Source organism: Mya arenaria, chromosome 8, assembly GCF_026914265.1.
Source record: "Mya arenaria isolate MELC-2E11 chromosome 8, ASM2691426v1".
NCBI classification, from domain to species: Eukaryota; Metazoa; Mollusca; class Bivalvia; order Myida; family Myidae; genus Mya; species Mya arenaria.
In genome coordinates, this window is record NC_069129.1 from 71829439 (window position 1) to 71901527 (window position 72089).

Sequence of the window (72089 nt, forward strand, 5' to 3'; positions counted from 1 at the left end):
TGCCAGACTTTGTACTAATATCTGTGATAAGAGTCAAATATAATACGCCATGCTACCTCATAACTGCTTGACCGTCACAGTATTGTCAACTCAACTCAACATAATATTCTTTTATTATATCATAGTTAAAATTTAAGTGAAAGCATGTCAACATTCAATATTTCTACATGTTGACACAAGTTTAAAGAGGTGAATTAATGGCGGCTTCACAACAGGTTTGGAATTTATCATGAACCAAAACAATCTTTATAAGTAAGGTGAAAGTGGCTAGTTCAAATAGTACAACTTACAACTTAAAATTTAGGACATTAGGTCTCCAGTAAAAACGACAATGTATGTATTTTTTTCCTGATAGGATTAAAAAGTGGACATGTAAGTTAATAATGCAGTTCGTCACCAATATCGTTTAAATTACAAAACAAACACTTTCTATTGCCGTTTGGTACAGCATTTCGTCTCCATCTATCGACTTCGACAGGAAATTTATGGTTGCTGGTACGGAAATGCAAAACTGTAAAACGTTGAGATTTGGATAAGATCAGGGGCGTAGCCAGGCTTTAGTGAATGTTACGCAGGAAAGGGGGAGGGTATTGGAGAGGGAATATCCATAGGAATAGCCGTACGGGGTGGGGGGGTCGTCCCCAAGGTAAAAGTTGAAAATGGAACTAAAATGTTGAGCACTGATGTGTTTTTGGAGGGATTTTTAGGTTCGAGACCGCCGACTTTGTAGTAACAAAGTGATTGATTTAGGCTCAGTAAGCTATCTAGCACAGAGAAACAATGCTTATTATAGCTGATCTTCCCTTTATTCTGATATCAATATTTAGCTTAGCCCTCGACTTTGATGCCATTTTTTCCCATATTTATTTTTTCATTTTTTAAAATTTATGTTACGCACATGCGTAAGTGCGTAACGCTGGCTACGCCCCTGAACACATTAAGGTACTCTTTAGATTTTACATCGGGCTTAAACAGAGAATGCAGTCTACCCTTAGACGAAATAATAAATTGTTCAAACAAGTTTGCTGAAATTGGTCAAACAAAACGCGAGCTATTGTTATAGCTTTGGTTTTCGTGGGCGTCGTCAGTTTCGTTTTAAGAAATCGTTAGTATTGGTATTTTGTTAAATGTATAGCAAGTAACAAATATCTGGGAAGTATATTTGCTAAGTTGTTCTGCAATGCAAAACACAAAATAAAATTGCAATACTAAGCAGAAAACTAATGACTGATTACTATCAACCTTCTGAGCTACTTCTCAGTAACCTAATGTGCATATTTAATTGCTTAATTTATATTTTGCGAGGCCATTGTCTCGTACAATAAACAAAACTTAAATGCGATCATTTTGATGGATGTATTTTGTGGTATACTTTTATTGTACAGTTTATCAAATATCATTCTTAAGGAAATAAAACGCAGTTTATGTTTTATGTTTAGCCGTGAATGTTTTACTTCTAATGGAAGAAAAACAACATATTTACAATATTTTGACAATTTCAATCGAAGCTTTATGCAAGAGATCTTCTACCAAGCACTTGGGTATTCACTTCGTTACATCATATATAGTCATGAATATGAATGTAACTGGTCAGTTCATTCCAGCTTAAGTGAAAAGAACTGGAATGTCCACTGAGCGCTTGTAGACTTGTAGGCCAGACGTGCTACTGGGTCCGTTGCATGCTACCCCGGAAATTCATTTATTATATAATGCACCGGTAATCGTTTCCCGGCATATCCATGACCAAAATCACGCGGTTTAAGAACAATAATTACAGTCACAACGCGTACATGATAAGTGAGTGAAATATTGTATCTAACAACGACTTTTACCCTACATGATGTGCCACGAAATCAATTTCGACACTATTACATTATAGTGCAGGAAGGATAATGTAGGTCTGTATTCATGTAAGTATGTAAGGGCTGGCTCGATGATAGGGTATCTACCCTGAAGATGCCCCTACCTCATGGCCCTTAAAAACCTTAGCTTTTTCATATATTAAATGAATGTGACTATTAAAGATATTGAATACTGAATATTTGTATACATTAGCGTACCTTTTTCATTAGAACGAAGAGAAAAATATGATTGCTAATGAAATGAATACAGGATATATTTGAATACATTAGCATTCCTTTGTCATTAAATCGAATAGAAAAAGAGATTAATGATGCTGTTAATCAAGCCATTCATTCGTTTTCTTATTGTTGAGACAAAGTATTTGCTTACTTTTTGTCTGCTATTCAAGCTAGAGCACATGCGCAAACCGATAAATAAATTACTTGATAGAAAACTTAAAATGACTTAAGGTAGCACACCCCTAATGGGCACCATTTCAAACTATGATCAGCTTGATAAATTCTTAATGTGAATCATTTCCTGGATTCAAAAACAAAATTTAAAAGAAATTTACCGTCAAATAACAATTTTATTTAAATTTGAATTACCCTACCCCCATTTCAGAATTGTCGATAAAAACGACATCACCCGAGAGACAAGAAAAATCCTTTATTTCATTTATTTTTCAACACTTGGTAATACTTTGGTATCAGAGTTACAAGAAATATATTTGCTTATAGATATAATACATTATTAATCACATCACCAACACATATAACAATACTGTACTGAAATAGCCATATGGTATTTCAATTTTAACATACTGTTTTGACCGCGTAAAATTGGAACATCGACGTTTAAAAGCAAACTCAACAAGTTCTAGAAATACTCATGACCTGTTCTTTATTAATAATTATCTTTAATCTTTTGGGAACATTATGCCAAGAAAAAAATCAAAATGTTTTACCGTCTCATTTAAAAAATAGATAAAGTTTGTAATTCCCAACCACCTATTTCAGCCGTGCCTGCAAGTTATAAAATCTTCACAGAAGCTAATAGTTATGTGTAGAAATGTATTTAATTATTTTTTTAATGAAAATACAATATTAACTTCTGTAAAAAATGTTAGCTAATGAAAACAAAGAAGAAAAAAATATAAAAAATAGTTGTGCTTCTGGCTGGATTTGAACCACTATCTTGAAACCCTCAAAAGATTTGTAGTCCTGTGCTTAACAACATAGGCTAAAGCATTTAAATTGAAGAGTTTCAAGTGGAGGTTTTCATTAGGGGTGTGCTACCTTAATGGAGATTGAGCAATTGTTTTCGTCAGAGATCGTCATATTTAAATGATTATATCAGAAAAACTTTGGATGAAGTACAGTATATATAAATACTCATATCCTTTTTAAAAGAAAACACTCAAAAGAGCCGTGCCCCCCCCCCCCGCTCTCCCAGTTGGTCAGGCACTATGATAAGTGCGACAATCAAACATAATTAAACTTTAAATTTATACCTTAACCGTTAAAACGCTGATCTTTCTATAATCAAATAAAAAGTTACATCATATGGGTATTCTTTTCTTTAATAAGGCGACCGGTTTCGCTTGTAGCTCATCAGTGTTTATAATAAATTGTTAGTTATGCTGAAGTATTCCAGGTCTTGTAAAGTTATAAAAAAGTGACAGGTAATGCTCATGATGGCATGAGACCAAATATATTTGTAATGTATGCTTTGAAATAAAATGATGTTATCAGGCAGCTGAAGGATGTCTAAGCTTAGATAAAAGACGGCGGTATCAAATTAACCTCGAACAGGATCAAGAGGGGGCGAGGAGCTCACGAGAAGGTTCCACCATTTCAGTGAAGGACTGAGCCCTCCTGGGACTTTGACACGTAAAGAGAGGTTGTTCGCAACAAAGAAAATAAAACAGCGGATTTATATTGGCATCAATGAATTGAAAACAAATTGTAAAATATGCTTTGAAGTTGTAGCTACTGTTAAAATAAATAAAATCACCAGGACTTTAAAAAGTTTGTTTTATAAACAGAAGATAAATGTGTACAGCCAAAGGTGTGTATTTGAATGGTATGAGTTTCATCCCAGTGTATGTACTCTCATTCTCAAAACTCTCAGGGTATATTGATGCAATTTCCGCCACTAAAACGATGTAAGGAGCTAAATTAGTTATTATATATATTGAGCAAAACACGTTTCATCAATTTTGACGTCATAGTATACCCCCTTGAAATATGCACTGTCACATGCTGAGCGCTTTAGTTAGTAGGTCTTTTACTCATTAAACTATCAATGACAGACCTATAAACGGTACGTTTTTGAATATATCGATGTTCTGAAACACGATAAAAGTTACAAGAAGTATAACCCACATTTTCTTTCACTAGTTCTGCTGTAACGAGATTCCTGTATTTTACGTGACTTTTCTAATATGCAGTTCTATGGCATCTTAAAGATTACAATAGCTCTAATGTTATACTGTTATACTGTCATTTTGATGAAGAGTTAAAGTGCCTTCAACAAATAAGTAAATGATTGAGAAAAATATTATCAAACTTATTATTATTATTATACATGTCTATTTCAGGTCCTTCTAATGTGGGGTATTTTTCCTTACGTGACGCGCACATTCCCTATATCTAAGCACTTTGATCCGTCAGAATTTGCTTTTAGATATATCCCCAATCTCATGACCTGCGTTAACAATCAAATACTGACAAACTGTAAAATTCTAACTTATATATTAGAAAATTTTGTTCTTTAGCGTTACACAATTTATACTGTACATGTAAAAAAATCTTTTTTTTATTATCTGTAACATTTTTAGAATAAAATTCGCTGAACAATTATAAAAATAAAATTATAAGAGTACCGAAAAAGGAAAACGTACAAAAGTAACAACTTGGAACATAAGTCAAACCACTCAGCTACTTTCCATGTACTTGTACCTGTTTTTGTGTTGATCATACAATACACTGTATATCTCGATTTTAAAGATGCGCTCTTACTCCCAGATAAGATTTGCAACAATTAATAATATTGTTTTAATATTCCAAAAAGGATAAATAAATGTCGAAAACAATGGTTCTTATGAAGGATACCCAGTTTAATTTGAAAGATATGAGCATAAAACACGGTATTTCTACCTTATGAGACTATAGTAGACCACAGTAAACTTTGTTATACATGTGTATGTATTGATTTTGAATAAGAGTGTTACTTTAAGTATTATAATTAACACATATGTTTTCGCTACATACGACAACGTTTCTTATGGATTGTTTAGTGAAACAAAATAAATAATTATTATGAACAGAGCAAATGCCTTTATACATTTATAACTTCATAAAATCAAATATTGACTTGATAAAAATAAGGCCAAATACAAAAATAAGGGCGTTTCCGGTTACCCGACCGACCCTATTTTTTCCCGCCGACCCTAGCCTATATTTCCAAGAAAAGAAAAAAATGCGATATGAATACAAAAAACACTTTGTTACGAAATGTATTGGGTACAAAACGGAAGATGAGGACGAAGCAGGCACAGTTTTTTCACAAGCCATATGTAAAATCTAGTACAGGAAAATGGCCTGTGTTCAAATGCAACATATAATCATTTGCAGTATGTTTGATGTCATATAAGAACTATTTAAATACACAGGTCGACAAATGTGTTAAAAACCAAAATTTGCCACATCCACCTAGGAATGTGGATTCAAATGCGTCTGTATTACATTTTAAACAATCTATGTTCTTGAACAAGAAGTATATATTGTTGGACAAAGCTGTTACTGAAAGTGATGAACCTTTTCTGTTCAATGAAGAAACTCATGTTGATAAACCTTTTGACTCATCTGTACAGAGGCACCGTTTCTTTCAAAATTTACATTTGAGTGTTCCGGTTGACGTTGTCCACTCCTGGGGGTGGGGCGGTAACAACTTTTATTCTTTTCCAGGTACCGGAAAATAGATCTGAGGCCGCATTGATGACAGATGCTGCTCGGCTGGTACAGAAGATGAGGCCCCAGCTAAAGGAATACCACACAAGTGCTCAAAAGAGGGAGTTTAAGTCGAAAGTTGCAAATATTGCCAGAATACAGCCATCACTTGTGGACTTCATATATTCAGAACTGGCTTTTGATGGATCTGCTATGGAATACCCTGAAATGCAGCAACGGTTTCGGGTAATGTCTCTGGGCGAATATGGTCTTGTGAGTGACCTGTGTCACCTTAATCCAGGCCGTCCATGTGACAGATATGATATTTTTCAAGAACCTATGTGAGCGCATGGAAGAGATCTCAGCGGCTGATGACCGGCGTCATGGACCAGGGGCTGCCCACATGTCTGAGTGGATCTCTCTCTCTCTCTGGAATGATCCAAGAAAATGCAAATTCTTTCCCACAGGGAACTCCAATACCTTCATAGAGCCTCGTACGCCTCCAGTTTGCTCCAACAAACCCATACAGACAAGCTGCACTAAGGTTCACTTCCAAGATTCCAATACAGCACAAGATGCAGGGTAGACAACTAAGATCGCGACACCAAGACGATCACTATTGTGCTGCTCTGTTCAAGTATTTAAAGTGCAAGGCTATTGAGTTGCAAGATGATGCCATTTTGTTCAGTACAGATGATAAGGCGAAGGTACCTGTTGGAGAGCCAGGAACACCAATATCTACAGGAGTCCGAGGCCGTGTCAGCTTAGCTCCTGCTGCCTCTGAGCTGTGTAGTCTTGATCATGACATGAAAGCGACATGACAACAGTGCAACATTTCAGCATCATTGCGGGAAGCAATTAATAAGAAGCCAGAATTGGAGCAGAAATGGATTTAGTCGGTTGAACCTTCCAGTCCTTGATAAGAAACAGATTTCTTCGCCTGAAATTGAAGGATGAGCCCATACAGTGCATGGACCCTGCTACAGCTGACATAGATTTGCTCAAAAGACATTTAAGAGAACTATTTCCAGACCTAGACACAGGAAAGCTGCAGAAAATTCACACTAACGAATGCATTGGTTATAGTGCTGCAAATGGTTACGAATATCTGGCTTATTTCTTGGACTAACCGGTCTGTGTCTGTAAACAAGGGTTTCTATATATCAATGTAACGGACTAAGTTTATAGTTTATGAAAATGCATGTTGCAGTTGTGAACACAGTGGTACAACAATGCTATCCAAGATGGCGTCCAAGATGGCCGCCGAAAATCATTGTTTTGACTATAACTAACCAAAAACAAAATAATTTTCTGTAAATTTAGTGATATCACTAAAAACTTACAATCAAATCATTCATATAAATCAGATAAAAACTTACAATTAATGGTTAACTCATGATTGTACCATTTTATTCACATAATTGGAAATAATCCGCTACTAATAAAAGGTTATTTCAGCAAAAAATACCTGGTACATAAAGAATATATGAATTTTGTAGATTTAAAATATTATGATAATTACACCATTCAGCTGAATTTGTTTCAAAATGTTTGTATTAAATGGATATCAAATGCATCTAAAGAATTATTGTTTATTTGGCAATTAAGTTTAGAGAAAAAAATGTTTGAAAATCATGTTTTGTAAAGCTAAAATACATTTGCAATAAGAACATGATCAGCGATTGGAATTGAATTTGTCACTTAATTATCTGTCCTTGTTAACTTATGCAACATAATTTATATGGCATATTCAGTAATAACCAAGTTTCAGTACTCCTTAAACTAATACAACTTTCAACATACTAATTAAAACTATGTATTAGGGAAAAATCTGTTATATGATTTACAACACATGCTATTTACAAATAGACCACTTTTTGACTATTGAATTAACGCACTGTTCACACTATTGGTAAGGAATCACAAACAATTATAGCTATGATCATATGTTTATCAACATCTAGTTCTCCAAAAACAGGTCCAAGTCCTCTTCATGTATCAACGATGTCAGGGTGAAGACATTTATACATATGGTATCGGTAGATTCATTTTAGGTACTACCGTCACAACCGCATGCCCCTGTGCAGGGCTGTTTGTTTCTAAAGCAAGAACAGTCATCACAGCATAAAGAACAATTGCAGACCATGTCGTTTAACAACTCAGGTGCTGCTACAGGTTGGTTCATCATTACAGGCTGTAGTGTTCCGTTGTCTGGATTTGTTTCATAGCCAAACTGTGTCGGTGATGGTAGATGATGTATTCCAATGAGAGCATGTCGCCATATCCAAAGCTGGATAACACATCGAAGGCAATGCAGATGGAAGCTATTTTCTGTCGGGGGGAGATTTTTAGGTGCAAGTGATTTCAATGCTTTAACACTTCGGATTGAATTGAATGTTGAACATCCACTGCTGCCGTATAGATCAGCCACAAATGTAACATATGCAGATTTTTGTATGGGGTTTAATGAGGCGTCTTCACCCATATCACTTAAGGGCTGGTATTTTGATGAACTCTGCATAAGTAGCTTGAACGCTTTCTTTTTCCCTTTTCCATAAAAGGAGCTTGTTGTATCACAACCGGTAAGACAGTACACTGATAGCATAGCATTCATTTGATCTTCAGATAGCATGTCAAATAAGTCGTGAATTGGAATATAGCGTTTGGAATCAGTATGGATACCAGTCCTTCCAGTACTCATGTACATTTTACCCACTCCTATGGCTGCAAAATGATGTAAAAGTAAAACTAGAACATCAGTGTCTGGACTGTGGACTACTATGCAATCAGAGCCCCTTTTTCTTTGCATATGCTGAATGGATGATTATTCTCGTGTCTGCCTCTTCATGGTTGCTTCGCAAGTCTTTTATTTCTTCACATGATCCATCTGTTAACAGGAAACATTTATCCTCTGCTCCGCCACTGATAAATAGAGATTCGCCACCTTTCAGTACTGGAGCAGAGTTCTGAACAATATAGTCCGTGTAATATGCAATGAGGCGCTCCTTATTCTTGCCTACTGATAGAAATCCTTTCCAATCTTTTGGTATGGCCAAATCTCCGTGAATATGCAATGCCTTTTTTGTTGAACTGTCACCACGGCCATTTCTTGTTTGTGTCTTCAGACTGATGTTACTGTATCTGTCAAAAACTATATGAACAGTTTTCACATTTGCTATGTTACTAGCTTTTTTAAAGACATGTTTCATGAACATTTCTGCCATGTATCTGAAGGTAAGATGTTCTGATTGTGGCGAAAGTGATTGAACAAGAGCCATTCCATCAAAGATCAATGTGTCTGCTTTGTGTATGTGAGTTATTTTATCCGGTAAAAGACCCTCTAGCATAGTCATAAAGTCTGATTTTTTACATTTCAGCATTGTACCATCTTCGCTAAATAGACTTGTTGGAACAGGCGTGTTTTCGAAGGCGAAAACGCGTTCTGTTGATACTTTTTTGTAGGCATTGACTGCAAGAAGTCTTTGGAACATTACTTCACTATTTATGTTGTTTGTGCGTTTCACCTGAGTTTTAATTTTACTTGTGGCCATTGTCTTCACTTTGCTCCTGGTCATTGGACTGAAAAATCCCTTTACTGGTGGGTCTGAGCCATCTGGTTTTGCTATCAGTCTTTCCGATACAAAGGCCTTCAACATTTCCTCTCCCTTATCAATGCAGCTCAACATATTTAGTTCAATTTCATCTGTTGATTGCTGACATGTTGCGAAGTTAACAAGTCTTTCGGGTGCCTTTTTGGTATTGAATGGATCAACAAATAAACTGTCAAACATTGATACCATTTTGTTCACGTTTCTATCATAATTTTCTCGTTTTGCTTTGGTGTCTGCATGGTGGGTTCCATCCTTTTCATTTTTATGACAGACATTATTGTGGAACATAGTTGAGTATCTAGATGCTAATGGCCGTTAGAGAAACCATCGTGCTAAAGCACCATCTTTCATTGTTAGACCAATAATTCCACATGTGCCTTTAAGAGCTTTATTTTCTGTAGCTTCCAGAGTGTAGTCCAGCCAGACGTTGTTGAATTTGCCACTCGAAAATTTTGCAGTAAATAAGCCCTGTAGAAATCCATCTTCTGCCTCCCTTGGTAGTCTGTTCATATTCAGAACTTGGACAGTCATGTACTTAGCGTATGAGGTCCTATTGGATGCAAACAACAATGGAAGCAGGCAAAGTTTTGAATACAAAAGTACTTATGGAGAGTCCAGTCAGGTTCGCGAGTTGATGATATGAACAGTTTAAAAGGTTCTGAAACTCTTGTCAAGTACTCATCCCATAATTTAAATGTTGGAGAGATTTGCCGGGATTCTGTCCTAAATTCTTCAAATAAAGGAAGAAGTTTGGTTGTGGCTATATTTCTCCAAATGTCTTTTTCAGTAATTGTCATGCTATTAATGTCTTTTATGTTTCTCAGAGCCATACCTAAATCTTCATCTAGGTCTATATCATTTTCAATGCACCAAGCTTCAAAGTTGGTAAGAAGACGAGAGTTCAAAGCTTCATCTATCATTTTAAATGCGGTAAGCGCTCTGTCGAAGTCTTTTCCCGTCAATATGTCGTTTACAGTGCCTGCAGCATATACACCAGACTCTGAGAGTAAATGTCGAAGCCCTGCATGTCCATAAAAGTAACTATTCTGATATATATAGACATATTCACAATGAGTTCTATGTCATTGAAAATGGCTACGCCCGCTTCGCGATCCCGAAGGGATTTATATGACATAGAACTCGACCCATGGTTAGAATGTCCTCGCAACCCGTAATTTTTCTTAATCACCGTTATATACAGCGGACCGGTTTTTCCCGCCAATTTTTTTTTAGGTGTTAAAAAAAAAAGTACCAAGTATTTAACCCCCGAAGGGATTAAATACCCAGTACTTCTTCTTTTTGTTTATTTTTTTATTTTTTTTTAGTAACAAGTTGGTTAGAACTGTTAACACATATTTATTCATTCTTCAGCCTTATACAACATTTTAATTTGGTTCAAAATACGTAACTTTTCATAACAATCATCCATAGTTTCATAGCCATACAATGTCAAAAAACGCCCAAGATCTGGGTATTCTTGTATAAACATGTCAATAAGAACACGACAAAGTGAAATTTGTGAATTAATAGCTTCGTAATCAACTCTCTCCATGTCTATGTACACTTCATTTGGATTAACTGTAACAACAATTTCAATAGTATCATCTAAATAAACACTTTGTAAAACTTCTAACAATTGATCAAAAACAAAATCAGAACCATCAAATACATGGTTTTCACGGCTATCATTTAAATTGTCAAAGTCATCGTACTCCGGGTCTCCTGGATTTGAATAACGTATTTCCGGCATTGATTACAGGTAGTTTTTTACATCATGCCAGATGTAGCCTAGTTCTTCTTCTAGGTGCTTGTCGAGGACATCGGGCTCGGCGTACTCGTTTCTTGAATGCCTAAGTCGGGTGAGCTCGGCCTCATTTCCGGTTTTCTGTGCCTGGGAGATGAGTAAATAGGTCTGTACTTGATCTTCGACCCTTTTCCGGTTTTCACCCTGTGACATGTTTAATAGTGCTTGCTCAATTTTTTTTCGAGCTTCCTCAGTAGACATGCTGGGAGTCTGAGAATGATAAATATCAGAAACTGTACTAGGTCCTGCTTCTTCATCTTGTTCTGAAATGTGTGGAAAGTAGGTCTTACTTCCGGTGTCTGCACTAGTGAATGGCTCGCTGACTTTCGGCACGCAGAAACTAGCACCCTCGGGAGCATCTCCTGACATGTCTGGCTTACTTCTTTTTCGGATAGGCGACAGAGGAGGGGTGGGGGGAGAGTGTCTTACTTTAATTCCCAAATTTCTCAGATCAGATGGTAGTTCTTCTTCCGGGTACCACTCAGACATTATTTCATCTTCCATCCAAGTATTTTGTTGTGTCTGTTTGATTGATGTGCTTGTTATTTTTGGTGCAAACCTTTTGCTTTTTTGATCATAAGCTTCTTCCATTTTTGAGATGGCCTGGATGATGGCATGGATGGACTTTTTCACCAGGTAACTGCCTACCATTGTCATACTGGACAGCACACGATCATACATTTTGTAGACCTTGATGAGGCGTACCTTTTGATATTTGAGCTTCTGAATGATGTAGGCAGGCATGTTTTTTACTTTGTATTTGTTCAGTGAATGATCCAGCAGTACTGCATTGTCAAAGTCCCAAGCCCATGAATAGTCACCAGCCCACTGCATCCATAAAGTGATGACCCTCTGCATGTCTCTGTTGATGAGATTAATTGGATACCTGTCTAGGCGATCTGGTTCTAAGCAGAGATAACGGTCCAGGTCCACACCCAAGTTCAACATGGCAAACTGTCCCCTATCTTGAGCTTCTTTCATTTCATCTGCCCAATATTCTTCCAGAGAGACGTAGTTCTGAGTTTGCTGCATGAGAAACGGAAGTATCACACCCTCTACCTCAGACCGGAAGTCGTCGTCTTGCAAGTTGCTGGCGAAATGTATGTCCTTGTCTAAGTCTGCTTTTATGAACGCGAAACAATTTGCGAAAAACCTGGGATTTGCATCTCCTACGTCTTTCAATACCTGGCTTTCTTTGAGATCTTCATACGAAATCATCCGGTTTCGCAGCCCTGCCTCCTCCTGAGAGTATGTTGCCCAAGGTTTGGTGTTACAGCTCAAGATGATTGGCGTTCTGTCAAGAAATCTAGGGTCCCTGTGTTTGATGTTTACTTTTTTTTTCATTCCCTCGGTGATCGTCTTAAATTCTTCGACCTGTTCTGCCTTTACAAGGTTAATTTCTGGGATTATGATCACCTCTTTGCCAATGCAGTCCTGGTAGGCGAAATCTGCCGATGGAATTGTCTGGCCAACCTTATTTGGGAAGGGTGTGAGACAGTTGGCCCAGTACGTCTTACCGGCGTTTGACCTTCCATGAAGCATCAGAGTGTTGACTTTGTTGAGTGTTTTGTTCAGTACCAGATAAATGTCCAACATTAGTCGTTCTGGAGGGATGTCTTGTTCCCTGCACCAATGTACAAAGAGAGAGGCGGTTTCCTGGACAGTCATGCACTTCATGTCTTCGTAGTTTGCCTTAATGAAAGTGTCGACATATGTGTCTCCCCGTGCATTTCTCATAATGTTCATTTCATTCAGAGCCTGACCTAAAATCATCTTCACGTTCGGGGCTGTCATAATGGAACGCCACTGTTGAAGTAGTGCTGTTTGGAGAGGCTCTTCGCGGAGAAGGCGTTCTAGGACCTCGTCTAATGTGACTGCGTTGTACCGTAGCAGCATGTCGATGACGACCTGAGTTTTGCGGGCTGTAGCTGTGATCGCGACTTGACCTTGTGGACGGGCTGTTGGGGTCCCAATCGATTGTTGAAAAGTCGGAGATTCCGTATTGGTCGGGGTTGTAGCTCGTGTCTGGGCTGCTTGGGCTGCTAAGATTCTCCCTATTTCCCCTCCTCCTGTTTCCATTGAAGATCTCGCGTTCGTATTCTGAGCCTCTTCTTCCTCCCAATCTTCTTCGAGTACGTTCCGGGGCTGATGGAGTTGATGTTCTATGCTGTCTGGGTCCTCTAGGTGTCTGATGGTGTCCAGCATATCCTGAATGTTGCACCCGGCGAACACGCGTGGGGGTTGCAGGCAATAACTCAGTAGCCCTTTGAAGTTCCTGCATTTCTGAGACCGCACGGTCAATCCAGGAAAGTATGGCTCCATCTCCCTGAATACTTTCTGTGCTCGATTCATACTGTAAACTCCCCGGTGTAATGACTGGCTGAGGGTGTGGACGACGACATGGAGATGCATTGTTTGGAAATGACAAGTTGGGTCTGAATGGCCGTCGTGCCAGAAGCAAGCACTGGGCATGGAGTTTAAAATATTCTTCACCGCATTGACAATGTTCCTTTCGTTCAAGGTCATACCGTCGTATATGCATTGTGGGGGTGGACCACTGCGACGTCACTATAGAGTGCAGTTTGTTTGCAGCGATGTTCTCGGCTGAAACGTATTCTTGGCATACTCCGTTTTTTGTTTTGATGATTTCACCGTTTTTTGTGAGTTTCAAGTTTTTTGGGGCAATAGCAGCGTGGATATTGGGTATGTTATCTAAACCGCAGATGACAACAGAGTACAATGTGCCTGGAATCAGTGGGCAGTCCCTGATCTCGACGATGTCTCTTTTTGGCTTGTATGACTTGTAGTCGTAACTGAAATGTATTAATTGATAGTATTAAATGGACGTTTACCACTAGTATATGTGGCACGCAATGGACCGATATTTCCCCCACCCCCCATTACTTTTTAGCTCATTTATTTCTACTTTAAGTAATTGAATTTCTTGCATGAGATCGTTGATTCTTTCGAACCAAGACGGATTTTGATTTGGTACTTTTGGGAGTAGTTGGCCTGACACAAACAATTGCTGATTTCCTGGTATTTTTACATCAGTATCCATATCAGTATTGAGATTAAATCTAATCTCTGATACACTTTTCTCATTTGTTTTTTTGTTTTATTCTCTGAATTTATTTTGAATTTGAATTTGACTGAAATCTTGTGCCAAATTGCCATGACTATCAGACAATAATTTTATTTCGTCATCTATTTTCGTGGACAATAATTGCTGTTTTTGTTCAAGAGTGGAAATTGCGGTCTCAGCATTGGTCATTTTAGTAGTATAACTATCCCAATTGTCCGCTATTTCTTTCACTTTTTCGAGCTGGGGTTTCAATAATTCTAAGTTTTGGCCTACTGTGCTTACTTTATCTTTGATCCCTAGCGCTGATGAATGCACTTTACTGATTGAATCTAATGTTGTTTTTTTTAAATCAGATAATTTAGTACCGTCTGATGGTACAAGAGCGGTCAGTGTTTCAAGGGAACTTGTAGGTATTGATTCCATAAATACACCTAAAATGCATTTTTGTAATGTATTGTCATCTTCCCATTTACAATTCAAGTTCCCTTCCATGTCAAAAAATAGTGTGTCATGCGCATCTCTTAGCAAAAATTTTATTTCTTGTCTTTCAACTTTTTCAATTTGAACTTTAAAAAATCTAAAATTTGTCCAGTTTACCCCAGCCCCCCAATTATGTTCTGTTGATGACAGTAATTGACCATTTCCCTGAGTATAGAGTCTGACATTATCTTTAAACCAAACATAACCTGGGGCCGGTTGCTCAAAAGCTCTGTTAAATATAACGCTACGTTACCTTAATAGTCCGTTAAATCCTTAACGGAGCGTAAGATAACGCTCCGTTAAAATCCTGTTGCTTAAAGAGACTTAACGCTCTAGCTTCAGTAACAAGGTTACAAATCAGAAAAAAAAGAAGAATGGCACCGAATTGCTGGAATAATTTCCTCTTTGGGCTTTGCCATAAGATCTGCAGAAGAAGTATCAAACAAATGGCAGAATATAAGAAGAATTGCAAAGGAAGAGGTGACAAGGTGAAAATATTTGTTTAATTCTTAGATATATAGAATACTGCAAAATAATAAATAATACCAAATGTCATCTTTAAAACAATAAGATATTGTGATGTTGATAATTTCACTGGTTTGTTATGTTGTTTTCATTTGAAGATTTTCACAGCACACAAAATCATTAGAATTTTTTTGTTACTAAACTGTAAGTTAAGTTATTGGTCATTGAATAATAAAATTTTCTTAAAAATTACAGTGAAAAGCTGCAGAGACGCGACAGTGGTAGGGGCTTGGCAAGTCTAAAGGTTGCATCGGAGCAATCACAGAGGATTGTCTCTGTTCATGGCAATGCAAGCTTCAGCGGCATAACAGGAGGGACGGACACTGACGAAAATGGTTTGAATTTTTGCAGTGTATGAGTTTGAATAATGTACGATTGCTAACACTGCTATATGGAAAACCCAATGTTCTAAAAATAAACGTACATCATGTTGCTATTAATAGAAATATATTATTACTGAAAAGCACTGACGAATAAGTGAAATTTTACTCTTCAAAGCTGCTTAAACATAAACATAAACATTAACACATACCTGTTATTCCATTCACTTGTCGAAACATCCACAGTAATCACCATTTTTTGTCAGTTTTATAGAAACACGATCACATGTCAAGATCAAGCATTTAACTCCCAAGTATAAATATCGCAAAGACAACTATATCAAAAATTGAATTGCGACGCAGTGACCTCCCTTTACGAGCTGTTGCAAAGTGACACAATATTAACTGGAATACATTTACATTGTTACTTAATTTAATTGGAATAGAGATTTTGTCATGTACAATCGTTATATACATACAACTTAGTTACAAGTGTATATATATTATACATTTAGTCGACTTTCAAAAGCATGTTAATGGCATGATAAATCGATAGTCATTAACTGTCAATTGACTTTTCTGTCTTTCTTGTTGGTAAATTTTGAAAGAAGTCAAAACGTACTTTAATTCTTTGTTATTTAATACAGATTTTTAGAAACTTATTATGAAATAAGTTATATGATTTCTTCAATATACAATGTTGTTGTGTTGTTCCTTTATCTTGAAATAAACGTCAACTTATGCTTTTTAATTGCAGATGGTTTGAGCTGTATTGCTAACATCCCATCAGTGGTCCCACAGGAGGGAGAGGAGCCCTCTGATTTCGAGCCAACATGCCCAACTGAAGTGAAACAGGACCCCTGCACCTCGAGCTTACGGGCAACGTTTGCAGGGAGAGCTTCTGTGTTAGTTTATCATTTTCAGTAATATGGTTATTTGTTCTCTATACAAAATAATATATTTACTAACGTGTAACTGTCAAAGTGTAAACCGGCTTTTGTGTTGATATGGAATGCGTATACGAACCAAGTTTACGGCAGCTTCTAGAATATCCATTTAACAGTTTTAACTTAACCTTGTATTGATAATTGCATTCTCTGATTTTATGTTTGCAGACCAAAGCGGAAGAAACCCCTAAGCGAGGAGGTTGCCGAGTGGCAAATTCGTTTCTTCAAATCTCAGGTGGCATTGTCAGAGAAGAAGGTATAAACATCATTTATAAAATCAATTTCCTATTATTTTTATTGTTTTCGTGATTGTTGCAGCTAATTATTATTATTGAAAGTAATAGAATTAGAACTGGAAGTGAAGTAGTACTAGTTATAGTACTAGTGGTAGCAGTAGTAGTAGTAGTAGTAGTAGTCGTAGTAGTAGCAAAAACAGCAGCAGTAGCAGCAGCAGCAGTAGCATTAGTAGAAGTAGTAGCATCAGAAGCAGTAACAGCAGCAGGAGTAGTACCATCATCAGCAGTAGCAGTAGGTAAAGTAGTATTAGTAGTATCAGTATCAGTAGCATTATTATTATTATTATCATAATTATAATTAATGTTATTATTATCAGTATTATTATTATTATTATTAAATTAATTAGTAATAATAATCTTTTTCAGCAAAAGCTGGTTGAGACACAGCAACGGGTACTAGAGAAATATGAGAGGCGTTTGGACAACGAGGACGTTGACTCTTTCATAAAAAGCCAATTTTTCAATTAAATTAAATTTAATTGTATTGTATTGTAAATAGATATGTAAAAATGAAAACGAACAAAACAAACTGTTAAAGCTATTCTTTATTACAGCATGATGATGATGATGATGATGATGATGATGATGATGATGATGATGATGATGATGATGATGATGTAAACTTGATGATGTGAACATGATGATGATGATGATGATGATGATTATCTGAACATGATGATGTGAGCATGATGATGATGATGATGATGATGATGATGATGATGTTGATTAAAAGTAACTGTTAACAATAAAATCCCGTGTCGCTGTTCCAGTACCAACATCATCCTGCACATTATTATCAATGTTTTGTATGACATCTACATCATCTACCTCTGGCATATTAAACATGACTGCTACATTATGTAGAATTGCACAGGCTGTAACTATGCGACAGGCCTTGTCTGGACTTAGTCTGATCTGAAATAAAAATAAATAAATAGTAATCATAGCAAAGTTTTTAATATCATCACATATGATAAAGGCGAACAGTAAAGTTAAAAATGAAAGCAGTCACTTTATGCACTTAAACTATAGACTGAATAAACTTAGTCCGAGTATTCAAAAAACATATGCAAGAAAGTACCTCACTGTGCAGCACGTGGGAGCGCCGCTTGAGCCTACCAAAGGTCCTTTCTATGCAAACCCGGGTTCTAGTATGGGCTAGCTGGTACCTCTCCTTGGCAGGAGTGTCAGCGTTCATAAACGGCGTCATGAGGAATGGCCGTAAAGGATACCTGTGGCGGGGAATAAAAACAATATCAATAATAAAATTGACAAAAAAACAACAACGTCCCGATGTTACAATCTTGTAATCATACGGGCGTGTGTAAGATTGTTTATACTCGCCCTCGGGCCTTGCTCATTCAGCGATTGCTCCCTTAAGGATATTAGTCATTTCAATTTTTGGAGCATGCTGTGCACAGACAGAATGTAACCCTGGTTTGAGCTACCCTGGTTCTTTAACGTGCATCAGTGTATAGCACTAACCCCCATTTAACGTCCCTCCCGCGAGACGATTAGTACGTTTAGTGATGCGACAGGGAATAAAAACATGCGACCCCTTGATTGAAAGTGAAGTGTTAATAATTAACAACTAGACCACGGTACAGCTACGAATTTCATCTGATGACATCATGCTTTGTATATGCTACTTACCCACTATCTCCAAGAAGCACCCCATCTTCCATACATTGATTGTCTCGTTGTAGCCTGTTGCACAGCCCTGATGTCCTGAACACGTGTGCATCATGGCACGAGCTCGGCCAACTGGCGTTGACACTTGTGAACAATCCTGGGAAAATAATGATTTAGTTATTTACCAATTAGATTAACAGCACGTTCAGTCTTACAATTTCATGACATGATTATAAACAACATTCGCATTTTTTTAATCATCAATTCAATTCAAACATTTATTGCATGAAGGCCTCCAGCCCATATCATCAGGGACGGTTCCTTAATGTTCTTTAATGTACAATCACAAATGTAAGTTTATTTGTGTCGATGTCGGGGGAGAGAGGGAGCACTAAGAGCTGTATGTCCCAACTAAAATCCCTCAATCATCAAATTGAGCCATCCCTGCGTATGGTTAGGTTAGAGTGGTAAACTGTATTAACTTAAATGAAAAACAATTAGGGGACCATTTGTAAAACGTTCTATGATAATTGTCACATTCTGACCAAACCGAATATGCCCAGTATTGATCGATAATCGGGGTAAATTTCAGATTTTATGACCGTTTCGGTCTAAGACGAGTTGACAAAAAATATTTGATAAAGCGTTTACAAGAAAAGGATCTTTAGAATGTTTATGGTGAAATTTCAATCATTTTTTACCTTCATGATCGCAAACTGCCTGCATGTTGATACTATGATAGCCTTTTCGGTTGACATAAGCTGGCTCATCAACAGAAGGGGCCTGGATACGGATGTGTGTCCCGTCAACGCACCCCACTACGTGAGGGAAGCCTGCCGATGTGAAAAATCCGCTCTTCACTCTTTTCTTCTCTTCGCCGGAAGGCCATACAATGAATCGTTTCATTCTTTTGCAAATAATATCTGTCACGTGGGTTACCACACGAGAAACTGTTGATTTGTGGTAACCCATGCTGTCTCCTACAACATTGAAAAACGCCCCTGTGGCGAGGAACCGAAGGGTTATAAGAACCATCTGTCGCACACTGAGGGCTCTGTTCCGGTGAGTGTCTCTTTTTATGTCATCCTTCAAGATATCCTCCAAAAATGCTACGCCATCATTTGTGAAACGATACCTATCGTGCATTTCCCCATCATCAAGATGCTGAACATGAGGAGTATGTCTATACTGACGCTGTTTCCTTACATTTGGTAAAAATACACCTGCCATGGTAAAGCTGCCGTTAACTTGAATCGAGGTTCTTATCTCAATTAACTTTAACGGTCAGTTCCACCGTTAACTCCATCGTTAAAACTTAACATTTCTTTGAGCAACAGAAAATTAACGCCATGTTGAAATATAACGGACCGTTAGCTGTTTAACGGTCCGTTAAGCCTAACGGAGGTTTTGAGCAACCGGCCCCAGGCCAACATATTCGATTGTTTGTGGTTTGTTCTTCAACTACTCCCTTTTGAGCTGTGGCTAAAGCATGAGTTTTATTTACTGATAACCCTAATGGTGTAAAAATATGAAGGATTATCCAGTCAGAAATGTGTGCATAACTGTAATCAGCAGAACTGTATGAAGTATATGTTACTTCTAATGCTAATTGAAGTGCGTTTACAAATTCGTGTAGACCTACATATTCAGTATATTTTAAATTTGTTAAAAATAAATCAGCTGCATCAGCTGAACGTTTGTACCTTTCTGCCATCTAAGATGTTCTCGCTCGTTTGGCGGGTGGGTCAGTGAATATGTCCTCCTGTGTGTCTTGTACGTGTGATAGTCCGTCCTGTGTTTCTACGACTACGAACTCTGACGGGGTTGGCGCAATGATCTGAGTGGTAAGCGTACTCTCTTGCAGCTGACTAGCAGACTTAGTCCACAAAGGTACTTTACTATTTCCCTTATCAAATATTTGATCATTTACTGTCAGAGCCCTATTTACAGTTTTAAACTTTTTCATCAAGCCTGCCTCATTCAGACGCCTTACGGCCTGTACATCTCTAATGTCACACAAATTTTTATTTACACTACCATACTGATCTAGTTTGGGCCAGGGTACGTAATTAAAGTTGTACCCATGCTTTTTACGAGTCCATACTGAGTAGTCTTCTACCCCTATGGCTCTCCAAGCCTCTGCCGGACGGAGATTTCTTAGGTTCGTTACCCGGACGTCACCTTCTATTTCCGGTACTGCTTGTACCGGAAGTAGTGGACCTACATCTGTCGTCGTCTTGTCATCATGGTCAGCGAGGGCCTGTGTGAGTACACCCTCTTTGATTATATAGTCTATTACAGACCCCTCTGTATCCTGCTCCATATTGAGTACATCCTCCATTAGAGCTATCTCATCCTGCGAAAAGCCCATGCCTTCCATAGCGGTAGCATAGAACTCTGGGTTACGCAACTGATTAGCATTATCTATATCATCATTAAACTACTTCCGTCTCCGGCGGCGGACGTTACTTCCTGTACTACGCTAATATTATCTACTACATTAGGGGCTATGGTGAACCCCTTCTTTTTCAGTTCACTCTCGACTACTTCCTGCATGACCTGGGCGGCGGCCATGGCTGCCGGTTCTAGGGGCTAGTCCGTCATTTCCGGTCTCTTCCATCAGATACACTGTGAGGGGCATTACGAAGTTTTCGGCATGTACACCGGGATTATAGCGGAGTATATCCGCCGCGGCATTTTCATACGGATCATAATAAGCCCCATTCATACGCTCTCCCTGATTACCTAGCATTAACATTTCTACTCCCATGCTTGGTGAGAAGTAGAACTCAATGGTTGACGTATAAGTTACTTTAAATTGAGCCCTACGCATTGCTTTACCCCTAGCTGTGAAGAAAGGGGCAAACCGGAAGAAGACAGGGGTCGGGGGGATGATGGGAGAGCGGTTCTGTTGGGTCGCCATGTTTGCCTGAATACCCCATACTGAGTCTAGCATTTTATTGGCCAAATTCAAATGAGTTTTATTACATGGCAGAGTGTGCATGTCTGCGAATGAGCCTGTCGGGATACGGCCTGAGTCTAGTTTATGGCTGAAGTTAATATCTTTGCCAGTATGCCAACAATGCATAGAAAACAGACCGTTATACACGTCAAACGCACGTATGCGAAAGTCTCTCTGGGGTTCATTACGGGTACTCTGATACATTTCACAGGGAAATTGAATTTTAACCCTAGGTAGCAGACCCTCCTCCCATGTATCTGGCTCTACTTTCCGGAACCCCTTATTTATTTCGAAAATAGAGTTAGTTCCAATGGGCACAATGTCCATAAAGATACCCGATTCCTGCAAATACAGACATTAACAGGTGCTTTCCTCCTTCGCAAGGTATAACTCCTTGTAATTCATCTCGGTTACACCAAACAATTTCTAATGCTTTTGCCAGCAGACTCATATCGAAGATTACCGGGGCGTATTGTTGTCCTAAGGCATTCATGCACTCTTTAATCGCAACAGTACAGTGTATATGGTACTATAATCAGTTGGTGTTGCCATGATTATGGATATTAAATGCAACATTTGAGACACTTGCTGTTGCGTCAAACATTGTTTTGGCATGAAACACATCCCATGGTGGATATACACTTCGTTCTGAAAGATCATCACAGAACACTGAGCATCGGCCAAAACTGTAAAGTAACTCTTTCAATCTTGATTGAGTTACAGCTGGTGTGACAGTTGGATTAACTTCCTCTAGAGAAACAACAGGTTCAAATGTCGGGACGCAATTTTTGTCGATCTTTGCAACCTTGGAATCTGCCTGTCAGCGCTGACCTTTGGTGAAACCAGTATAGATGTCATGGCATGTGTCGTGCCCTTGCCATCAGTTGTTTTTTCGTTGTGATCCCAGTTGTCTGCTACCCCTACAACAAGTTGGCCACCATCACGTTTGTGTGTTATATTGTCAGGAACAAGACCACCTGTTTCAGTTATGCATTGTGTTTTGATTGCATGTTCAGCAGCAGAGGAGAGAAACATTCTGAGTTCCGAATATGAAATTCCGTACCCTAGACTATTCATATCTTCAATTAGGTGGCGGCTTCCAAATTCATTATACAAGTGCACTGTAAGTCCAAGATGCTTTGGTGATTGAATTGAAGTGACTAAATTTGTAACATCACATGCAAGTGCTAGGAGTTTAACTTCTTGTTTATCATTTGGAATTTCAGTAGCATTTTCATAGTCCTTAGAATTTGCCATCCAACATATCATTTTGTATAAGAGAGGGTCAACAAACTTCTTCTGAGATGACAGAGACATTTCATCAACAGAAAAGTATTCTCTATCAAGTTTTTCAGTATTTCGCAAGATTCGTCTTCTTAATACCCCAACAGCTTTGTGTACTATGCTTTCGTCAGAAGCTAGGTCAATTTCAATGTCCTCATCACTTGAACCATGAAAACTTTGTTCCAACTCTTTGTAATCTCTCAAAGCTTCTCCTACAGTAACATCTGTTGAGCAAACTAAGTCTGATTTACCATTTTGATACACAAATGTCAATTCAGGCCATACATCTTGCAGAAGAATTTTGAAGTAAAAGCTTCTGTATGTTTCTACATTATCACCAAAGTCTTCTCTTGCGATTTCAATAAATATTTTCCTCAAGTCAGAAAGTTTGTAAACATTCTTTTGGTTCATGATAGAGTCTGCATACTCTTCTTTTAATTGAAAAGCTGCTGATCTATATCTAAATGAGCAACGTTGCTATTAATTTGGTCTGTCTTCAGGTTAGTATCATAATATTTGGTAAGACAGCCTTTCTTTCGGTGATAGCGAGCCTCCAGAGCCACAAGATCCCCATTTGAAACACTTCTAAGCCTATTTATCAAAGAAGTGTCATTCTTTATTTCTGCTGCTTTCAGGACTTTTGAGTATGTACTGTTATGACTTGAGTCAATTGACGTTTCTACCATGGACCAACTCCTGCCTGGTCTTTTATTACTTGGGTCCCTTATTGTATCACACTTTTCACCACAGATGAAACATTGTGACTTCCAGTCAAATGCATTTGAGGCTGATCTTCTTGCTATTGTGACATTTTCATTGTTATTTATTTCAGGATCAGTTTTTTCAGACTTGATGAAAATGATTGATGGTACAGGCTTTGATATGTTGCTCTACAATTACGATGATAACGTAAAGGAAGTGAGCCATCTTTTATAAATTCTTGATTGGCCAAAATCTGGCTGCCTATATAGTCGGCTCTTGCTTTACATGATTGGAAAAGAGTGTCAAGTTTTGAAAGATTTGGGTTCCGTACACATGGGTTACTGGTAGAAAATCCTTTTAAACAGAAGATGCATTTCTTAATGTTAAAGTCATAGTCATTATTTTCACTACTGAGATCATCCATTTTCCTGGTGGAAATGTATGACCTCTTCGCATCAGTCTTTCATCTGGAAGTAAAAAGAAGTATATTTAAAAACCATAAATACTTTCCAAAAACAGCAATAAAATTGGTTGCTTTGTTTTATATAGCTTATAATCTAATTGATAATACTATTAATAATTAATTAAACTATTAATTAAGAGTTTTATTGGTTTAACAAGTTATACTAATTTTTTATGTCTAATAACAGTTCTGATTGTATGTGTTTTGAGACCAAAATAACAGTTATATTTAGGTTATGAAATATATCTGGTAACTAGTGCTTATCCGAGTACTACTCAAGTTAAAAAAAAAATTGAAAAGAGCTACATATGTAACTTTATTTATTGTCATTTTCATTAAAATTATAATCAAAATTAACTGGTTGTATTATAAAATGCCATTATTGTTATGGTTAAATATCAATATATAATTAGTCTATTGGAATAATAGATTTCTTTTTATTGTGGATTTTTTTTAAAAGTTGTTTAATTATAAAAGAATCAAAGATTGATTTTCATAAAACTTACCTTAGCCAAAAGGATGTTCCAATTTCTTCATTTCTTTGATGAAAATGCATAAAAATGCAATGATATTGAACAATGACCTTCTGTTGTTGACATATAAACCATGACAAATGTTTAACAAAGGGCAGCAACTCTTAAACTTTAAAACATTTTTTACTGCCATTGTATGTTATAACATGCGTTATTGCATGCATAAATTACATTTTCATTTTGTATACTTCTCTTAATATTGTTTATATAATATATCTCAGTTAAATTTGCTTGAGCTTAAGGTTTTATTGTGCTGTTTCAGACATGTTATCTTCATTTAAAATTTAGTCTGATCTTTTTCTGTAAAAATCTTAGATATACTGGGTAGAGTTGTATAATCTTAACACAATAATGTGTTCCCATTATCATTTTTATGTATAAAATAATGTTTTTATGGTATTCTGACTTTATTAACTGCATTTTTTAGTCATAATGAATATGTATGCAATAGTTAAAGCTTCTGATAATTTACGGCGGCCATCTTGGACGCCATCTTGAATAGCAATGTTGCACCACTGTGTTCGCAACTGCAACATGCATTTTTGTAAACTACAGACTTAGTCCGTTATTTTGATATATAGAAACCCTTGTTTACAGACACAGACTGGTATGGTGTCAGATTTACCAGCATATTTGCAGGACTATTATGTTGAATGGAAGCAGAAACACTGCCGAGAAACCCAATGCACATTTCAGATCAGAGATCAAGATAACGACTGCTGTGCACCAAAGAAACTGGATGAAGAAAAGCTACATGTAACATGGGCTTCCTGAACCTGTGCTAGACGAGTCTGGAGAGCATTTCTTACCATATGTTGAGGTAAGAAACAAAGAAGCAACTGAGAAAGATAGGTTTGTAGGTGCAAAAGACGAAGAAAGATGCCATTGGGGTTGCAAATCAACCAGAGACAGGTGAAGTACACCATGTACCAGAAGAACCAGGACCAGCAGACCAGGGTAATCAGACTGAGATTATCTTAGCAGTAAAGAACGGTGTTGTACTTATGGACAAAATGCACGAGCAACAGCAGTTTGTGTGGAATGCCTGAAGCCAAGGGTGGTATATTTCAATCTTAAGTTGAGTCAGAGGAAAGAAATATTGCTGGTAACCACTCTGAGTGAATATGAATTCACATGTGAAGCTCACTTCTCCCCCCCCATCTGTATCAGCGGAAATGAGAAATTCTATTGTTATAGGGGCATCACTACAGTGTGCAACCCCAGCTGAATTACCATACTATGTCGCTGAACTAGGCCGTGTAGATCTTTGCGCATTCTGTGGACAGCCACAGGCAGAAACTGACCCTAACTTGAAGAAAGTGTATAAAACTGTCCTACCAATATGTCAGACATGCAGACAATAAGGGAAAGTACCAATAGTGCAGAGAAAATATGGGAAATCTAGAAAATGATTGAGATGGTTGCCTCTTAATACATTGAAACATGTAGCTGATTGATGTTAATATATTTCTCTATAGCGCGTTCACATTGACCTGACAGTGCCCTTTTCCCAACTTCATCTAAATCCTATCTGGCTGGTAGCCAGGCTCTGTCAGGTCAATGTGAACTAACTATATTAAAATGGCTGTTGTTGGTAATAACTTTTTCATCATGTTCTGGTAAAATATTAGTGCTAGATTTAGAAGTATTGTGTAGAGTTTATATTTTAATATGTCGGTTGATTGTGAAATACTTCAAAACAAGAAATGTTTGTATCAAAACAAGTAATGTTACACCTGTCAGACAAACACATTTTTTTCAACAAAAATCAAACTCTTACATCAAGACTGGTATACAGAGTAACTTATAATTTTAATCCGCCAGTTCACTCTTTATGCTTTATGACATTCTAACATACAATTCATTTCGTATGTTGCATTTTAGAATTGCATTTTTGCTGTTTGTCACTTGTGTTATTGATTAATGTGCTGTTATTAAGCTGACTCGAGTTTTTATTGAAATATGCGAACATTCAATTTACACTTCAGTTCTAAGGCTGTAAACATGCAAACTATAATTAGATATTTAATTTGCTAGCTTTCAAATATTCTTTCCTTTATTTGAATTTGCATTCTAAAATTAATTTGATACACATTTTATTCTTACAGTATTTCAATATTTATTTTACAAAAATCATGGTAATTTTAGTCGTATGCTGACATTGTGTATTATGTATTCGAAACAGCAGTTTGCATAGCACACTAAGAGTTTCGAAGTATAATTCAGAATTAATTAGTTTTGTGCGCTAGAATTGGCCCTTTTAATCAACGGGTGATAACTGGTAAAAATGTAAAAAATAATAACCGCTCCCTGAACCGGTGTTGACAAATCTGATACTACGAAAACTAATCCGATCATGTGGAGAACAACAAACAACAACACATTAACAATTAAGTATACATCAGTGTTCGACACTAACGGGGTCCCGGGATCCCGAGGACACCATTTTTTCGGGAGGAACACCTGAACTTCAAAGTCCGGTATTCCGTCGGGACACTTAAATTTTGACCGATAAAAGCTAAATATCAATAAATAAATAGCGTTTCATGAATTAATTACCTAAATTTGGGTCCCCCTAACTGTCTTGACAGTGCATGTAAAAAAGATATTAATATTAATACGTCGCACACACTAAAGCGAAAGTATGGCTGACCTTTTCACTATAATTACGTCATTAATCTATAAATAAACAGGTCATTTCACAGTCCGCATGCGGGTTAACGCTTCCGCTTTGTTGGTTACATTATCAACAAGGTCAGAGGTGACGGACGTTAATAATCGGTACAATAATTATGGTGTCAGAGTTGACGGACTTTTATAATCGGTACAATAATTATGGTGAACTTGTTTGCTCATGTGTCAGAACCGCCCAAAAAGATGCCAAAAACTGCCGACTTTGATGCCTTAATGATGCGACCATCGAATTGTTACAGTAACATTTACGGCACAAAAGACTGGCATCCTACGGAACTAGTTTACTGGGAAGCCATCCTACTATTCAGCATTCTTTGTTTTATGCCTTGATCAAAACATTATAGAAATAAAATTCCCAAAGTATTATTATGTATCTTCAATCAATGGATAAAAAAGTATGACATTTTGGCGCGAAAATAAACATACACTATTTTCCAGTTGTCTGCTCTTCCAGTATGCACTACACTGGAGTAAAGTATCGCAAGTTTATTTATATATTGGAAAAAAAGCACAGCAGGGAAACAAAATATCCTGGGGTTAGATCAAATTTCATTTTTTCACATGAGAGTTACTGTACCTTTGATGGCAGAATATGAGACACAAGAACTGATTAATGGCTTTTAAGTGTCTTTTATATATGCTACCTTTAGCTATTAACCCATCACGGTCATGTTTGTTTATCATGGCCTATAATCCAAGACTACTGGTCTTAAACATAAGAAGAGTTGGTGATTGTTATTGATTGTGTTCAATATTCTGTTACCAGCGTGACCTACACTAGATAAATATGAGCAAGATTTATGATTTATATGACCAAATTAAGTCAATATTCTATTGTAAAAAGGACAGCAACAGTCTTTCACAATTCTAGTTATAACATTTTCATTAAAATGCACTGCTCCTCCAAATATTGGAGCGGCAGTTGCCGCCCCAACTTGACACCGTTGTTCTGTATAGTATTATTATTGTAGTACACTTGTCCACAATCAAAAATTTGACGAATGTTGTGTGCAAGGCCCATCTCCAAAGGTCAAGGATCAAATGGACTGGTGAAATGGCAAAAAAAATGTACAAATATTTTTTAGTCAAATAACTTAAAATTCATGTTAATATTTTGCAATTTTTAACTTTTGACTGCCACTGGTAACCATAACTTGACAAAGCTACATATAAGATTTTTCAGGAATTGGGTATTACACAATGCCTTTTCAATGCATTGGGTATTTCTAATTTTTAATAGGGTTTTAATCAAATGTGAATTGGGTTTTCTGTATGGTTTGAATATAGATATTTTTCAACTGATAAATCAGGTTTTCAGAATTTTATTTGCTTTTTGTTACCATATGATTTTGAAAACTATTGCTTTGTTGCCAAAATTAATTAGTATAATAGTTCTTGTCTGTGCTCCAACTTCCGCATGCATGGATAAAAATTTGATAATTTGTTTTACATACATCACACTCTCTCATAGTGAACATTGAAAATAAATTATTTAAAAGTGCATGAGGAAGTTGCAGAAAGGACAAGATCTTTTACATCTTTTAACATTCACCTCTAAATATTGCCTTGACCTACAAAGTGGGATCTTGCGTGCAACCTGTCATTTCAACAAGCTATATACATTTGTGTTAAGTAAGTGTTCTCGCTAGAATGCAGTTGAATAATTTAACATTGCTTATCATGAGCAAAATGTATATATATGATCATTTTCATTTGTATTTTCAGTGTTGAGGAACAGCTACATTGTATCCTGCATCAAAGATCTCTGCAGACAGAAGATACTGCATGTGATTCAGAGTTTAGAGAATGACCGCACTCTCAACATTACTATAGAGCTACAAGTGATATTAAGATATTTGCTACAGTTATCCAGCTTAACTTGTATGAGAAGCTGTATAGTATTTGTTCAAGAAGCTCTTCAGATCCTAGAACAGTTACCAACAGAGAATGAAATTTCGGAAATAGAAGTCTGTAGAAGACAAGGTAGAAAATATGATATCCCTGGTGAAACTCTGTAGTATCTAATTGAATGCGGACTTAAAGTAAAGGAAATTTCAGAATTACTTAATGTGAGTAAGAGAACAGTTGAGAGAAGAATGGAAGAGTACAACCTGTCAATCAGACAGACTTATAGCAATTTGTCTGACAATGATTTAAGGCAAGAGGTTGAAGAGCTCTGTTCCAGTTTTCCAAATGTTGGGTACAGAACTATTCAGAGTCTTCTTCTTTCACAAGGATTGAAGGTACAGGAGTTAAGAGTAAGGCAGGTTGTAAGAGAGTGTGATCCTTGTGGGGTTTTGTTTCGCAAAGTTTTCCTGACTTCATGTAGAATACAGAGAAGAACGTACTCTGTTAGTGGTCCTCAAGCCCTTTGGCATATTGATGGAAACCACAAGTTAATAAGGTTTGTTTTATTCTCATACAATGTATTTAACCAATCACCATATTGATTTTCAAGCCACAATCTTTTTCTTATGAAAGCAGAAACACACATTGTTTTTCGAAGCTTATGAAAGTGAAAACAGATTTGGCTCAAAATTTCAAGTTACAAAAAATTGAGTTTTTAGTAATATATAAACAGATAAAATATGCTTTTTAATGTTCACATACTAAACTTTAAACCAGTAGGGCACAATCTATTCCTTAGAATATGACTTTTTGTATTTGTTTTACAGATGGCGACTTGTTATACATGGAGGAATAGATGGTTACTCCAGGTTCCCAGTATATCTGAATGTCAGCAATAATAACAGAGCAGACACCGTTCTATATGCTTTTTTAGAGGCTGTACAGCAGTTTGGTTTGGACAAGGGTGGTGAAAATGTCTTAGTGGCTGAGTACATGGTTGAACACCAACCAATAGTCAATAGACCATTTATTGCAGGGAGGTCTGTTCATAATCAAAGGTATGTCATGTATATGACACATTGTACTTATTATACCTATGCTTTACAAAGTCAAGTGGGGACTATTTTTTATATATATAGGAATCATGCTGGTTGTCGTGTCCCATCTATTACATCCCTTCCTGTCGCCAAGTCAGACGTCTGATGAACTGCATCGCCATACTAATTTTCTTGCAGAAACTACGATAAGCAAAAGGTACCGTTCTATTCAGTGTTCTTCAAAAACGCATCTTTGCTGTCGTCGAAGACTTTCCACCACCTGTGCTTGAGGAGAGGAGCTTCAATTCCTGAGAACACAGACCTGAAGCTCTGGGCCCTATAACTTACAATATCCACGACCTTGTCACGTTTCCACTTGTGTAACATGTCTGCCACTTTCTGCTCTTCAGGGTTGTACCCAACCGCGCTGCTCATGTCTGCGATAAAGTCCGCCTGGAAGTCAATATCATCGTTGGGCGATTTCAGCCCGTTTCTTCTGCTCACCCATTTGTCCGCGTCCGCACGCATCTCAGCCTCGCTCTTCGGTTCGCCTGATATGGTGCCCATAATGTATCTGAATACAAATGAAACATTCAAAACGTGACAAGACAGATAACAAAGTTGTACATATATAAATACTTTACTTACACATGGTGACCACTCACCTCGTTTAAAATTTTACTGAAGTAAAATAGTTTCCAATACATGTAGCCAACTAGCCATCACTACGTTACTCGAAACAACGCATTACCTTAAGGGTCTAAATCATAAACTACTTGAACTGTTTTTTGATTCCAGATTGAAACTTAAATCATTGTGTAAGGATTCCAAGTACCTGCAGCACCAAAGAGCCTCGGTTTCAAACATGGTGAATGTGAAGTACTGGTCTTCGACACCCAGATAGAACAGACGGCCTCCACCGCCTCCAAGCCACAAGGTCGCCTTGTACATGTTGTCCGGGTACATGGTTAGCCTAGACTGCAGCCGCAACCTGTCCTCCAGGAATGGAAATGCGTACCGGTATCCGGTACACAAAATAATGACATCAACTTCCGCTGATGAGCCATCCTTGAAGTACGCCATATTGTTATCCAGTTGTTGCAGAAGTGGGCGCTCTTCTATTCCTATTGGCCATTTGAAGCTCATTGGCTTTGTGCGCCACGTGCAAATGACACTTTTGGCGCCAAACTTGAGGCACTGCAAAGCCAGATCCTCCGCGGAATAACTCGCGCCGACGACTAACAGACGCTGACCTTTGAACTCTTTAGCGTCGCGAAAGTCATGGGAATGCATGATTCGACCTTCGAATTTCTCTATACCATCAAAGTATGGCTTGTTTGGAACGTTGAAAATGCCGACTGCAACGATTACGTGACTGAACACTTCCGTGCTAGACACGCCGGCTTGAAGGTCCGTTGAGACGACAGTGAAGTTTTGACTTGCATCATTATAAACGACGCTGCGGACGACAGTGGTGAATTTGATATATTTGCGAAGATCTTCGTCTCCATTTGTCCATCGGCCTGTATGATGAGTCAATATAAAGCGTATGTAATAATACAAATGAATAAAGGAGTTCACAGCTCAAGTACAACTAATACTAAATGGATTGTTTTAGAAAAGTACTTCAATGAAAACAACAGTGGCACGTCTCTTCCCTTATGTCGGATTGCATAGAACTGAATATAACTAGAACAATCTATTTTGAAATACAGCGTGCCCATTTTTTTTCTTTTATCACTAAATTAGGAAAACATCGTTTCCATAACACTCCACAGTAAGCACAAGGAGCACATCACCCTCTAGTCTCCCTCGCCCCTCTATCTCTCTCTCTCTCCCTCTCCCTCTTTCTTCTTCTCCCTCTCCCCATCTATATTGTTCTTGATTTACTTACACTAAGCTTACTATTTCATTATTTCTATAATTATTATTTATTGCATAAGTTTTGTTAGTTGGAATCCACTGTCTCGTAGTTATTGAACACAATGTTCTCATTCATATGAAATATGACATATGTTTTCAGAGACAACTAATCATGTGACGTTTCGGGAAAGGGCCGTAATCGATGCTGGTAACTCTTTATTCATTCCCTTTAATTTATAAACATAATTATTGTTACACTACACTGTTTATCTGTTGTTTACTCTATCATAACATATGTAAATTCATGCAATAATAAAAATAAATAAAAAAGAAAAACTTTAGTTACTGAGTCACATTTTCCTAACAGAAAATTGGTATCTAAATTGTTGCTAAATTATACAATGAAACTTCATTCTGTGAAACACATAAAAGCGGCGATGCCTAAGATACATAACATCTTAACGAAAGTAAATACTGGACTCGTCGATAACTCGGAAATGATTTTCGCTTAACAAAACTTACCCTCTAGGTAATCCCTAAGGGCATCCCTAGGCGGAAAGGAGGGTATGGGACACTGGAAGTGGTCATTAAACGTGTAGTCTGGGAACTCAAGACATTCCTTGGGGCCATTTGACCACAGATGTTTGTATTGGCCCCCGTGACACGGCTCACCAAACTCGTCTGTCCCTGGAATGTGACACAATCATAAGCGTTCATTCAGCGCCTCAATGGCATATCCAGAAGACAGATACAATGGACGCAATGTAAAGTGAATTTGACATACAAATGCACTTTTGAGTATGTTTATTTTGGGGTTTTGTCCAAACTAGGTGTCAGTGGCGTCGTCCATATGACCATAACCTCACATTTATCCCAAAATTTATCAAGAAAACATACATCCATAAGCCGCATTGGAGCCATCATCAACTTGAAAACAAGAGAGAAGTGAATATAACATATAAAATATATGATAGGAAATTTCAAGTACTCAACGAGCGGATATAGACATTATCTGCAAACGAGCGAATTAAACCGGAGCAACAGTCATTTAAAGGAAGCTACTTCAGCAAATGCAAGGCAATGAGAGTTTTTGCCTTGATTTATTGTCCCATTAAAATAACACGACATTGTATCGTGCACACCTACATGCACTTTTGAACATGATCTTATATCATATATAAACATACAGAATTTTTTTGTGTTTTTTGAAAGTTTTGATATCCAAAGTTTCGAAAAAATTCGTTTACATGCCTGTTGACTGTGTATAGCACTTAAATTACTTATGTGGGACAAACTACTAAGGAGGTGGTGGTGGGGTGCTGTTATGCGTCCTGGTATCTTTGAAAATGATAGTATTACCGTAATTTCATCGAACCCACAAACACGTTAGCAATAAGACAAACTAGTAACAAGTATGCATGTACAATGCAAAATAAATCACGCGATTCTGTGTGACGTCACTTATGAATTGACTTGAACGATAATTAACGTCAACCATATTAAAACAGGTAAACGGATGGGCTGTTGAACTGGTTGAACTGAGTTTTATTCATGGAACTAATAACTTTAATGGCACTCAATCACTGTCACTATCGATTACACGAATCCGTCGACGTTTGTTGTTCTCTGGCGATATGTCGTAGTGTTTGATAGTGATGTTACAGTTGAGAAGCCGATCATTTTGAAGAATTTGTCCAGGGAAAGAGTTTGTGGAAATTACTTCGGACATGTGGTTTTCGATATGAGATTGCATGGGTCGGCGATGTCATCCGATCGAGCAGGTACTGCCAACGACGAGGTTTGTCTGGCAATACTTGTATTATATTTGTTTTGGAAATGGGAATGGCGGAAAATACCGAACATGTACGATCGCAAAAAGTAGTCCCGATCTAGTGTGTAATACTGAAACAGAAAGCTGCAGATTGTTATACGGGATTTTTTGTCCGATCATTTGTATTTTTCAGTTAAAAAATGCAGTATTTTTGACAGAATATGTATAGGTATATACTAAATAATTGTATCAAATCTATGTTTTTACCTGACTTATACTGTCACCTGTGGTTGTTATCGACAGTTTACTAGAAGCCTTTACTCCTACACATCTTCACATACAGGTGTTATAATTTGTTGGACACATGAAACTATGCATAATCGTTCTTTATGCACACAATTATTTCAAATAGATTCAGATTGAGTCAACTGATACCATAATGCACGCCTTCTAAACGCCAGCTCCACGGCTTATCGGTGGTGCAAGGAAAATGAGTTGTCGACACTTCCGTGGTGCAGATGTGCCTTTTTGTTTATTTGTGCATACATTAGTATGATTTATATTTCATGTTTTTCTTTTAATTACATGAACATCGGAGAATGTGGTACCGTGTAAGAACACTTGAGTGCAGTGTGATTTTCGACACACATTCTTCTGTCTTCGGGATAGTTTTGTTGCATATACTATTGCTTTCGCAACAGGTATGCAGAACTAGCATAACAATGTATGGTAAAAATGGTACCCTATTGTATTCCTTCCAAATGTTTTAAATTATATCGACTTTCAGCGCAAATCATACTCGACAGCGCCAACACCACTCATCAGCTCTATAACTTGAGTAACAGCACCACCACGTTTATAAATATATGCAGCTTTTCTTTTTAAGAAGAGATTGTAAGTTTTGTTGTTTACCGGCGAAAGTACTATACATAAGATTTCTATGTTCATGCGACAGGATGTGTCTGTGTTGAAATGCTAGCAGATCTCAAAATATGAACAAGACCGAATCGGGAGAAAAGTTCCTGGCACCACATTTTCTACTATATTATCCGGGAATCGTAGCCAACCTGTGGTAATAGTATTCTAAAAAGGTACCGCAATCCGTATTTTTCGAAATTGTCCATTTTATAAAATGTCATACTCATATGTGTACAAAAAAACAACAAAAAAGCACAGATGCATCACGGAAGTGTTGACATCTAATATATCTTTGCACCACCGATAAGCGGTGGATCTGGCGTTTGTAGGCGTGTTATGGTGGATGGTATAACTATTTAAATGTGCATTTTCTTTATAAAAACAAACCATTCATGCGAAAAAAGATATGTATGGAATATGTCTCCAGCTCATTTGAATTTTAAGGGAAGGTATCAGTGGTACGGCTGGTTAAACTAGAGTGTAAAATTGAGCATGCGTTATGAAAGAAGCAGTAGCTTTATTATGTAAACACGATGCATTTAAGGTAGCACACCCCTAATGGGCACCATTTCAAACTATGATCTGCTTGATAGTTTCTTAATGTGTATCATTTTCTGGATTCAAAAACAAAATTTAAAAGGAATATACCGTCAAAAAACAATTTTATTTAAATTTGAATTACCCTACCCCCATTTCAGAATTATCGATAAAAACGACATCACCAGAGAGACAAGAACAATCCTTTATTTCATTTATTTTCGACATTTTGGTAATAATTTGGTATCAGAGTAACAAGGAATATATTTGCCTTCAGAAATAATTAATTATTGATCGCATCACCAACAAATATAATCAAATTGTACTGAAATAGCCATATGATATTTGAATTTTAACATAATGTTTTGACCGCGTAAAATTGGAATATCGATGTTTAAAAGCAAAAATAACAAGTTTTAGAAATACTCATGACCTTTTCCTTATTTATAATTATCTATAATCGTTTAGGAACAGTATGCCTATAAATCAAAATGTTTAACCGGCTGATTTAAAAAAAAATAAAGTTTGTAATTCCCAACCACCTATTTCAGCCGTGCCTGCAAGTTATAAAATCTTCACAGAAGCTAATATTTATGTGTAGAAATGTATTTAATTACTTTCAAATGAAAATAAAATATTAACTTAAATGTAAAAAAAAGTTAGCTAATGAAAACAAAGAAGAAAAAAATAATATTTGTACTTCTGGCTGGATTCGAACCACTACCTTGAAACCCTTAAAAGATTTGTAGTCCTGTGCTTAATTAACAACATAGACTAAAGCATTAAAATTGAAGAGTTTCAAGTGGAGGTTTCATTAGGGGTGTGCTACCTTAAAGCGACACTCTTTTTCACAATCAATACATGTATAACAAACATAAATTTTGAGTGAAAAACCTTTTACTACTAGCTAAATAATGCATGAACGGATTTTTTTTTTACCGATAACAACATTGTAATCGTGCAATTAATGACTGAAAACGCAAAAATACTAAGATCTACTTTTGTCCCATAAGGAAGAAAAACCGCGTTTTCTGCACCTTTATGTCTTTGACATTTATTCATTTCTTTCGGTTAATTAAAACAATTGTATTAATTGTGTCAAGTGGTAAATGTTATTAAAGTGTATCTTTAAGAAAATGTGCACTCAAACGTTAATAATATAGCGAACTTAAGGTATGCATACTTTTGATTTGATAGTTTAATGTGATATAACTAGTCTTAACTTTATCCCACCAGTGAGCCACGTGAAGTTCCAGAGGCCGCCCCATGTCGCCTGCTTCTCGTAACAGACAACTTCCGGTCGGACGTCAGAGGCTGCCTGTGAGAAGTGGCAGAGTGCCGCCATGCCGCACGGTCCAGCGCCGATAATACACACGCGTTTCCTCTCCGACATTGTTAACTATATTTAGTCTTCCTTTTATTTTAAATTCCGTTTTATAATACGCAAGTTAAATGAATGTTCTGTATCAAAGTTATTTTAAATCCGTACGAAAATAGGTGAATAATGTCTTGTATTGCGTTTCAATATAGTATATATCAGCAGAGGTTTAAAGTAGCTGTATAGGGTATGCATTTTACTATGCATTATCTGTAGTGTGCCCTTGACGCATTTACCGTGTTTATCCGTGTCAAGATTATTATCACCACGACAAGGAGGATGCTACTATCAAGTTTATATTTAAACAGCTTTTGATGCGTGTGCTAAACAATCAAGCACTGAAAGTGCTGATGGACGGATACATTGTTCGGTCTGCTGCAAGTATAGAACTAACTGCTTTCTCTTATAAACACAGAAAATCATCGGGACCTAATCTTGAATACAGGAGCATAATTTGAACACTCTTAGGTGAGGACAATTAGACAATGCTTCAAACCAAATATCTTGGCTTGATATTTATTTCCAAACATATTCATTTAATTTCATTTTAATGCTGTAGCTTTGAAAAGTTGATGAAAAGGTCACCTGGCAATATTATCGTTAATGTTTATTTGCAGAACTACATCATGGTCAAAATTTCATTCCAGTTGCATAAAAAATACGCCAAAAGGACACAATCAAGATAACCGAACATTAACAGATGTTTTCAAAACAGTAAACATGGTCCAAAGTTCAATGTTGTTCTCAAAATTAAAAAAATGTAGGCCTAAGTTGAAGCAACTGTGCACAAGATGATCAATTTGCAAGAAAAAGAATTGTCCAAAACTCTTGGGAATGTCATCCTTCAGCGGGATTTGGAAGTAACCGGAAGTGAGGTCAAAGCTACTGAAGTACTGGGCACCTGCTACCGCATCTAACAGTCCTGTATCCGAGGCAGGGGAAAACCATCTTGTGTTACCAAGGCGTTCACCCTCCTATAGTCCACGCATGGTCGTATTGATACATTCTTCTTCTTTACTAGTTATATAGGGCTGGCCCAGGGGCTTGAACTTTTCTGCATAACGCCCTTCTTCAAGAGGTCCTCGATTGCCTGTTGTTCCTCCTCAGTGTATGCCAAGGGCACCTTTCTTGGCCTTTGCTTGACCGGTATGGCGTCTCCCGTGTTTCGTTTTTCCCTCGGACGATTTTTCAAATAAAGATTCGAGGTGCTCTGGGACGTCGACGTAGCTAGGAGCTTGCACCGGGCTAACTTTGTCCCTGGCTGATGGATCTACATCAAAGGTCACGCGCCGGAAATGATGGAAGTTGCATTCTTCATGTTCATATTCTTCCCTGGCTATTACCGAAACAACTCTTTCAATTCGCTCTGCCTTAGCGATTTGAGCATCTTGCCATATGGTTTACTCCGCCGGGAAAGGATTTAATATGCGCACTTGGCACGCCGGGGCATGGTTCAAGTTTATAAGGGTGCTGACCACCTGCAGTGGATATCTTTCCTTAAAAAGCTTCAGTTGGCTTCACCATGAACTCTGCTTCATCCCCCTCATCCACTTCAAACCTTTCCACGAATACGTTTACAACGGCCTCTGCAAGACTGGGAAGCGTTATGTCGTCTGCTATAACAACCCGTCTGGCTCTGTTGACCTTCCCCACTTGATAAATAGGGATCTCGGCGCCGTCCAGCACAATTTTGTCGCTACTCAACAGGATTTCCGCCGGCTGGCCGCTGGCCCCTTTGAGTACGTCATAGCCGAGAAGGGCTTCGTCTTCAATGTCCGCTACCATGACCTTTTCACGTAATCTCAGAGGACCCAGCGTGAGCTCAAGTTCTGTCTGTCCTGCTTCCTTGATAAGAGCTCCCCCTGCCCCTACCAGACGTGCTGACTTATCAAGAGCTGGGCGTGCGTCTACAGGCAGCTATTCAAATACTCTGGTTGAGATGATGGTCCGCGAGGCCCTCGTGTCAGCAGTAAACGTCACCGGCACCCCATCGACGGCCCCTTTCACATAAACACCATCGGCCAACCTTCTCGATCGCTGCACCCTCACCACTTCCGGTTCCGTCGGTCTGTTCTCTACGCCCCTAGAACTCGTCTGTTGCCATCATGAACGCTTAATTGGACCACCCTCTTGCCGCGAGGGCTGGTCCTGTCCCGTTTAAAGACCCTGCATTGTCTCTCTCGGTCATGTCATTTGCGGCCTTGCCCCACCTCCGCCAGGTGTCCTTGCGGGGGTACTCACGGGCGTAGTGGTCTTTCTCATGGCAGTGGTAACACTCAACTTCCCTTTCCTTCCCCTGTTGCCCCATCTGCTCTGTCCCACTCTTTCTCTCAAGAGAATCTAGCCGACGCTCGGTGCACAGGGCTTCTTTTCAAACAGGTTGCTTCGCCCTGCGGCCACCGGTGTTGTGGTCCTATGTCCGCTAACTTTATTTGTGCTCTCATCAGGCTCTGTCGTTCGCCTCGCTTGTCGTCTGAATCGTCGGCCCCCTCAGCCCGACCTCTGGTTTGTAGTAGAGTCACCGTATGGTACACCGTCAATGAACATCAAAGCGGGCATCTTCATCGCAGAGGCCATCTAGGAAGCGTCTCACCAGATCTTCTTCCCTGGTACGGCGATCACCTTGGGGGTGTGCCTTGTCATACAGCATTTTCAACTCCGCCGCGTATGCTTCGACAGTCTCACTGGTTTGCTGGTCCCTACTGCTGAACTTAGCTGCGTACGACATTGTTGACTCCACCACACGGAATCTACCGGTGAGCTCCGTTCGGACCTCGCGGTAACTGCTTAACACGGCTGGTGGAAGTTGCGTGAAAGTAAAATCAGCAGTCGATCCCTCCAAACGCTGAAGCAGCTGGTCAAGTTTAAGCTCGTCACTCATAACCCAGGCGATTCGAAATCGTCTCGAATCCCGTTATCCACACCCGCCAGTCTTCTTTCCCATTCAAAGGGGGTACCCGTAGTTGATCTGAGGGCCGGAGCCGGTAGAAGTCGGGTGGTGGGCGTATGTACGATGCTGCATAAGCAGGGGTCTACCGTGCCACTCCGTGCTAGGGTCATCACTGCCGTATTCGTTGCGGCTCTGGCTGGCTGAGACTGTGCCGCTCGTATGTCCCGTAGCTCCTGGACAATGTCATTCCACGCGCCTTGGAGCCCAACGGTCATGGTCTCTCACACCACCAGGCCCGCTGGAACCCTCTGACCCCGGGTCCGAATCTGGCCCAGATGATAAGTCATCGTTACGCGAGTCCCGCATCGTCTGCTGTCGCTGCCAGGCGGGGTATGTTAAACCGGACTTCCTGGTCACTGCTCTCCGTCATGTTTCCCTCCATGATATGATATTGGATATACAATTGCTGTTAAATATACAATGATTTATTTATACTGTAATAGAGTTATTGTTATTATTCCTGACATGTGCTTATGTTAATTTAAAGTTGTATTGAAGTGTAATAAAAAAAAATATGGTAGCGCTTGGACAATTGTGTATTTGAATCTTCTTGGGTTCGTATCACTGGATTCTCATATAATTATTTTTGAAAATCCCACCGCTGCCATCACGAATTATGTAACGACCTCGCATAGGTTAGGTTAATTTAAATCTACGTCCGGTAGAGCGTTTTACGATTTATTTCTTATAACAACCTTAAACAGTTTGCTGAACTTATTAAAATAACAGCTCATTTAATTACAATTTGAAAACATATCATGAAATTATCTGCAGGCGTCCGCACTTACTTATAAATAACTTGCGTCCACAGCTAGTGTTTAACTATATTGAAATGCACTGCTTTAATATTAACTCCTACTATATAGATTGGCAACAATGGCGAATAAACATACGCTTCCAAACTATAGAACTGACAGTCTCCCTTAAATAATATTTATTGCAGTATATAATACACTGTATAAAATAAATAAGTCATTCAACTGCTTTATCAAATTATCTTTAAAAGATTTCTCCTTAATTCCATATACAGTTATTTAAGTAAGTTACTGTATTATTGTAAGTAATAAAGTATTATATTATTTACTGTTTTTTCTTTAAAAGTGAATATTTTTGCATTTTTGCAATGAGCGCCAAACGTAACCTCTCTCTCCACGAAAGTTAAAGCAAGAATGCCATCTCCCAGCAAATTCCAGGGATTTTGCCATGAACTGGTGTCAAAACAGTGTGGCCCATTTTCGACCAACTAACGGCCAACCCTCGACATGACACTTGGCCGTCGGCCAATAAACGGCCAACCCCGCTGTAGCAGAAACAGCGGCGGCCATATTGGATTTATATGAAAAACAAATATAAAATTATATAATTCAAATAAGCATTGCTATAGTAGTTGCTATGTTGACCGTAGCCAAATGAATGAACTTGTGCAAAGTATCTTATTCATAAACAAGGATACCACGGTGCGGACGCCTATATTGGTAAGTGAATTAGTAAACAGTATACATGTACACTCATAAGCAAAAAATATTGTCATATGGGGACGTTTCATTACCCCCTCACACTAAATTGGCAACTCCGGTGCCAATGCTGTTAAAGAAATCAAAAATGTTAATGTTAACAAGAGATTTTTTAACAATTTTATACATATGTATTAAACGGTGTACAACTTCATCCCACCCAGCATAATTAATAAAGTTATTTTGACCAACGGTCAACCCCGCTGTAGCAGAAACAGCGGCGGCCACATTGGATTAATATGAAAAACAAATATAAACTTCTATAATTCAAATAAGTGTTTCATCACTAACCGAATTAACTAGCTTTCTTGACATGACAGATGCTATTTGAATAAAGGAGAATACACCGGATGTTACGTAAAACCGCGGATGAAAATAGCTAACACATGTTTTGATTTCAACACGGCAAGAAAAATGTCTTTTAACTGCCGAAATCAGTGCAAGTATGTTCTCATAAAATAACAACTTCACTCCTCTAAGGATTACGCATCATACTGCGACATAAATAAGTAAGTAGAATTGAATTTAGTAATGAATTTCTATAAACAATGTGATTTCGAGGCATCCCTGTCAGATCAAAATATCTTCCTATGAAAATTGGAAGTATGTGTGAATAAACAAAAATACACAAGGTTATGAATTAAGTTGCTATGTTTACTGTAGCCATGTACACTCATAAGCAAAAAATATTGTTATATGGGGTCGTTTCAGTATTGTCATTATTGATAACTGTTTTGATACGGGTCGTCGCTGCCGGGATATTGGCATTTTGGTGCAATAAACGTGTGTCATTAATTAGACTCGCTGTGGAAAGGCAAGTTCTTAAAGATGCGCTCTTACTCCAAAATAGGAAATAACACATTTAATACAATTCTTTGAATATACCAAAAAGGATAATCACATATCGAAAACAATGGTTCTTATGAAGGACACCAAGTTTAATTTAAAAGAAATGTGCAGAAAACATGGTATTGCTACCTTAAGAGACGATAGTAAATCGCAGTAAATCTTTTAGCATTCACCAACCATTTAATATTTTTGCAATTTCAGCTATTAATAACAGTTATAATATTGTTTATAGTAATTAATATTTTCCATAAAGCATTATTTAGTAAGTAGTTGAGGGTGTATCACTCAAAATGTGTTTGTTTTACATGTATATGTATTGATTTTGAAAGAGTGTCACTTTAAACAAGTAAGAAGTTTTCAAGCTGACAAAAATTTAAAAGAAGTTGATTTAAAATGAAAGTGTAATGGCTGAATTAAAAGCTTCCTTTCCATTTATTTATGTTGAGACAAATACTTTATCTTAACAATGGATCAAAATGATAAAAAACTTTATTTTTCACACAACCGTTTTGAATCTGGTGAATATATGCTACTATTCAGTAGGTACCTACAACCTATTCAACAAGTTTAGAAACTGCGAACATATCTAAAAACTGTTGCAGTATATCGTCTGACTGCAGTGAAAATATACACCTGTTCGCTACATATATTTTACCAAAACTCATGATTTCATTAAGAGCTACCTCATATAATGGTACTTACTTAAGACTAAATCATGATATCATTAGTCTGCCATCTCAAACCTCTATAACATGGCTGTGTTTACAACGTATGCTCAAAACCATTACTAATGAACGAAAATCTAACGACAATCTAAAATTAAATTTCTACAAAATAAACTTTCTATAAACAAATCGTCGTAATAAAATAATAAATAACAAACCTTTTTCGTTCAAGAAAAGTTTGATCGATCTTGAATACGGCCATCGCCTCCGTGGTCTTTAATGATAATGATCGAGGTGAGAAAAGAAGTGCGTGCTCTCTGTGTTTTCATATACCTTATTTTGAACTCAGAGTGAATATTTTACTTCGAGTTAATACATAGTTCAGTGATTCTTAAATTAACGTACTTTCTTGGGTCAGGGAGATACAAAAGCAACACATGGCATTCTGGCAATGATTGCTAGTTTAATGGATTGTTTTATCCTCCAAACACATTTTATAAACATTGGAATTTATTGATATAACTTTTTTTCAGTCATTTTCTTAAATTAAAAACACTCACCCAGCATGTTAGTCATTTCCGTTACAAGTTTTTTTTTTAGATTTTATTACGCTAATGTAATTTAAAAAACAAACTTATGTTAGGCGTTAATAGACAACACAAAACTATTAAGGAGTTTGAAATCAGTTTTTGATTAATGTAATAGATATATTAAAAATATGGATTTATTTTTCCTATTATAGAACATCAAAATTGTATATCATTGCAAATGCATAGTCTATAAATAAGCATTCTTAGACATTTTTTTATAGCATGGAGTAAACATGTCGTCATAAAAGCTAAACATATAATGTACATTTCAACATCAGATTGAAGTCATTATTATGAATTTGACGTTTTAAGCCGACGTAACGGAAATGATTTCACGTTACGGAAAATTCACGTCGTAACGGAAATGAATATATCGACCCCCTTCTTGTTTGTTCTACATGAAATGAAATTGTTGCAATATAAATGTGTGTCGAAAACTCTCTAAATTTATAGACTTGCCGGAAATGACAAACTTGAGTGAGAAGTATTTTCAAATTCTGAAGTCGTTTTTATAAAATACTGAATCCTTACCCTAACCTAACCTAACGCTAAACATTTAACCAGACAACAGAGATTTAACATGAACATGAACTGTAAAACAAATATACTAAAATAACATACTTGTGGTAAATGCAAACACTTTTAAAGATTGCATCAGAATGCACATAAAGCAATTGTTACTTTAATCTGTTTAACATTTGATACCAAATCTACAACTGTGTACTCAGTAAACACAAACTATGGAACTGTCAACTTAATATTAAAACCAATACTGCATTATGCATTCTCAATTAAAAGCAAACACTGTCATTATTAAGAGTTGGCATTATTAAAAACTTCATACGGAAACACGGAATGTAATAGCATACAAATATGGCAGCCAACACAACGTTCTAGTCAATGCTCAAATCAACGTCAAATGATCATTTGATCAAATTTACTTTTTTCCTTTATTATCCAAGCCAAGTTTGTCGCAAATGTGCTTCCACATACTATCATCCAGTTTTCGATGACGTTTTGTCACCAATTCTGGTTCTGTCTCCCAACAACGCGACAATCTTCTCCTTCCCATACCATAAGCGGTCCCCTACCAATGGCCAAAAGAACCGATTAGCCCCAACACGACACATTGCCGACACCTCTGCACCTTCTTCATCAATATCTAATATTAAACCTGGGTATGGGAGACCATCACAGTCAATGATACAATATCGCCCAATCAACCGTTCATCCATATCCTCTTTCTGCTCTACCTGTAACACAAGAGCAGTTTTCGAATCAACAACAAAGACCGCTTAAATATAACTAAATTTATAAACGTCTATAAATAACGTTTTCTTAAATATTTTTATTTTTCTTCGCTGAATATGTGTCTTCATCTTTTATCTTACATTGAAAAAGTTTAAATGATAACCTATATGGTACAGTAAAAATAATAATACTTACGTCGTCGACAGAGGAAGATTTGCCTGTGGACGAGCGAGCGTCCGTTAGAGGCGTGTGCACGGCGTCAGTTACATGCATTTGTACGACGTCAGCTTTAGATGTGTGAACGGCGTCAGCTATAATCATGTGAGCATCGGTGTAAGCTTTAGGCGTCTTGTTGTAGTCAAATATCTGAGCACCGCAATCCGGGTTGGCAATATGGGTGGCATGTGACTGTAATATTGCAAATTGATTGAGCGTTTTTTAATAATTCCTTTGAATATATATACAAACTGTTACTGGGGTGGGGTCTTACTACCTTCAAATAAACAAAGAAAGGAAGGTAGCGATGTATGCAGTTTAAGGGATATTTTCAGTTTTGGTGTGTATATATTTTGATTGCTTTTAATTTTTATAATTCTGTTTATTACTTGTTACGGTATGATATTATATCAAAATACTTACATCCGGTTCTAGCTGCAATACATATTCAGAGAAGAGTACTCTTGTTGGTGAAAAGCAACTGCATATCACTGGATGTCTGCAGAAACAATATACTACTCGGTGGGCAATTTCACTTCGATTGTCGGTGATAAGCTGTAAGGCATTACAAAATTTTTTATTTGGTTTTACATGTATGAAAATATATGCAATTTAGTTCATGCATTGTTGAAAGGTTTTTGTCAACATAGGTTCCATACCTATAGTTGTTTATTTGATTCGTAGTACAATCATGCCAATCATTATATATATATATAAACTCATATATATTTATATTATACAATGTTTGTTATTTGGTAATAAATAAAAAAATATCAACCTGGTGAATTTTCATGGTGTCTGTCAGAGGTTTCAGTGATGTGGGCAGTTGACTTTCTAGTTCGAGAATCGACTGTTCTTCCACATAAAACATCATACCACTACTACATTGTTGGACACTAGCCACGAATTCCCTCCCACTGGTAATGTCCTTTTGATATGTGTGCACTTGTTTGTCGGCTGCCCTTTCGACGGCCGCCCCAATGCCATCTGCAGCTCCTTTACCATGTGCTGCTTCAAGGAAGTTCCAGGTAGATAATGTGCAACCGTAGTCAAACACTTTTGTACACCAAAGATAAAAGTTCAGTTTATTTCTGTATTGGGTTGTAGGCCAATCAGTTACAAAGTGTATTACTGAAAACCGTTTTCTTGTTTTCAGATATGTTATTACCGGGGCTAGATGTGCCCAAATTGCTGCCGGTCCATGTTTTAAACAGTCTGAAACTGAACAGAATGACACTTTGTCATCTCCGAGATATGCAATTCCAGTGTGCAAGTTTATTTGTTGCTTTGATGCGTCAAAAAGTACACTTTGTATCTCGTTGGCATACTTTGTGTTATAATTTTCAGAGAAATCAATGTGCACCATGATTTCCTCATGAGTCATTTTTTGTTGTAAATACTTCAATGATTTGTACTGATGCCTTATATTGAACACATGTCTACACGCCCTTGATAACTCCTTATTCAGTTCGTCTGCTAATGTTTCTTTTGTGCCTATGACTTTTTCCTTTACCGTCTTATTACCAACTGTTTTCTTTCCATCTTTTTCCTTGTCAATTCGTTGATTTTTCCACATGTTCCACAACACCTGTTTCCCATCTGCATTTTCGCAACTCAATTGTTTATCTTCACATTGGCGACATTCCCTGTACATGCACTCCTTTTTTTCGACAATATTTCAGACAATTTCGTTTATCAATACATTCGCATCTTTCGAATGAATCATATCCTCCTTATAACTTGTTTGAATTTTGTAGTTGAGATTCTCGTGAAGTTTACACAAACAGGTGTCTCGATCTTTTTTCTGTTGGTTTCACTATCCAGAACGGCCTCAACTTGCAGAACATGCTGTACGAGATCTTGTTTCCCTCGCTCTCATACTTTTTGTAAAGATTTATTAGGTCTCCATTTAACAACCGTTTCTGCATTTTCACCCCGTTTCTTGTGATGGTGGCTTGTTTGTCCGATGTTATCCTTGAGTTGTCGTCCCTTTCAAGAAACGCTTTCACTTTCGTTTTCATTCGACTTTTCACGCCGGCTGGACGGACACTTCTACCTTTCCTATACATGTAGCGCCTTGATATACCCAAAACACTTCTAGCATAAGCTCCCAGGCCATACTTTTTCAGAACTCTTTTTCCTACTATTACATTTGATAGCATTCGTCTTTCTAGGCAGCTGTTGCTTCTGCTGTACCACTTTCTGACATTCATGATAGTGTTTGATATAGGCGGTATGCCCTAGGTTCAATCTTCTGTTCGTCTTCACTGGCCTCACTTGCACTATCTTTACGTTTGATTCGGTAGAATCTCTTTTTATATCTTTCAGTAAGTCTTTGCTGGCATTTAAGTTTGACTTTCAGTTTTTCATTTAACCTGTAACATGCAGACTTTTCTTTGGTCTTCCTTCTTTTGTGCGATTTGATCATGGATAGTTGTCGGAGCACTTGTACTGGTTGGTTTTGCAATTCTTGTGGCGATGTTGGTGGTGTTAATCTAAATGTCAGTGCTGTTTCATACATCTTCTTTCTATCTCTATGTATCTGGCTGTTTTTCTTCCAATTACGTCTACATTTACGTTGTTCTCTATGTGTCATATCGTGTACCATTTTTACAACACCTCTTTCCTTTTTGTCTTTATATCTTTCCCTGTCTGCAGCCTTATGCTTTTCATATTTCTGTGCATTTTCTTTTATTTTGCGACGGTATTCTTGCATTCGTTCCTTTGCAGATTTCGCCATTCTTTTAACAGTTTCTTGCGTAGTTCTATGCTATCTTTCGATTCAGCTATTTGGTCTGCACAGTCACAGACACCACATGCCCATTCTGGCAGTTGTAGGTGGCGAGGGATACTTAATAAAGTTACAAGACCTCTTTCTTTGAGTGCCAAATGTTTGTCTATCGCATCTAGAGTGTACTTCGTAGCTGAATTAAACATAAATGGGCTTCACGTAAGAACTTTTACTTAAATAGTATTCCCAACATATTCTACAATTTATATAGATCAATTGATTTTATTATTCAGTGTTTATTATAACCTGTAGTATAATTTTAATAAAAACAAGACAAAACCATTGATTATAATCATATTTCATGGTTTAGATCAAATCAAGAATTATAAAAAATATCGTCATTTCCGTTACGAAATATCATCATATTTCTGTTTTGGAAATGATCGTAACGGAAATGACGATCTGAAATGATTTTAACTCTGGTTACATAATGTGTTCTATTCTGTGTTTACACAGTAATCCAGCATACAGATGCAATTACCCTTTACATATGTATTGTGATTTTTTTTACATTTTATTGACATTGCAACAGAACAGGCATGAACGGTAATGATGCGAGAAAAGTATACGTAGAAGTAGACAGCATCTTACCCTCAATTTTCTCGTTCAACGACATTTTGTTATTTCGACGGCCATGTTTTCAAAATTTTCGCGCCTTAGCACTTTAAGATAACGTCAGTGTTTATTGTGTTCACAAGGTAGGTGATGACGAATATTGTGATTTATTGTGTCGTAACGGAAATGACCGGAAAACGCGGGACAAGTAAAACATCGGCGATTTAAAAGTAAATGTAGTAAATGGGTTTTGAATAAAGTTCGTTTTCTATTTAAGTGATATAACTACACTTAATAAAAACAATTGTTATTAGAAATATGACGAAACTCTCGAATTATTTCAACATAAGAATAGACTACCCTGCAATAGGGACACATACTTTTTATCGAATTCAGGGTAAATATGATCACAAAAACTAAGTTTACATAAAACAATATTCTTAAATGAGCGATTGTACGACCTCGAGGCGAGTCGAGTCTATTTATTGTATAATAACATTTAGCTAAGAGGGTTTTTTATTTACAGGTGGGAATTTTTTTTTACAGGGACACAGGATTTACGTTAATTTTAGAATCACTGAGTTAAAACAGCAGTTGTTTTAATGGATTTTCTTTTCTGAATTAGAATGCGCGTTCAACTAACATTTTTATACAAAGCCGTATTCAGAATTCTGCTTTGGGAGCGTGAACAATTTGATGCATGCCTGTCGAAAAGTAGCATGGTACCTTTGAAGGGTACTTGCAGTACTGTCCAATAACCACATAATTCTTACCTTAAATTTGTACTTAAACCATTAAAACGCTGATCTTTATATAATATATATATATTCAAATAAAAAAGTAGCATCAAATTGGTATTCTTTTCTTTTATAAGCCGACCAGTTTCGCTTGTAGCTCATCAGAGCTTATAATAAATTAGTATATATTTATTCTAAGCCCTGATGAGCTACAAGCGAAAACGCCAAAATTATGCAATAGTGTAATGTTTTGGTAATTTGACAAATGTTAAAGACTCACTGTAAACATGAGTTCCTTAATTATCAATACATTGGAGATATTTGATATAATGTGTTGAGGGTCTTTTCAGTCCTGGTCTTATTCTTTATTAGTAAGCCACATAATTATTATTTCTCGTGCAATCTCCATGGCGAAATGATAGGGTAATGTGCCTTAATATTTTCTAAGCATTACTATGCTTGCTTACTGGTTGTAGTTACAAACAAGTTATACGATAAATAGCCACCTTAATAGCCATCATTTGCATTGTTTTGATAATTCATACCTGTCCATTGTTATAATGTTAATATTGAAAAAAATATATATTAAAAAAATATATATATAGAAATTAAATTATTCATTCAGTTAAGTGTGACTATTTATACATGAAACATGTAATATTGCAGTGAATTCAATCAAGTAGATTTGTAACATAAAGATTTTACTTCTGGAAGGTATAAGTCATTGGGTCTGTTACCTTGAGTGTATGATTTCTATTTATACATGGACAATATACATGGGTAAAACTTAATTGCATTTGTACCAGTTAGTAAGCCATAATTACAGGTTAACTGTTAAAGAATGCCTATACATGGTCGTGATCTGAACATTAATATTTGAAAGCAATTGTATAATATTTGAAAGCAATTGTAGAAAGTATCTGCTTGTAAAAAGTAACTCAGGCGACTATAACTCTTTTCTATATTAAGACAAATATGACCAGGCTAATAAAATAATCATGCCTCCATAAGGCATTGTCACTATAAAATACTTGCCTGTATACAAAACCGTTGCTTATTGTTTTTTGTTTTTTATTAAAGCCATATTTTTCACCATGTGCATAATGCCATATCTTAGTTAATAACTTTCACCCTTCGATATGTTTGTTTGTATGAAGTTAAGACTGTTGTTTCTCTTAAATACATAATATGAACCATAAACCTTGTCATGCTAATATTACATGTAAGGCATTAGCATACATAATGTGTACACAAGTATTGTCTTGTTTGTTGCTTTATATACTTACGATATTTAGTACAGATGCCAATTTTGATATTATGCTTTAGGACTTAAGGGTTGTTCAAAACACTCGTTAAATTACTTACGCTTACGCTAACGTGTTAGCGTTAAATCATCAATGTCAACGTTAACTAACGACATTAGCGTTATCCTGTTGTTCAAATCACTCCTGATGTAAGCGTTAGCAAACGTTGATGTAACGCTTACGGGTTAGCGTTATCATAAGCGTTAAGCTCACTTCCTGTTTGTTTTCCCATAATTCTTAACAAATTCCTGTCGTCTGCTTGAATCCAAGATGGAGGCTGTTCAATATGTCAATTCAGTTCCTGAAGTAAACAAAAGCAAAAGAAATGAAAACTTCAGTCTTGGAGAGTAGGAAATGCTGACGCAAAGCTACAGAAAAAGAGAACTTAAGTATTGGAAAAGTAGCAATGTTGATAAGAAAAACATTTGGAAGATGATTGCTGATGATGTTTCAAGTGTTGGAATTTCATAAAGAACTGGAAAAGAGTGTAAAAACAAGTGGGCAAATGTCCACAGAGTAGCAAAGCAAGAGCATTTTAGCTACAAAAAACATCAGAAGGGCACAGGAGGTAGGTTTCCATTAAGGAGCCCATCCATTATTTCCAAGATCGTTGTGGAGAGTGCAACCGTAAATTCGACGAAATATGCCGGAGTAGCAACAAAGCTTGGTAAGTGTCAGACTGTATATATTTATAGCCAATTAGCACTTAAACAAGGCGATGTAGATGACAAAAATATACTTATATCTTTAGAAAAAGTGTAAATGCTCGTCTGACATGTAAGAAAAACCCTCTTTCTAAATATATACTTTTAAGATCTAAAAATAAATGATCGGGAGTCTCCAAATTTTGAAGACGAACTAATAAGAACTGGCATTTATTAAGAAGAAATATCATATTAAGAGCAAAGAATATCTAACTCAAAACGGAAAAATGAAAAGTTACAATACCTTTGGTTGACACATTCCTGAAAGTAACTTATTGTTTGTATTAGAAAACTTTGTCCTCCACGCGATGATGATTTCGCTGAAACTTCCGGTCTTCTATTTCCCGTTCGGTTTCGTACACCTCTGGTCCCGTTAACCGTTTCGTTTCCGCACAATTACAATTCTTGATTTTGATCGATAACTAACGGATTAGTACTGCTGCAAAAATAATACTAATGTCTTATGACCTTACATAGTTAAAAGGCTTACATGAAGAAAAAAACTTAAAATTTACTTCCACTTAGGCCGTTTTTATTTGATTCTATGTTTTACGAACACCGCCGCTCAAAAAAACTCATTTTTGAAATAAAAATAAAATTGAAATTTCGGATTTTTTTTTTTATTTCCGCCGATGAAACTTTATCGCGGCAAATCATTAAAAGCAAAGAATATCGCAAAAGCTGTAAAATATTGATGTAAACATCTCTGAAAAAGTTTAAGCCAATGAAAAACATTCGTCGGATTTGCAGCCTGGGGCTAAAAACCCGGTATGCGGTACCTGGTATCCCCCGGTATCTTGTATCACTTTCCGATACCGGATTATGTTGATATCAGGGTTATTATCAGATGATTAAGCAAAGTATCCACAGTCCGTTATTAATTGCTTTTGACAACCAATGCATACTTCAAATAACACGGTATCAACATAATCCGGTATCAAAAACTGTGATAACGGCTTTTCTCGATATCGATACCTGGTATCTGGTTTTAGCTTACCCGGATAATCCTTTGTGGCAGGGTGACTTCCGGTTTATTTCCAGGTTATCATAGTATAATAACAGCGATAAAATATGGACTAATTATCGTTCCAGGTTTGTTATTTTTTATTTATTTTTATAATATTTGTCATTTTAATGAGTTTATATTACATTATTGTGATATAATTTGAATGTCATGAGCAATCGGAACTCCTCGGCTAGTTTCAAGATATGGCCTCGGATATAATACGGGTCGTAAGAAAATAGTCCATCATGGCCGACCAAGAAGATGTTCAAACAACCAAGAGATATGTTAGACCAAAGACAGAATGGGGGGCGTAACTTTTACCACTTATTTGTGTGTAAGTGTTATTTTTATACTTATTGTATTTTATTAAAATATAAAAATGGTTTTAAAAGAGCCCTAATTTGAAACTAAATGGAAATGTCATTAATTCTTAGTGGGTGGGGTAAAGTCTTCTTCCATTTGACAGATTCTAAGATATACATTTCATTTCATTAACTTGATTTTTTTTATAATTAAAATTTACACTCTTTAAACCAAGGATTTATGTTTTTATGTCAGTGAGTGTTGTTATCGAACAGCTTAATGAAATGGCACAATTGATGCCTGTTCACTAATATAGCTCTCTAAATAAATTAGATCTTCATTCAAGTGGTTTAGCAAAATGAGTTTGAACGCATAAACCAGCACACATTTCTTTCAAGCTGGGAGTAAGATTACTACGGTATTATTGGTCCCAGTTTCAACTTCATGGTTAAATTCTATGATATCCACCGGTTGTGGTGATGCAGAAACATTGAAAAATGCTTACATTTTTACTGTGTCAATGAAATGCAGACATTTAAATTTTAATCTTATTGTCATTTTCAGAGAGCAGTATGGTATCAGTGGTGCAGCCGACTCTGAATTCCTGGCTTGTTCTAATGAAAAATGGCGGATGAGGTAATGGTTGTGCTATTTTTCGAAATTGCAACACTAATTTACCAATCAAGTATCCCATTGGTTTAAGCCCAAATGTACCTGCATGTTTGTACAATTAATCAACAAGGATTGATAGTATTATTATTAAAATATCAACATTGTAGTGGAATTTAAACATGATATCAATTTAATTTCATATTCTTAAATTTACCAGTAGTCCAGAGCTAAAAGCTGCTCTCTCACAGATTGACAGTTCTTCTTGGTCATTCTTCAAATGCCCTCAATTGATATCTAAGGAGTAATAAAATTAAATGTACACAAACATATGGCTTAAAGCAATAGCAACAAATTATTTTCCAAACAATTGAAATCTGTTCTATTATGTGTGACCTTATATGACAAAGTAGAAGGCATTTATACCAATTTTATTTTCAATCTTAAATATAAAAAAGACTGTGATCTGATATTATGTCAGCAGTCTAATATCACTGGTTTCCATACATTTGCACACTAATTGCCAATTGGCTCGTTAAGAGACAAAAATAAAAAGGTGGCAGAACAGTAAAACTGTGAGGATGCAGCTTTAAATTGGTGTTGCACTTAATATTTCGTGAATACTTTTCTGTTGTTGTACAGGCTTTTAAAATAATTGATCTGAAAATATAAATCCTATTATTTCTGTTGTATTTTATGTTTTCTATTTCAAGCACTGGAATCCGAATGAAATCAAAAATGTATGAGGATTGACCTGCAATGTATGGAAATCATCTAACACAACTGCAACGCCTACCTTGGGGAAATGAGTGCAAGATGAAAACAAAGCGTTCAGTGAAACATCTTGTCATCTCAAATTTTTGATGACTCAATACTGATGTGAAGTTGCAGATAAAAGTCATCTGTTGGTCCGTGATTGTTAGATACACCCAGACACATATTTTAAAAGGGTTATATGGTAAAGGATTTATCTACGCTTAAAGTGGTTTTCCTATATTAAGGAGGGAAGATAACTACAAAAACAGAAACAGATGGCATTGGCAGACCAAATAAAGGAGAACTATTTTGTTCAGTTAAATTTTTAAGACTTTAGAAAAGCCTTTAATAGGGCACATCCTTGCAAATGCCATATTGAAAACTGGGCTCTTTAAAATGTGAAAAGGTGAAAGTGGTCTAGAGGATACGCCTCAAATCCAAGGTTGTGGGTTCAAGCCCCTCCAAGATGCTTTCTCATGACCTCAGGAAAAGGATGTCCGTACTTGTTTCTACTTTGGCAACAGACTTAAGAGTGCTTCTGTAAGCTTCCAGCTTGCATAGCAATCTGATAAGGCATAAAATAAGATACTAGCTGAATTGCAAACAGTTTTTCCATTTGTGTTGATTTGTTTTTCAGTCTGTTGGAATGTTTATTAGAAGTGATGAGCATTGCATACCCCAACCAATATTTATTTTCTTTATTAAGTTGAATTTAACGAACACATAACATGAGTTGTGATTTTATAGATGCATGTTTATTTTGTTGATTGTATGAGTTTATTTTCTCAAACGATGTAATAAAAGTTATTCTGAATGTCCTTTTTTTGTTTGAAGAAAATGTATTGAGGCTTTGGCATAGCATAGTGTCATCATCATCATTGTTGTGTGCAAATAAAGCATTCAAAACAATGTATTAAAAACCAAACCGTCAAGCCAAGTACAAATAAAATGCATAGAATTATCTATAACTCTGACACATGGTAATGCTTTAGTCCTCTCATTGTGTGTTTATGGTTAAGACTGAGCCTTACAGTACCTTTATAATGAAGACCTAAATTGGTATGGCAACTTAAAGCCATATATATATATATATATATATATATATATATATATATATATATATATATATGGGGATTAAATGCCAGAAAGATTGTGAAGTCTCCCAAAATACTCAATGCACTTTAAAGGGCTTGGCACAAGAATGGAAGTAAAAATGGGAGCAAAAACTAAATTATCATTAATTTTACATTGGATTGCATACAGATGGCTCTGTTATTGCTTGACTAATATTAAAAATAAAATTAAGGGACATGTTGATCAAAATTGTAATTATTCTTGTTTGCATTTTATGGAGTTGGACATTTAAGAGTCATTGTGTGAAGAGTGATCTAAAGGCTAATTATTCGAAATAGATTAAGTATTAATGAAAAAAGGTCTGGTATACATTGCTGAAAAGCTTAGGAACAAGGCTAAATATTTGTTCAAAAAAATCAATTGAGTATCTTATCAGTTACTGTTGTGGTGTTGTTGTTTTTAATAAAAAATGACAATTTACTCAAAGATATTAAGACTTATAATTATTGATTAAGACAAATAGAATGTGTAAAGAAACTTTTAATGAGTGGGTTTCTCCAAAGCCAAGGAGGTAAAGTGAAGCATGACCTGCTGTGAACAAATACTATTTGAAGACAAGTTCTGTCAACTTAGTGCACCAGTCAATTGTACCCCCCCCCCCGTTATACTGGGGTTAAACGGGGAAATGGGCCGTGTTTTACCTATCAGGTGGCCCTGCAGTGCTGGGTGAATGCGGTGGTTTTGTCTTCGCTCAAATAGAGGGGAATGGGCCTTAACTAGAGTCCCTGGGGTGTTGGGGCATTTTGCAGGGATTTTATCATCCGCGCATGCCGGGGATTTTAGCCGGGGTTGGCTGTACTGGAAGTCAAAGTCCCCGCTATTCCCCGGACCGGGGGGGGGGCTGGGCGTGGTTACAATTAACTGGTGCATAGCCACGTGACCGTTGTATGGTACTACCAATTGAGCTTACTGGGTGGCTAGTCACCGCCACACCCCAACCATTCACCACATTCACTTTGCAGCCCAAACCCAATACTGCTGAAGTAAAGGCATGCATGGCTATCAGCTGGTAAAACTGAATGGGTGCCAAGCTCACACCCACCCACAACACACAAAACTCTGCACAATGCAATCAATGATTTTACAGAACAGAAATGTTGTTAGAATGGCAAAGCATGGTGTGAAAAATAACACAAGCAAAGTATGACTTAAAACTTACATTTTATAGGGTAATCGTATGGCTGTTGAGAAAATGCTGACATTTAGTCCATGCATGCATTTAATCCGATGTAATGATTCATGCATGCTATGAACCGTATTATCATTTCAATTACTGTCAAGTACATTTTCTGTGTGCACATGATTTTTCTAGAGGAAACAGAGTGCTTCATGTATAAGGAAACATCTAAATATTCATAAAACGAACATTGTTTGAGGTTACAATACATATCTTCTCTTAAACAAGCACATTTAATTTAACACAATCCATTTCCTTGTTGTTACAATGGGCCTTCTTTACGCGGATTGAAAACGGTGTTAATCGCCGGTAGCCGCATCGCACTTTCGTATATCCTTACTACTATTTACGAGGTCTATCTCGAAGCTTGCCGAAGATGGCCGAGTTGTTACGATTGTGTCATGAGCTATAAATCGCTTTACTGTTTACCTGGACAGTTAGTTCTGGGTGGGGTAGATTGTTCAGAAAAGACTGCGGTTACTATTCTTATTGGAGTATTATTAACAACAAATAATTATCATCTATTCTAAAACATTTGTTTTGAAAATTAACACAAATTATACATTAGTATGTTTTACAATCTGACAGTCTCAATCTATAATGAGGAATCTGTATATACATTACCAGGTACAGTATAACTATGTAATAGTTAATTATAATATTATAATTATTATAAAAATCATCATCAATATATATTATGATATTTATACTGCTCTGTGTGTTTTATAACTATGTAATAAAATTTTACTTAGAAAGAGTAATTATGTCATGCTGTCACCTGTCTAGTGTTCTCAGCTTCTGAATGATTTGTTACTATTTAGTTATGTTTAAATATTATGATGGCCACCGGACTAGTCCCATACACCCAGGCCTGGAATTAAATCGGGGTCCAGATTTTCTTAAAACCCATCCATAAATAAGTTTGGGAGTAACTTATTCTTTTATAAAAAGTATACTTTTAATGTTACATTCCTTTCTTTACAGATATGATTCAAATATGCTGATTTTATCTACTGAGAGCATTACTTTCAATGAAGAAAATCACTACCATTAGTTGGGCTGCTAGATTGGTAGCAACATGATGTAAACTAGTGCCTGTTGAAACACTATTGTTGGTTGGGAATCTATTGCTTACTGGACCGCTATATCGGATGGACCATACGTGTTGGTTGAACAATTATAATTGGTTGGACCGAAAGTGTTAGTTGGACCACCAGTGTTGTTTGGACTGCTTGTTGGACAGAATGTGTGATGGACAATAGAATTATTTGAATCACTGTTGGATAGACAGCGTTTGTATAATCAGACAGCTATAATCAGTTGATTTACAAGTTTCTGGTTTGCTTGTTACTGGAGGATAACTATTCGCTGTATAAAAGGAAATAGAATAGCTCTTTTGCTAACTGTAACAATGACATGGTTGGTGAATTGGTATCGGACAATTTGCAGCCAAGACAACACAGTGCAGTGATGGCCGATTCGTAAAACTCTAAATGGCAAATAATTTTACCGAAAATAGTTGATTTTTTTATGTCACTTGTCTATTATAACATGCATTTACAAAGTATAAAGAGTGATTAATGAAAATATGAAGTGAACTTGTCAGATAAAGCAAAACCAAATGTGCACACACTTACATATTGACTTGACATTAAAATAGAAAATCATAAAGGATACATCATAGCTTTTGCTTTTCTGTTTTCTCCTCTGACACTTTACATCTCTGTCCGTTCGTAAAACATATAATAAGAAAAGGCCTTACTTCTTGTTACATGTTTGCACTTTTGTAGACTCGCTGCTTGAGGAGACCACTGTTGGGGAAATTACAGTTATTCATCCTGCCGACGTACTTGTTAAAGTTACAAAACAAAATGTGAGTGTTATATATATAATTAAATCAGTTTTATAACGTTCATACAATTATAAGCAATATATATAATTTAAACATCACATGTTAATGTGAATAAATACTAGATACCTGGGAGGAAAAGTGTGCTCGGTGACGGGACAATAACAAGGCGCTCTAACCAACTGAGCTAGCCGGTAGGCTACCCACACACACTACAGTACATAGGGGCTTTAAAAATAATTAATGCAATAGGATGAAATGAAAGCCAGGTGATGAGACCTTTATTCGTATATGTTGAAATTGTTGGGTATGCCTTTTAAACAAATGCCTGTGTAGAATAACCCCAATAAATGCCTTTTTATATTAATTTGTTTGCATCTTCAGAATGCAGCTACGACATACGAATGTGCTAATCAAGGCCCCTCCGTGAAGAAATCGTGAGTTCCAATACCTATATGATATAATAATGTTTATTACTCATATTTGAATAACATAGATATTAACATTAAAGGGCATTATAACAAAAATCGTTAACAAAATTTAAGAAATGTAGGAACAGAATAAGTGTAATTTAAAGTACATAATAATTCATGTAAAATAAATTCGTATTGCACAAGGTTAATATAGGACTGTGAATAGTCATATAATTTATTATCACAGATATTTAGCCTTTTTTACATAAACATTTGAAAACTAGCTTTTACTAAGACATGTATATACAATAAACATATTTGCATATATATATTATATTTAATCATAGGGAAGTTGTATAACATATTTCCAGTGAGGTCTTGTTAATGTGTTCTGTTATAGCTGATATAAATTCAACATGTTTCTTGTAAACCATCTCATCGGGGAAATGATAAATATGCAGACGCAGTGTCAGTTACATAGCTGAAGAGGAACGGATGAGTTTCGTAAGAAGCATTATTTTAAAAATTATATTAATTGACGTTCTGTACAGATTTTATACATAAACCCATGTAAATTTAACTTTAAAAACTTTAGGTTTGAAAAAAGTCTTTAATTTTAAATGTTGATATGCACATATGTCTGTTTTCACTTTCATAGAATGATACAGTAACCGTCAAACATGGCCATGTGATATTTTTCATTGAATGTTTGTTTGTTAAAATGTTTTTCTTATCAGGTATGTCCCTTGAGTTCTCAGAGCAGTTTTGAAAATATTAAATTATTAATGTTACAGATAAACAACCTTGTCAGTGGAAGTGGACAAGAAAATGTCAGCATACCTGGTGGACATAAAAGGTAACAAATTTAATAAGGCTTCCCATTGCCACTAAACCGGGTTTATGTTAGTGATGGGATATCGGTTGGAGAACTGCAACCGATTATCGGTTGGATTCGGTTAGCAAACCGATGCGATATATCGGAAAAATGATCGGTTAAATGTTATTTATTTTCATAATTTTCTATTCAGATATTTATGTCTTAAAAGTGACTGTTTTACTTAAATTCTAATGATCTTTTAAAAAAGTAAAGAACTTAAATTACAATCTGGTGTGTACATAGCTGACATTTGTGAGAACTGACTGGTATTATTTAAGGAATGAATTGCGGGGTTAATGTCATTATCGGGGTATGAACGCAATTGGGTTGGTCAATGTGTGTGGAGTCCGAAGGATCAATCCCGCAATTCATTCCTTATATTTACACCAATTGTTCATTATTTCATTCAAGAATTGTTAAAAAAGTACTTCATTTCATTTAAGAAAACCTTTCTGTAATCCGTTCTCACCCATTCTGTAAATAGAACGACCCGACTATAACCGGAAACATTTTTTTCAAATGACGTCACAATAACGCGGGAAAAGATCAACTACTTGAAATCACTTTAAAACGTAAAATTGAAACACTTCTGGTACCAATATATTAAAAATATAATAAACTAACACTTTCAAAATGTTGATCTATATTTTACGGGACCTGCAGACACAATACAACCAATAACAAGATCAATAGCTTTCATGTATATTGTTATGCAATGAATTACGATCCGAACATGTCCGAAGATGTTGCGTTCATCGATTGAGGAACGCAATTGCCGAAAGGCAGTTCATTTAAGGAATGGAAGTTGAGGTGTAAATATAGTGGTATATATACCTCTGTAACAATGTACATATCTAGCATACAGCAAGGAAGTACAAATATTTAGTTTCTCTGGATGATAAAACTGTGATTGTCTGGAAGAAAATAGTCATTTTTTAGTAATATTATTGTAATGGTTACGTTAGTGATAAGTTGCACCATGTTCCTACTGCTTGTTGCTAGGCAGACATTATAATATTACTACCAAAAAATTACTATTTGATTTTAAGAGAAGCTAGAATGAATCAACTGACATCTTTTAGAAATGACACATTTCTTTTGATTTATTAGGAATTCAGTAACATAACATCTACAGCTTAAACTACTAAAACTAGAACTTTGCAACAGACTAGAATTAAATATCTCTGTACAAACGCAACAAACTGAATTGTTTGGCAAAATACAAAAAAATTCAAGCTTGGCAAACTACTTCAAAGTAATTAACACATTTTCACTTAACTTGCAAAACTTAGAAACATTACCATACCTAAGTGGTACAAAGGAGCCTGCAAACTAACCACCAGCTAACAAATGGAATATTCAGCAAACTGAATAGTTTAATGTAAGGACTTTTTCAGTTACCAAAATCTTTGCATGTTCTTTTTCAAAAAAATGAATGTGTCAACATTATCAGGAGTGAGGCGGCATCTCTTTTTTGAAACCACTTCTCCAGCAAGTGAAAAGACTCTTTCACTACTAACACTGCTTGCTTGAACACAAAGAATCTTTCTAGCAACGGCTGCAATGCATGGAAAGAATAATTCATTTTGTTTCCACCATTCCAAAACAGTAAATTTTGCATGAGCCTCATTTAAGCTGGACTCGAAATATCGTGATAACTCTGCCTCTAATACAGCTTCACGTGACATTTTTGTTTCTCCAATACAAACAATATCAGACAACCAATCCTCTGTATCAGCGGATTTGAACTTTTTTGGAGAAGGGGGTTCAACATTTGATTTTTCTGGTTCTACGGAAGAAACTACGGATGCTTCTGGTTCTATAGGAACTTCTGGTAAAGTTGGTAATGAAGGTAATGGGGGTTCAAGTTCATTAGATGTAGCATCTTTTTCTTGTTAAACTTTGACTACTGGAGGCGGATCTTCAACAAGTACACGGTTCCTTAAAAGACCTTCAGCGTTTGTTTTCTGATCTGGCATAAATTCAAAGCCGTTGGTAAAAGGACTCGGTAAACATCCTAAAAGCGCAAGGTCCTCTATTATACTTCTAATTTCTAACTGTTCAGCCATTTCCCTTTTCAAGGATTTAATAATTGCTGGATCATCTGTGTTCTCCTTCAAGCCCATTTGAAGTTTCAGGACAACCGGAATGACTTTGTTTATAGTAGGCACTTTTTCGGCACAAAGAACCTCAGTAGCTTTCTTGAAGGGTTCAAGAAGCATCACTATGTTTTCAGCGATGAGGGTTTCGCCAAAAGTAAATAAACAGTTTTGAATTGTTGTTCTTGCAGACCTGCTTACACTTTTGTCTGTAGCAACGGCCATAAGAGCTGGAAGCTGCTCTAGAATCCTTTCCAACATTGCCAAGGAGGAGTTCCATCTGGTAGGTACATCTGCTATAAGTTTGTGACCTACTCCTTTAGTCAAAAGCAGCTTCTTTTTTTCATGAGTTTGTCATTTACGCTAGATGAAGTATGGAAGAGAGATACCAATCGTCTTGCCTTACCCAAAATCCTTGAGATTTCACTTGATCCAGTGAGTGAATTTTTCACTACTAAGTTAATTCTATGGCCGTAACAACCGAACCGTGGCATATTCAAAAGTGCAAATGCTTTCTTTTCATTGGCGGCGTTGTCAGTAGTTGCAATACAGTCAGGCAATTGCCATTTAGCCTTAGTTTCAAGAACAGACTCTGCATTTTTCTCCGATGTATGGGATCCCTCCATTTTCACAGTGTTCAAAACAGCAGATTTCAGTTCCCAGTTATGAATATAATGTACTGTGGTTGTATTATAACCCTCCGTTACAGAGCTTGTCCAGCCATCATGAGTTAAACTAAGACTAGAGCAATGTTTTATTTCGTTTCTTATTTGTTTTTCAAAGTCTTCTTTTTTGGACGAAAGAGATTGCATAAGAGTTTTACGAGATGGAGATTTGTACCTAGGTTCAAGTGTTTTAGTAAAATCTGTGAAATACTGATTTTCAACCAAACTAGGAGGTAGAACTTTTCCAACTATTAGTTTCAACAATGATTGATCAATGTTTTGCTTTCTGTCCATGCCAAGTTTTGAAGACGTAGTATTTCCAAAAAGACATGGGAGCGTTTGCTATCGACTCGGAGAAAACAATCGATTATTGGAATCGGTTGGGCTTTTCTAGCTGTTATCGATTATACCCGCTAATCGGCCCATCACTAGTTTATGTTTAAACCTTTTGCTACTGAGCATGTTTCTGTAGCTTTTTGCATATATATATTCAAGTGGATGTGGTGAATTCAACAATGTGTAGTAGTTAATTATGTTACAATTTTAACTTAACACAATAATTAAGAATTGTTATGAAGTCATATGAAATTGCCTGACATACTACAAATTGGAAATTCAACCATGTTTATGGTCCAATGGTTATTTCTAGCCAGTCATATAATGTAGATAAACATTCTGGCCAAAAGATAACATTTGGACAACTTATCCAGTTCAATATTTAAATACATTTCCCTTTTTAAGAAAATCTTATGAAACTGCCAAGGAAACAACAGAAGACATCAACAAGATGGAGTACATCTTTTTCCAAAAACAGGTAATGAGCTTGTCTTTGTACATATAAATATATATTAATATTTATCAGTAAATGTTGCCAAAGATTTGGGTAGGGGTTGGAAGAGTTAATGGTAGTGATGCTCCGATGATCGATTATAATCGAAAATCGATTGGTTGGGCCTCAAATCGGCGACAATCGATAGTATTTAGTTATAATCGATAATCGAAAAAAAACAAATATATACATATATTAGTAAGTGTTCAGATGTTATCTTTAACAAAAAGGCTGATGAAAGCCACAATAAGCAAGACAATGAACTATTTTTTATACAACAACACTTAATAACTTCAATCATAGACATAAGGTATATGCATATTATGATTAAGAGTTTAATACTGTACATGAATAAAACTACAACTCAGGTACTATCTAGTATTTTAAAAACCGATTGTACTATCGATAATAGGTTACTTGAGTGGAACCGATCATCGATAGTTAAATTGCAACCGATTCCCAACACTAGTTAATGGTGTTAATAAAAATGTTAAATTTAAAGGCATTCTTCTTTTTCTTTAAATTACTGCAGTTTGTTGCATCACAGAGAAATCTCTTAGAAGCCATCCAAATATTGCAATTTTTATTTTGACAGAAAATGCCTAAAATTAGATTTCCATATTCACTGCAATAATGCAATTTTAATACAGAATGAACTGGCAGATGTCCAGATCAGAAGCTTCGCAGCAATGGAGACATTCTTCAAGTGTGCCACTGAAAAAAGGCAAGAGAAGGAACAATCCTTCAGCCAAACTCTAATGGGTAAGTCTAGATATTTGATCAAGAGAATAAGTGTGACTTGTTAGGTTGTGTTATCCATATCCATATTTCACTAGTGGCAATGCATATAATAAACACGAAAAACACTTTTTATTATATGGCTTCCGGTGGTTAATAAAGATTTATCAGTGAAATAAAAATCTTATTTCACTGTTTCAATTGCTATTTCTCAACTGCTTTAGTTTTAGCATGATCTCAATTACAAATCAAATGTCAGCGCATTTCAGAAATGATGTTACATTTGCATGAAAATTGGCAAGCTTTTCTGAAAAACAACAATTTATTGTCATTTTAAGGCATATAATAAAAAAACTGTTTCAGTGTAAGATTAAAATATATTTCACTTCGTGAACACCAAAAGTAAATATTTAACTCATAGCTATGCCACTTGTGAAATTTATCTTTTGATGCTAACTTGTTGAAATAGATCTTACATTGAACAAAACAATTATCCTATATTAATTGAAGTATGCTCTGGCAATATGATCTCTTATGGCCTGCCCCTGCTCCTGTCCTCTTCAGTCTTCGCCTGGCTGTGGCGCTACAGGAACAACGTCATCCACATCAGGCTCCTTTAGTTTGATGGCAAGGTTGTGGAGTACAACACTGGCCAGAGTGACCTTAGATGCTTTAGCTGGCTTCAGACGTAGCTAGATGGGAAATACACCTAAGATTTATTAATTGAACAATTACGGAATTTTGTACAAAGTAAACATCATTAGCCAATTGTATAAACGTGGATAAGTCCTAACCAGCGGTTATCTTCCTGGTTTGGTCAAGTTATCCGAAAGCCGATTATATAAAAAATAAGTTATCCTAACCAGCGCGTGATTCAGCTAACTTTTGGACAAAATTTAACCGACCTCTGGGAGTATGGTTAACTGACTTATCCAAAACAAAGATGGCGGACCAGACATAAAAAAAAGCTTGATTACCAACTTATTCAACGATATTACAGACACATGGACTCTGTCTAAATAGAAAACAAATGTTACAACATCGATATCCATGATAGTCATGAATTTAGAGGTAAGAAAAAAATCAAATTCTTATTTTTGACCCAATTTATGCATGAAACCTATCCACAGAACCTTGAAAGAAATTCGTTAATTTTCCATTTGTCAAAGAATCCTACAATTGTAGGTGAGTTTCTGTTTGGTTGAAAATGTACATGTACAAATGATTTGTTCACCTATTCTGAATGGCTATTTATGCTAATATATCTCACACAGCTGATGCTAATACAGTTATATTAATATAATTTTTAAAAGTTTTTACGGTATACAGTCGTAAGAATAATGCTTTATGTATAATAAATCGAGTAGTGTTCAATATCTGAAGGCATGAACAATTTTGGACAAATTTCGGACGACTTTAAACACTGTTGACAACAGCTTTCTCTGTGCTTATGTGTCTAAAATTATGTTATCAAATAATACATCAAGTATCAAAACATTGAGATTAAACAATAATACTTACATAGAAATGATATAAACTAAGTATCGAAGGGAAATATATATCTTCAAACAACGAACGAAAAAATCCGGCGTCTTCACAGCGAAGAGCTACAAAGGGGAGTAACCCAAACAACCCAGGCGATTGAAGATTTTCATAGGGGTCCCCAAAGGGGTTGGCGCTCGAAAGCGCCCCTATTTAATTAAACCCTTTAAGTTTGATTAAAAGTAAAAAACATTGCTTTTTTAGATGATACATTCTAAATTCTTCTATTGCAAGTACTTCCAGAGATATTCTTGTATAAAAATTGCATTTTTTTTAGTTTAAGATTTCTAAACCATGAGCTGTTATTTTTATAATATTTATTGACAATCCCTTCAATTGGCCTCTTTTCTGGGATACCCCTCTATTTTAAGATTCATTTTCGCAGTAAAAATAAATTTTTGGACAAAATGATTAAGAGAATAACTGGTTGTGATCAGTAACATGAAGAGCGGAGATTAATTATACATACATATATATATATATGTATATATCAAGAGGGCACTTCCGCTAAAATTCCAACACACCTTATAATATCTGATGGCACATCTTGTATGATTTCTGTAGCATCCATAGCGATTCTAGCAGAGGTGAAATCTTCAAATGATTTTGGCATGGAGCCTTTGCATTTCAGCTGGCTTGGAATTCCTACTGCCTTTAAAACACCATCATGTAGTATTTCATGCAATACAGATATGTAGGTGTTTATAACGTTAGACACAGTTGCCCTGCTGGTATTGAACCGGACAGCTAAATCTAGGTTCTTACAATTCAACCTTAGTTTCATCAAAGCCATCAGAAGTTGATCCTGAATGCTAAAGCATGTGACTGTCCAACCAGCATAATAGTTGAATGGGGCCATCCTCTGAACCATGCTCGCCAGCACTTGAAAAACATCTGTTGGGAATGATGTGTACAACAGCATCTGCAAAACAGTGAAACAATACTGTCAGTTAATTCCACGCGACTGTTGTATATTATGTTACGATAAATGATCTTGTGCATTCAGTAGACATATCAATATATGAAATCTGAGTATCTGTCATAAAGTGAAAATGCTTATCACCAATGTAAACAACACAATTGTTTTGACAATAAGAGGTATTTTAAGTACTTTAAAGGCAATATATGTATTCATACTATTTATATATTTATCACTTGGTAAATGTCCTTTTGACCATATGATAAAAACAATTGTTTTGTTTCATCGAGATATCAATCTTAATTCATATTGTCAACACAAACATTTCCCATTTTCACTTGTGAAAATATTACTTTAGATGTTCACTTGATTAAATAAATTCAATATGTCACTGAACAAATCCTCTTGAAGTAAACAAACTTACTTTATCTGTATCATGAATTATATCTTGCAGCGTCAGTCTTGGTTTCGACAGTTTAAGAGTTTTGATTTCATTCTCTAACTCTGCAATCTGCTCCTTCAGCTGTGGAACTGAAACATTTTGTATGACAAAAGTAACTAAAACTGCCTATGACACCTGGGAGTAAAATGTTTTTTGTCCAATATGCCCCTGGAATGGCAAGAAATAAGAAAAACGAATATTAATTACAAATTGGAACATTCTTATAAAACAAATTCATTAAAATATACTTGTAAATGGTGGACAAAGTAAAGGGCAACATAGAAGTAAAACAATGCAGGGATTGATCTTTGAATTTTGTTGTGACATTTCACATGAAATAATATATTCAGCAAAAATAAGTTTGTCTTCATGTATGTTCAAATGGTTCAGCACATAGTACTGGTCAGAGAGTATGAAACTTATTGAGCTCAGTTAGCTCAGTTTGTAAGAGCATCTGTATTGCAAGGGGATCTTGGGTTTGATCTCTGGATTGACCGCGTTCTTTTTTGTGTCTATAATTTTTGTATGAATACTAAAAAATGTACCAGATTTTGAACACGCTGTAGAACCTTCCATATCATCCATTTCTGACAATGGCTGCTTTATGTAGCTATGGTCATGGTTGCTGCCAGTGGCTGTATCAGGGACGTCAATTTCTGGTTCCTTTTTCCATGCTGATTCACCAATGGTGTGAATACTACGGGATAACGAAGGTAAAACTAATTAAACAGAACCGTCGTCTATCTATTATATCATTACCCCACCCATCTCAATTAAAGAGACACGTTCATATATTTGTAATGTACAGTATGGTGGCAAGATTTTATAAATTTTCATTGAAAAGTACATTTTGTTACTTGATTCAGTTACTTTACTTAATTGTATTAACAAACATTAAAAAGTTACTGACAGAAGTGAGATACCCAATTGTACCTAAATGTGTATGGCATAAACTCCACACGTCATGTACTGTATTGATGTAGTGACAGTACTGGTTGAGTTGTATAACCTGAGCAGTTTATGTCTTACTATTGTATATCTACATATTTAAATAATTGTTCTTACAAGTACGCCTTATCACTGTTTAAATGTTCAACTGCTTGGATTGTCCCAGTATTTTCAATAGTATGATTATAAACGTATTCATGACAATATTTCAGATGGGCAGACAGGCCATATAACAGCAACGACCGGATATGAAGCTGTCATTTTGTTGATGGGAAGAAGGAGAATGGTCCAACCATCTTCAGCTTCAGTTTTGTCAAAAGGACATTTACCAAGTGATAAATATATAAATAGTATGAATACATATATTGCCTTTAAAGTACTTAAAATACCTCTTATTGTCAAAACAATTGTGTTGTTTACATTGGTGATAAGCATTTTCACTTTATGACAGATACTCAGATTTCATATATTGATATGTCTACTGAATGCACAAGATCATTTATCGTAACATAATATACAACAGTCGCGTGGAATTAACTGACAGTATTGTTTCACTGTTTTGCAGATGCTGTTGTACACATCATTCCCAACAGATGTTTTTCAAGTGCTGGCGAGCATGGTTCAGAGGATGGCCCCATTCAACTATTATGCTGGTTGGACAGTCACATGCTTTAGCATTCAGGATCAACTTCTGATGGCTTTGATGAAACTAAGGTTGAATTGTAAGAACCTAGATTTAGCTGTCCGGTTCAATACCAGCAGGGCAACTGTGTCTAACGTTATAAACACCTACATATCTGTATTGCATGAAATACTACATGATGGTGTTTTAAAGGCAGTAGGAATTCCAAGCCAGCTGAAATGCAAAGGCTCCATGCCAAAATCATTTGAAGATTTCACCTCTGCTAGAATCGCTATGGATGCTACAGAAATCATACAAGATGTGCCATCAGATATTATAAGGTGTGTTGGAATTTTAGCGGAAGTGCCCTCTTGATATATACATATATATATATATGTATGTATAATTAATCTCCGCTCTTCATGTTACTGATCACAACCAGTTATTCTCTTAATCATTTTGTCCATTTATTAAGGGGCGGATCAAAAAATTGATGCACAAACATTATGCCCCCCCCCCCCCGAGCGCAACATTGTAAGGATTATATGGACAATTTAATGAGATATGCATGGACCGAAATGAAGGGGGGCATAACAATTTGTATTCATAAACAGGACCTTTTAAGCTTATATGATATTAATACTTTATTATACCCCTATTAAAAGTGAAAGGTAAACTTGGAAGATTTAAGGGAGGGAGTGCTATGCTTGCACATCTTATAAGTCCACTGATGATCATGAGCTGGCATCAACCGCATCAGCTGACACTTGAACATAACCTTTGATATAGAGAAACATGTGAATAGTAAAACTTGTGTTCATGCATTACATTTTGTTTTATTCATTTGATAATTTTTCAGAAAAATGTGATATTCCTGCATTGCTGTTGGAACAGCAGATGGAGACACACCAAACTAAAAGAAATTTCTGGTCATCTAGCTGAATTAGTCCGGTTAAAGCAGGTTGAGCTTGAGCTGACGGCAAAACACACTGTTTTTGATTTCTTCAGTGAATTATAATCGTTTCTCAAATAAGATAAAAAAAAAGTTCTTAATATATATATATGCCATTTAGCAAATTCAAAGTTTCTCAAAGTTCCATTGAGTACATATACTTAAACAATTTTGGTTGACTATAGTTTTACATTAATTTGAAATAGTAATGCTCTATAACACAGTTACTTGGTATTGAGGCCAGTCGAGCTACCTGATTCCAGCGAGTTGGTCCCTAGGGTGATCTCTTGGACTGATATTCATAAAAAATGTGTTCTAGTATTCTATGATACACATAATGAACAATTTATCAACTATTGGACATTTATTTTTTACATATTAAATATTTTAAAATTTCATACACTCTTTATCATACAGGAATGATATATATATATATATATATATATATATATATATATATATATATATATATATAGACACACTTCTAGTGATAGATTATTTGTTTTTTGCAGTCCAAATTATGGCAAATACCAAGTAACTTTGCACTGTATTAATATCAATCAGTATTGATAGAAATTAAAATGGAATTAAAATAATATGGATCTTGGTGATATTGTTAAAGTTTAGAGAAATGTATGTATTTTCTCTTTCTTCTCATATCCTATATGGGTAACATAAGGAATATATTGAACAATAACACTTACTGTATGTATTCAATATTGGTTTTTGTTTATACTTTTTTATAAGAGCTTAAAGCTGCACTCTCAAAGATATTCCTTTTTTCTGGATTGAGCCAATTTTTGCATAAATATTTGAAACCAGTGACACAAGACAGCCAGTAAAAGTATACATTTCACTATTTCATATGTTCAAAAATATAGAATTAGAACTGTCTGTGCACTCAATGAATAGAAATACCACTAGAAATGCTAAAAATGATAATGAAACAATCCAAAGATATTTTGCCTAGGTTGTAACTAATGATTCCATGTGTCGGAGTTTCTTATGTGTATGTTAATCTGAAAATGTTAATGTTTCTAGAATTTATAAATATGAAACTGTCTTTATTCATAAATTGAAATTGGTTATTCTCAGATGATATGAGTTTTAAGTCTGTAAAACAAAGTGTTTGTTAATAGTACTTGTATCTACAAATATTATTGGAACTTCATATATCAAAATTGGTACATCCCCAGAGTGATAAAACAAATAATTATCCAATCTTTTTTGTATATACTCATTCACACTTAAATGTTTGTTACAAAGCATACATATCTACAATTGGAGATTATGCTTTTCATAAGGTGGTAATATGTACAGTTTGCTCCTTAAGTGTACATGTCAGGACACATGGTATGTCTTTCAAGTATGAACTTTCATAGTAAGATATTAAGAACTTCCTTAGAAATGAACTTTTGTGTTTGCTTTATGTAAGTGACAATCAATAGTTATCACATAACATACCACAAGCCATTTCTATTTTATTGTTTTGTTCTTTGTAAAATTGTATTTATGTGTATTTTATCATAATCCACTGATTTGGGCCTATATGTTCTTTGTTATCCTTTAAAAGAATTCAAAGTTGAGTTGTTATTCAATTGAAACATGTCCCTAAAAATGCATACATGTACCTATAGCAAATGTCTTAAATTATGTTGTTAAAGTAATATTGTAATTCCAGTACATTGGTAATTCCTTGTTAGTACCAATGCTTTGTTGTTTTAATTATCAATCATATTTATCAGGCTTCAATTTGCCATTTTGTAGCTCGAATTTTATAACAGAATAGTTTTGCTTCCTTCTTATTTGTGTATTATCAGTTTAGGTGTAAAAATGTTTGTGAGATATCCAGTAAGTGAAAAAAATAATTGAGTAATGGTTAACACAGACTTTCTTAAATTATGATAGTTCAAAGACTCCCACACAGACCATTACAAGGGAAACCTCTTGGTCACTTAACATATAAGTTGCGTCATTAACGTAACAATTAAAAAATGAGATATTATCTTAAATCACTTATTATCAGTCATTATACTTACTGATACAAATCATAACAAATACAACATATGGATTGAGTGCTTCATCGTTAACGCAAAACACTTGTCAATTCTGTAAATTCAACAATGCCAAATCCCAAATTAAATGGCATGAATTTAGCAATTCAACAAAAAGCTTTTAAAAAACAATTGGCAATAACTATAAAATGCAACTTGAGTTATGGTTTCTGTACACAGCACTTCTCCCAATTTTGATTTATTTGTTTAAGAAGTCACTGCCTTAAAGACACAAAGTCATGCTCAAGACAAAAATGAGTATGAAGAATATAAATAGGTGATACTTCACTGGGAATAATGTTTTACACACTTACATTTATATCCATATATGAAGTCTGGCACCAATATCACAAAAATACTTAAGTCAAATCTCAATCTCAATCTTAACTCGTTTTAACAATGAATGTATAGTATGATGCAAACTCTTACATGCTTTTTTAAACAAATAAATTTTATGTTATGTGGTAGAATGAGTTGAGACTTAGTTTGATATTTGACTTAAGTATTTTTGTGATATTTGGGCCCGAAGTCAATTTCAAAGAAATATTCAAGCTAGGCTATGTTTAAAGATTGGTACCAAAATCAACATTGGGAAATAATAAATAAAACTGCTCACAAAGTTATGGTTAATATAAGTGTTCTCTATCTATATGTATAACATTAATATATCCCCTTAAAACTAGTAAATATTTTAACAATCATTAAACCTAAGAATAGGTGCACATTGCCTCATTTAAATATAGTAACCGTTTGTATAATTGCAAAATTTGTTTGCACATGAAATCGTGAAATCTGCTATTAATACACCAGCACTGTCACAAAACCACAATCAATTTTGTACAAGTTTCAAAGATCAGGTAAAAGACTGCACAACTGCATTTCTGCATGTTTGGTGGTGTACCAGTCCAACATGAGCCACTGGTTGAAAGGTATCTGGTTGATCATCTGGAAGAACTTGTTCATTGAAATCCAGTCCATTGTCAATGCATAAATTATGCAATTTCATGCAGCAAATGACAATTTGCTGACATTTGGCAGGTGAAAACATTAGACAGCCTGCAGATCTGTGCAAGCATCTGAAAGTTATTGGCATGAATAGCAATTATGCTTGAAATTTGATGAACTAACATTTGGGCTTTGTACAGGAAAATTTTGTAATAGTTTTAAGTAACTTTTGACCATTACATTGAGCACTTCCTTTTAAAACAAGCATTATTATTGTTGTAAGTTGTATGCTCATAGCTGAATAAGTTTCGGGTACATTTAATATGACACTGTTGACAAAGACTGGGTAAACACAATAAACCTTTATTGCAATTGTATGTGAAAAAAGAGTGCATCGAATTAATACAGTATTAATAGTGAAAATTCTGCAATATTGCATTAGGAATTACAGAATATTAATGACATGATTACAATGTGTGTGCATAGAAATGAGGGATGTAGTTTATACTGACCTAAAGCGTGACTTCAGCACGCCAAATGCCCTCTCAACAACTACACGGCCCCTGGCATGGGCATCATTGTATGCCACTTGTGCGTTG

The 72089-nt window shown here is 36.1% G+C and overlaps 6 protein-coding genes and 1 pseudogene across 6 annotated transcripts in view; 3 read left to right on the plus strand and 4 right to left on the minus strand.

Moving 5' to 3' along the window:
• Nucleotides 1-10707: 10707 nt before the first annotated feature.
• On the minus strand, nucleotides 10708-15966 carry LOC128243832 (uncharacterized). Its single transcript, XM_052961802.1, has 2 exons — nucleotides 15833-15966; nucleotides 10708-14023 (listed from the first exon to the last, which is right to left on the minus strand). The coding sequence occupies exon 2, from the start codon at nucleotides 13734-13736 to the stop codon at nucleotides 11160-11162; it is 2577 nt and encodes an 858-aa protein (XP_052817762.1). The 5' UTR covers nucleotides 13737-14023; nucleotides 15833-15966; the 3' UTR covers nucleotides 10708-11159.
• Nucleotides 15967-16298: 332 nt separating this feature from the next.
• LOC128244538 (uncharacterized) lies at nucleotides 16299-17331 on the plus strand. The gene is made up of 3 exons (XM_052962538.1): nucleotides 16299-16525; nucleotides 16736-16823; nucleotides 17230-17331. Exons 1-3 carry the CDS (start codon nucleotides 16299-16301, stop codon nucleotides 17329-17331), a joined length of 417 nt encoding a protein of 138 aa, XP_052818498.1.
• Nucleotides 17332-17562: 231 nt separating this feature from the next.
• On the minus strand, nucleotides 17563-19725 carry LOC128244539 (putative nuclease HARBI1). The gene is made up of 4 exons (XM_052962539.1): nucleotides 19197-19725; nucleotides 18517-18652; nucleotides 17945-18095; nucleotides 17563-17778 (listed from the first exon to the last, which is right to left on the minus strand). The coding sequence occupies exons 1-4, from the start codon at nucleotides 19723-19725 to the stop codon at nucleotides 17590-17592; spliced, it is 1005 nt and encodes a 334-aa protein (XP_052818499.1). The 3' UTR covers nucleotides 17563-17589.
• Nucleotides 19726-29225: 9500 nt separating this feature from the next.
• Nucleotides 29226-30184, plus strand: LOC128243834 (uncharacterized). The gene is made up of 2 exons (XM_052961804.1): nucleotides 29226-29537; nucleotides 29809-30184. Exons 1-2 carry the CDS (start codon nucleotides 29230-29232, stop codon nucleotides 30182-30184), a joined length of 684 nt encoding a protein of 227 aa, XP_052817764.1. The 5' UTR covers nucleotides 29226-29229.
• On the minus strand, nucleotides 29851-36742 carry LOC128243833 (dimethylaniline monooxygenase [N-oxide-forming] 4-like). Its single transcript, XM_052961803.1, has 4 exons — nucleotides 36341-36742; nucleotides 32404-32568; nucleotides 30854-31541; nucleotides 29851-30592 (listed from the first exon to the last, which is right to left on the minus strand). Exons 1-4 carry the CDS (start codon nucleotides 36498-36500, stop codon nucleotides 30244-30246), a joined length of 1362 nt encoding a protein of 453 aa, XP_052817763.1. The 5' UTR covers nucleotides 36501-36742; the 3' UTR covers nucleotides 29851-30243.
• A 30385-nt stretch (nucleotides 36743-67127) lies between these two features.
• Nucleotides 67128-67914, plus strand: LOC128244540 (uncharacterized; annotated as a pseudogene).
• Nucleotides 67915-71398: 3484 nt separating this feature from the next.
• Nucleotides 71399-72089, minus strand: part of LOC128244541 (putative nuclease HARBI1) — a 1798-nt gene continuing 1107 nt past the window's right edge. The window contains exons 4-5 of the mRNA XM_052962540.1: nucleotides 72003-72089; nucleotides 71399-71621 (exon numbers count right to left, since the gene is read on the minus strand). The exon at nucleotides 72003-72089 is cut by the window's right edge and continues 95 nt beyond it. Of these exons, the coding sequence (XP_052818500.1) occupies nucleotides 71399-71621; nucleotides 72003-72089 (310 nt within the window). The remainder of the gene's footprint in view (nucleotides 71622-72002) is intronic.

Excerpts from the sequence above, each read along its gene's own strand:
- LOC128243832 (XM_052961802.1), bottom strand. The coding sequence starts at position 13,736 with ATGACCTTGAACGAAAGGAACATTGTCAATGCGGTGAAGAATATTTTA.
- LOC128244538 (XM_052962538.1), top strand. The coding sequence starts at position 16,299 with ATGATTTCTTCAATATACAATGTTGTTGTGTTGTTCCTTTATCTTGAA. Across the intron at positions 16,526-16,735 it reads TTTGCAGGGAGAGCTTCTGT|ACCAAAGCGGAAGAAACCCC; the intron begins GTTAGTTTATCA and ends TTATGTTTGCAG. Across the intron at positions 16,824-17,229 it reads TGGCATTGTCAGAGAAGAAG|CAAAAGCTGGTTGAGACACA; the intron begins GTATAAACATCA and ends AATCTTTTTCAG.
- LOC128244539 (XM_052962539.1), bottom strand. The coding sequence starts at position 19,725 with ATGGCAGGTGTATTTTTACCAAATGTAAGGAAACAGCGTCAGTATAGA. Across the intron at positions 18,653-19,196 it reads GGCAGTTTGCGATCATGAAG|GATTGTTCACAAGTGTCAAC; the intron begins GTAAAAAATGAT and ends TTATTTTCCCAG. Across the intron at positions 18,096-18,516 it reads GTGCTTCTTGGAGATAGTGG|GTATCCTTTACGGCCATTCC; the intron begins GTAAGTAGCATA and ends TCCCCGCCACAG.
- LOC128243834 (XM_052961804.1), top strand. The coding sequence starts at position 29,230 with ATGGAAGAGTACAACCTGTCAATCAGACAGACTTATAGCAATTTGTCT. Across the intron at positions 29,538-29,808 it reads GGAAACCACAAGTTAATAAG|ATGGCGACTTGTTATACATG; the intron begins GTTTGTTTTATT and ends TTTGTTTTACAG.
- LOC128243833 (XM_052961803.1), bottom strand. The coding sequence starts at position 36,500 with ATGTCGGAGAGGAAACGCGTGTGTATTATCGGCGCTGGACCGTGCGGC. Across the intron at positions 32,569-36,340 it reads GAACTTCACGTGGCTCACTG|GGACAGACGAGTTTGGTGAG; the intron begins GTGGGATAAAGT and ends GTCACATTCCAG. Across the intron at positions 31,542-32,403 it reads CCTTAGGGATTACCTAGAGG|GCCGATGGACAAATGGAGAC; the intron begins GTAAGTTTTGTT and ends CTCATCATACAG.